Source organism: Uloborus diversus, chromosome 7 (genome assembly GCF_026930045.1).
Source record: "Uloborus diversus isolate 005 chromosome 7, Udiv.v.3.1, whole genome shotgun sequence".
Classification (NCBI taxonomy): domain Eukaryota; kingdom Metazoa; phylum Arthropoda; class Arachnida; order Araneae; family Uloboridae; genus Uloborus; species Uloborus diversus.
In genome coordinates this window covers 77,442,258-77,514,346 of record NC_072737.1, presented here as the reverse complement: position 1 = coordinate 77,514,346, position 72,089 = coordinate 77,442,258, and the positions used below count along the sequence as shown (strand labels likewise).

The following is a 72,089-nucleotide window of genomic DNA, read 5'->3' as shown; positions in this document are numbered from 1 at the left end:
TTATTTTATTTAATTTATTTTATTTTATTTTTTGTTTCTTACTTGAATCGAAAGTAATCATTTCATTAAATAAAAACATCTTGGTCATAGACTTCATTGCTTCTCCTACATTTCATTTTTATGTAAAAAATTGAAAATCCCCCACCTTGAAGGACATGTCATTAAAAAAATCGTTCAGTGCTTAAACATAATACCTTTGCCAAATTTGTAACTGGTTGTTACGTTGGGTTGTTTCTACTAGTTGTTACATGCTAAAACATCTCCTTTGCAGCTCGTCAATTTGTTGCGAATATACACTATAAGACCAAAAGTATTGGGACATTTTCAAAAACTCACGTTTTTAAGGATTTCTCAAGAAATAAGAGACCTATTGTTTTCTACCTTTTGTCACATAAAAGGTATGCTTCAGGTGTCACTTTCCAAACTTTCTAAAATAAATAATAACCCTCGCGTTTCGGGGATCAATAACAAATTGAGGAAAACAAAAATGTGTTTTGATCATCATTCATTGTAAAAGCCTTAGAATAAACTGTAAATTTCAGAAAATAGCTTGTTTACTATGTTCAATTATTTTACATACTTTAGAAAAAGTATCACTGATAGTCACGAAAATATGAGCATTTCTTTCAAAGATGCGAATTTTATTTGAAGGTTTTTGGCTCATAACACGCAAAGTTTTTCATCAAAGCTTACCAAACAGCATAGAAAAGAAGCACAATACAAAAACTTGAAGTTACAAAGTTAGACATTAATTAATAAATAGACATTTATTAATTAATAGTTAAAATAGTAAAAAAAACATTAGTTAAAATATAGACATTTCAAGCAATTAATTTCCCACTGCAAATGCGCGAAAGATAGCAATTTATAACTTGCACAATCTAAAACCCAACTAGAATCTACAACTCATAATAAAAATTCCAGTTCAATATTAAAAAAATTCAGAATGTTATCAGTGATGTAATGAGCCCAATTCCTGCAATTCTTGGATGGACGACGAGTCGTGAGGGGTCGTTCATTAGTAATCTGTTTTTATCATGACTCACACTTAACGGTTGCAAGGAAATGTTGCAAACTTGGGAACGACCCCTCACTACTCGTCGCTTATCCAAGAATTGCAGAATTCGGCTCATTAGATCGCTGATAACTTACTGAATTTTTAGGATATTGAACTGGAATTTTATTATGAGTTGAAGAATGAGTTGTAACTTTTATTCGAAAAGGAAAGCTGGAGCATACCTTTGACGTGACAAAAGTTACAAAGCAATTGGTCTTTTATTTCTTTAGAAACCCTTAAAAATGTGAATTCTTGAAAGTGTCCCAATACTTTTGGTCATATAGTGCAGTTTCAAGGCGAAATTGAAACTAATTATGTGATGATATTTTTTTATACTTCATTTTGAGATAATAAGTATTAAAAAAAGCAAATACGATATTAAAAGTGCCTCAAACTAATTAAGTGTACAAAATGTATTTGCATTCTTCATTTATATTTATTTGTTTCATATTTAGCAAAAAGGTTCAAGTTTTTTAGTATTGGGTAAAGAGCAACATGTTACACTAGTGAAGAGAGTGTTTCGCAGAAAAAAATACATAAAAATTTTCAATTTTCTTCCTTTAGGTTCTTTTATTGAATTCACATGTGGGAGAAGATTGGGTACAAGGAGAAACTAAAATTCAATTACATATTTTATTATTAAAAAAACATAAAAAATCAACATTTTTTAAAATTTTACACTATTTGTCACTGTAAGGTATTATAAAAGTGGATCCAAAAAACCTATGAATTGACACAAACTAAAAAATAAGTATAAACGAAATGCAATGTAGTCTTACTGTTCCCCCAGTAAGTGGGAACAGTAAGAAACATCTTTTTTAAATTAGCAAATTTTAAAAGAATGTAAATTTACCAGGAAATATATAAATGATTGTTGCGGTTTGGTTTTGATATGAAGTATTGCGTTTGGCAAGGTAAATTCCATGTGGTCTTGCCACGCAGTAATAACATCTTTTGTATATTTGTTTAGGACTGAGATTGAATGATTTAAATGATTATGAATTAGTAAATTGACACATAAAGTGTCATCTTGTGATGTAACATTTGATAAGGAATGAATGCTTTCACTGTAGTCTCTGTTTATCACTTGTACAAAAGTTTCTTTCCTGTCTGTGTCGGATAATCTCGAAAATAGCTTATACAACACAACAGGCTAGTTGTAAATAAATTTAATTCAATGTATAGCTTCTTTACATTTAATATAAAAATGTCACGGGAGCAGTGAGCAACGAAGTAATGATGTCTCACTATTCCCTAATTGCAAAGCACAAACGACATAGCTGTCATTTTCAGACAAAGAAAATTAATAACATCATTCACTACTAAAATGAGCGTTAGTTAATTCGCTAGTGTAAGATTATTAACACTAGTCTGTAAAGTTTATCTAACAGTTAAGAAACGGTACAACAAGCAATGGAAAGATATTTTACTTCGATGGATTCAAACTACGATGACATAGTTATTTTTCTTACACTGTAAAAATGATTCTGAAATGTTCCTGAAAAATAATGGGCAGCTGATGTGCCTAATTTCTGCTAGTAACATATCTTACAAAAACCAGGAAAGTTTACCGTTAAAATTCAGTAACCTTCTTGAAATTATCCTGCAAGCCTCCTGAAATATTCAGAAATTTTCCCGTTTAAAGTCACTCACGTCTCTGGATATTTAGAGTATATTTAGGTAGGCATAATACACTAGCTTGGCATCTACTTGATTTATCAAGGAGGCTCCAAACGCAGTATTGCAAACATGGCCACATCTGAGACGGCATTGCAAGTATGTATCAAGAATTTTACTCGGCCGCAATTCTTGCAAAGCCACGTAGTTCAAGGACTTATTTGCTCCCCTTTAGAGCTAAATCAGACTGGACGGACCGTAGCCGCATGGAAGCCGATACACTAAATAAATACGCTCAATTAATCTTTAAACTGGGAGCTGAAAATATTTTTCACAAAATTGAGAAGTCTGCATTCGTGAAACTTGTAGCAATTCAGGAAACTTTTTGACTATAATACTTGATTTTTCCAGGAAGTGGCTAAAAACCATCAAAATCCCGAAACGTTACACGGAAATGCTCAGTAACGTGTCGGAATTTTTTTACAGTGTAATTATAATTCATGAAAGCAACATTTTCCCTACAATATTGTTCACCGAATGCCGACTTGACTTTTCAAAATTTTTACCTGGCTGGAATTAAACAAGCAGAAAACAAATTGCTGTTGTCTCACGGATCTCCAAGTCTCACTGTACCCAATCCTAGCCTAAAATAGTTCTGGAACAGTCCTTACATTATTCATTTAAAACCTATTTTTGCTTAAATTTACCCTGAAAAGTTTGAAAAAAATCTAAATACTTGTGTTAGCTAAAAATTAGTTGTGTTCGCTTCACTTATGAAAACGTAAGGAACATTTTAAACGAAATTTGAACTCAAATAACATAATTTTATTCCTATTTTTTTTTAACTGATTGCTTGCGTGCATCGTTTTGGCTTTCTATACAATAGCCTAACTTATTTTAAGTAGTGCAGAAAGTTATAAATCCAACAAGATGTATAACAGCTAATAAAAGGCAGTCAGAAACGTCCGCAAAAGACTGCTATAAATAAAAAGTTACATTAAACATTTTTAGTTTTAGTTTAAACAACATAAACAACATCATATTTTATTTTTAATATCAGAAACTTTTGCCCTGAGTGCTCAATTCTTAGTTATTAAATATCTGTTACATCGCCTCTGGTATACGAGAAAAATATTTCAATACCATGTATTTGATGCTGAAGGTATTACCTGACATCTGCGTCATAAATTCCATCCTAGTATTAAAACTTCGCGCAAAAGAGGCGTTTCCTATTATCATGTACAAAGTGGAATTGGATCTTATCAAGGGCAGGAGCAGAACAAGGATTCAGATGGGAGTGTAATTGTATTCATCGATTGACAATGTATTATTAAAACTTCGAGACCGAGGCGGGAGAATTCCTGCTATAAATTGGACCGGCTACTGCAATAACAAGAGAAAATGAAACCAGCCATCATCATTAAACAACGATTCTCCCGCCAACTTGAATAGGAGGAGATAATTGAATTTTTAAGAACCCTTAAGGGGAACGACATTTTAATTGCGAATTAAATATTAAATCTTGCGCGGAATCTTCATCGATGCCGATCGATCTGAGAGTAAAGTACAAGAGAATATTTAGCATAAAATAATTTACCTTAGCTTGCTTTATTTGGTTACGGAAAAGTATGAGATGCATATTGTATTAAAACGCAGTAAAACTCAAGTCATGCGTTACTTTTAGCTTTGGATTTATTCTTTATGGGCTCATTTACAAAGGAAATTCAATAAACTGGCTTGAAGTAGTGAACACTGATAACGCATGTTTATATTGAAATCTGTAATCGTCCTATGTTGTATCTACACTGTAAAAACAATTCAGAAATGTTCATGGAAAATAATGGATAGCTAATGTGCCTAATCTTTGCCAGTAACATGTCTTGCAAAAACCAGGAACGTTTTCTACTCAAAGTCAGTAAATGTTCTAAAATTATCCTCGAATCTTTCTGAAGAATTCAGAAGTATCAGTCATGTCTCTGAACAAAGCAGAAACTTTCAGAGAAAACGTATAGCTGGTTTGAAATAACAACTTAGCCCCTTCCTGATAGACCGGGAAAGCTCCTAAAGTATTGTTGAAACCATGGCCGAAGCTACGACAGAATTGCAGGCAAGTACCAAGCGCCTTACCGGTCTGCAATTCTTGCAAAGCTACGGAACACAGACACTTCTATTTTGCTCTCATTGCGAGCTTAGTCAGACAGGACCGGCCGTAACCGAACTGAAAGCGATGCGTTTAATAAATACGCTCAGTTAATCTCTAAATATGTTGTAGCTAACAAAAAAAATTCTCACCAGTGAGAAGTCCGCAATCGTGCAACTTGAAGATATTCATGAAACGTTTTGTCAAAGATACTTTATTTTCGAATGAAATTGATGAAAACCTGTGATATCCCAGAAAGTTGCCCGAAACTGATCCGTGACGAGTCGAAATTTTCTTATAGTGGAGGGTGCATTGTTTTTCTTTTTAATGGGACTGCGTCAAAGACCTTCATTTTGTAGACTTAGTGCGATCTCCCGTTATGGCATCCAGTCTTTCATGCGCCAGTCTAAAGCGCGGATGTCGATGACAAAGAGAATTTTGTCACCCAGTTTCCCCACCAGAGGTGGTCACCTAGGCTTTTAATGCGAAACTGCAGTAGGAATTTAATTTCTCCATAGTACCCAAAGCCAGGTAAATACTCGAGGACTTTATTTTTCATGCTGCATAAACCGCAATTTTTAGCATTGCGAAAATCCACCGACTGTTCACTAGGACCGTGGGATCAGAACCCGGGTCCAAATCGTATGAGAAGAACGCCTTACTTTCACGCCATCCAACCGACCTTCCAGGGAGTAAAAGACAACCCCTTTTTTCTCCAGATGAGGAGTCGGTCAAAAATCTACCCGCAATGATTTTCTTTTTTTCCAGTTCGAGGATCGATTTCTTATCGCGTTTTGAGAACACCTCAAACGTATAGTCTAAAATGTGGGAATAGTGTTTCAATTTGTGGTTTCGCCCTTTGAGCAGTACCGACATGCGGCTGAATATTCCACTATTGAAGTGATAGAGATGAATACAGGCGTCCCTTGTATAACACTGTACTTGTACAACACGGTTTCTATAGTGCATGGCATCAAATTTGCGATTAATACAACATGGTTTCGATATTACACGTTACGAAACTTGAATATAATACCTCATGGTTTTGATATAACACGAAAGTTATGTTTGAAAAAGACGGAATTTTTCATTTTTGTTTAATACATTCTGTTAACATTTGATAATGACTCTAATAAGTATTTACTTTGTTTTTATGAAACTTGGTTTCGATATAACACGGTGTACATCCCTTGATTCACATTATTTCTAATTCTCGTATAACACGGTTTCGATACAATACGGTACAATTTGACATGATTTTTACTATGAACATGATTAATTAAAAAATAAGTTAAAAGTTTTTTTTAAAGGTCTCGTATAACACGCTTCGATACTACACGGAACAAATAAACCGTGTTATACAAGGGACGTCGGCATATAAAAATTATTAGAAACTCAATAATTTGCAATTTACTGATAGTTCATTCTTGTAGTAGTTACTTTAAAGTATTTTCGTTACCTGGACTGAATTCTCTGAAACTTGGCACGTAACGTTTAAAGTTAGCAAGATGTCCATTTTTAAGTAAACGCATTATTTTCTTTTAAATACAAAGTTGAGATAACAAAAAACAATGCTAACATTTTAGTTTTAAAACTCGCAGAATGACTTTCATCAAAAAAAAGTAATAATGAACAATTACTAATATTTCAGCATAACTGTATTGATTGTCTCTCTCATATGTAAATTGAGCTAAAGGCACAAAAATAATCAAAAGCAAGTTGCGAAAAAAAAGAAGATTCACCACCTTTATAGCACTTAACAAATAATTTGAGTAAATTAATATCCGAGAAACTAAAGCCAAAATAGCATCAAAAATTTGTCGGAAAAGTTTAACTTGAATACTAAAGAAATATCGTAAAGAAATCGATAAACAATAATGCCGTTACATCCGAAACTATTTTCAAATAGAAACATCCATAACTTTGTAATAACATAAAGAAATAAGAAATGAAAACAATGATTAAACGTTAGAAATTTGATAAAGTTTTTCAAAAAAAAAAAATTCAAACAATTTTGAGAGGAAGAGTATGATTTCTTAGCACGCGTAATCAAATCAAGCCGTAAGAAAAGTTATTTCTTACACAAGAAAAATAATCAATTTTAAGCATTTAATGTGAAAGGTTGAGAAACCTTTTTTTTATTTCACTTCAAATTTTAAGAACTAATATGTTTAGTTTTTTAATAGCGCATTCAGTTTACGTATACGAACAATACTGTCTAATGTAATGAACAAAGCTGCTAAATGAATTATTCAAAATTGGGTATGAATAGATCAAATCCTAACCGTTTTCTAGTTGTAATAACTTTATATGCATTTACAAAAGAGGCATTCTGTTTTGTAAATTAATTTTCATTAGTTCATCTTTTGTTGATAATTAGCTAAAGAAATTTGAATATCTTTTGTCTGAATAAGTTTGGCATAGTGTTGTAAAGAAATAAGCTGTTAGTCTTAATATTTACGATAATTATTTGTGATGTTTGAGAATTCACTTGTAAACGCTATGCTCACATATTAATGTTAACATACATAAATAACAATGCCTTTCATATTAATTAACAGCTTTGTTCTTACATTTAATTAAATTCACTCTTTCAAACGTAGCACGAATCTCTGGATGTGTAATTTCCTCTGAAAAGAAACAAAGAACTGCATGAAAATCTGTTTTTATGCAATGGAATGTATTCCTTTGTTTGGGCAGCTTTTGATTTTTCATGTACGTTATTTTTCTTTTCATCATTAAAATCCAAGAAAGTTGGATTGTTTATTAAGGGTGTCATAAGTAAGTAGATACTATTTCTTTTCACCAAAATAAGAAAGGGATCGAATTGATAGTTTGTCAATAATAAGGGGTGGAAGATATTTTCACGGTTCATACGTACACTTGGTAGTACGGAAGATCTTTATCTGACGTTTTACATGTTACGTAAATCTTCCTTTACAATTGGATAAGTGTCCCTGATTGCAAAATGTTGCTAGCATAGAATGTGGTTTTTTCCATCAGTCAAAAGTACTACTTTTAGGCACTGAACTTGATAGAATGAGCAAAAAAAGATGACACGGAGCGAGAATTTTTTTTCCAAACGCTTTATTTTTAATTAAATATTTAAAATGTCCAATTTTTCAAATAAGGCGTGGTCTTTATGACGTCACAAGTGATGAACTTAGAGGCACACTCCACTGGCGCGCTGAGTGCTTACGCTTGCTGTCTACCTCTTTTCCACGATATGATAATTCAGAAGCGAATTAAATATTGCTTTACGCTTGCTATCAACTATATCGTTGCCAGTACATACGAGTAAAGAAGTGAATTAAATGCTGCGCTCCGCACTGATGATTTCAGTGAATGGCATTTCATCGCTTGTGATGTCATGCGCAGAAGCGTAGAAAATAAAATTGAATCTGCGCATTGATTAAAAAAAATTTAAAACATTAAACTTTGTCAAATTATTTAAAAAATGGTCAAATCCTATGTTTTTAAGCATGCTCTTTCAGAAAAAAATACTTTTGAAATTTCGTAAACGACTCCTTTGTAAGCTGAACAACTTGACTGCATTTACCACGACAGTACAAATATTTCTTTAAATATGAAGATATTTCTGTGAGTTTCGCAATCTCTTCCTGAACTTTAGCACCATTTTATGAAATCTATTTTATCAAAAACCACAGCTTTTTATTCTACATAAATCATCTTCATGATTCAATGTTTTTTTACTTATCTCATTGTACTTATACAGAATTCATTGGAAAAACAACTAAATTTAACATTTGATATTGTTACATTTTCTTTACTCTACGCGGGGAAATTTCTCTTAATTGTATCTTTAATGACAGCTCCTTTCCTTCGTCATTGGTATTCAGAAGTTTCGATTGGTCCCGTTTATTCTTAATTTTACTCAGGAGAATTTCAATCAATTTTTCCTTAAATTCTTTTTATTTGACCATGACGCGTGAAAATGCATTTTTGGAATATGCAAATATTATACGCAGTTTGCGGCTGGGGATTTCATTCGTTGAAAACATTGATGGCTTCTCTCAAACTTTTGAAAATATGGGCAAAGTGGGTGTTCCGAAGTAAATTAACCTTCTCAGTCTCTAAATTTCTACGTATATGTCAAATGGGCAACGCCCGAATTATGCTATATCGTTTATACGTATACGTCGAATGGGAAATACCCGAATTATACTATATCGTTTATACGTATACGTCGAATGGGCAATGCCCGAATTATACTATATCGTTTATACGTATACATCGAATGGGCAATGCCCGAATTATGCTAGATCGTTTATACGTATACGTCGAATGGGCAATGCCCGAATTATACTATATCGTTATACGTATACATCGAATGGGCAATGCCCGAATTATACTAGATCGTTTATACGTGTACATCGAATGGGCAATGCCCGAATTATACTATCTCGTTTGTACGTATACGTCGAATGGGCAATGCCCGAACTATACTAGATCGTTTATACGTATACATCGAATGGGCAATGCCTGAATTATACTAGATCGTTTATACGTATACGTCGAATGGGCAATGCCCGAATTATACTATATCGTTTGTACGTATACGTCGAATGGGCAATGTCCGAACTATACTAGATCGTTTATACGTATACATCGAATGGGAAATGCCCGAATTATACTATATCGAGCCAAATTGTCAATCATTCAAGGTTAAATAATCCTTTTTACCCAGAAGTTCAGTCAAGTAAGGACCTACAACAAAATATGGGCCCCGATTGCCATCTTTCCAGTTACCAACTTCATCTATCTTGTTGTTGTTGACGCATGCCAGCTGACTGGCAATTTGGGGTGCGCTACTTCACTTTTCCAACTGTACCGTAATTTGGTGGGAAGCCCGACTTCTACAGTATACATGTGCCATAAGGACCCGTTTATAGGGAAGGCAACTATTCACAGTATAACAACACATTCACACAAACAAAGGACAAGGGAGAGAGGGAGAGAGTACGTCCGTACCCGAGCCGGGACTCGAACACGACCTTCCTTTTGCAGTCAGAATTCTCTGACTACTAGACGAGGCAGGGGAAGACACTAAATACCACAAGTGGCGGAATTGAGGGCACGGAAATAAGGCACGTGAGCAAAAGTTGAAGAACAAATCAGTATGCTGTAATAAGAGCTAATAACCTAAAGCAGTGGACATTCCTCTTTTAAAAAAAAGTTTCCAGAAGCTAAAATTCTTTAACAGGTGATTTGTGATTTCTGGGTTCCTTAACAAACTGAGAGGGAGTCGTGGTAGCTCCTTCTAGATCAATAAGATCTACATACTGTCATTGATATGAAAGACAAAGTGGTAAGAAATTACGTTCAATTTGTCCCATAGAAATATTCGATTCCATCGAAAATAATTTCCGTATACTTTTGTCTTATAGTACAAGAGAAGGAAAAAAGGTACAGATGAAAGTTTGAATTGTAAGAATGAACTGTTTTACAAAATCACCTGCCCCAAGAAACAATCAGTTGCAACTTCACGGTAAGAGACGTATCAATTGTTGCAGCACGAAAAAGCCTTCAAAGACTGCAAATATTTTATTTTTCTAGTTTTATTGCAAGAATTTTATGTAACCGTGAGCCGCGATGGGCGTATCATATAGATACGTCCGTTAATAAGCGAAAAAATAATACAAACTTTGACCATAAAAATTTGTTAAATAGTTCTATAACATTAACGTGGATGAAAAAGCAACGAAAGTTACTTTACTGTCCTTCGAAATAGTCACCTCTCATGATTATGCACCGCTGAGATCTGCTATACATGTACTGGAAAAATTGTAAAAAGTTTTCTTTTCGGATGGAGTTCAATAGCTTCGTCACGTTTTGTCAGTTGTAAGGAATATCCTCAAATCCCTTTCTCTTCAAAACAAGTTTAAGTCATGGGAATAGGAAGAAGTCCGGAGGATTGAGATCTACAAATACAGTGGATGTCTCTTCAGTGCTTTCTCAAGATTAAAACAAATCTTAAGTTGAAATTTTGTTCATTAATTTTCCTCTTATCGGTTAAGAACCAAAGCAATAAACAAGCACTTCCGAAAACACAAGTCTTTACACGGAAAACGAACGACGCTCAACTGAACAAGGTGGAGGGGGGGGGTCAATATCTGCTGCTACGCAGGCGCAGTATTTCGTTTCGCCAGTGTTTCCAGATTGGCCGTTCTGAGAGCATTCACTGAACTATATTGCCTTACGTTGTATTTAAGCGTTGTTCCTTCAACTCATCAAAATTTAATTGTAGATTTAGAAGTAGAATCCTTGTTCTCCATAAAGTCACAAGGAATGAAGCAAGGATACAACATATTTGAAGTATTAATAAGTTGTTTTGTGAAACAGTTGATACGCCTATTAGAATGTAATTGCCTGAAGGTGATATCCCGAAATATATTCATCGAAGTATGTATACGAAGTATACACATTGTATAAATATACAATTTAATTTTCGTATTTAAAATCAAAATGTACCACACAAATTACTTCGGATAACTTTAAAACAGCTTCTGGTATAAAACTATATAAACAACCCATATTACTTACAGCTTATTACTTCATATTAAACAAAGGAATCTGTAAACTAAAAAAGATACTTGTAAGCCAAAAAAAATTAATCACTGCAAATAATTCTAAAAAGTGATCAATATTTCATTAGAATAATTTGAAATCACATACAAACATAATAACTGCATAAAGTTTTCTAATAAATTATTGAACTCACGCATAACAAACGTATATCGTCGAGTTTACCAGACAAATAATTTATTGAAAGGTAAATACAGACTTTACATTTAGACAGACATTCTAAAATGCAGAATCTAAAAGCTTTCAAACAGTTTCGTAAACTTTTTTCCTAAATTTTTGAATATACAATCATTCAGAACTTGCATCATGTATGCGAGTGTCCCACAGTAACTGAAGAATGCTTTACGGTGATTCGAATTAATACCTTCATTAAAAATGAATTGTGTTTACAGATTTGCTTCGAAGTAATGTAATGTAAATTTGAATTCAAAAGGTTCTGTACAGGCGAAAGCATCAATTATTTCGGAAAAATCGTTTGGTTGATGTTACTATACATTTATATCATAATACCGCAAAAATAATGATTTTAATTGAAATTCCAAGCACATACTTTACAGAGTTCATAAACCAAGATATAGTTAAAGTCATTCTCGCAAAAGTGGTACAAAGCATGTCAGAAACGGTTGGATTTTGTGTATCAATATTTTAATAATGCCTCCCATTAATGATACTTTTTATCAGTTATGAATTTCATTGTTTGTAATCGAGTAACAACAGTTTGTGCTTAAGTACATAGTTTATGTTGAGCTTCAAAATATTTTATTTCTGAACAAGAAGGAGACCCTCAGCTTCAAATCATTTAAACTTAATTGAGATTTGAAATCGTTCTGAAATGCAACAGTTTATAATATCAGTTAAAGCAAGACTTTCAAACGGGATGCCGCGACACCCTGGTGTGCTTTAAGAAGACATGAGGGGGGGGGGTGCCGCGAAGTGCCCTTGGGCACAATAATATGTATGTATTAGAACTAGACTAGGGTGTCGTGATAGTATTCTAATTCTTCAAAGGTTACGAATCGGAAAAGTTAGGGAACCCCTGAGTTAAAGTATATCATTTGCATAAAAATAATTATAGCAATTCAACTTCCAGAAATAAATGTCATATAAGGAGAAATTGTTGTTTTTATTTGTGTTCCAACATTTTCTACAGTTGATATTGTCTACATTGTTACATCCATTTGAGAAATAAAATACACGCTTTCAATGAATCTGCTAACAATGTGCTTAGTTAGCCATTTTAAATAATCCAAATAAGGTTAATCTTTTTTTTCTGACAATATATTTAAGCTGTTGAATTACCACTCTGTTGCATTTGTTTCACTTTTTACTTCCTTTTACAAAAAACAAAGTATTGTATTCGCGAAAAAAATTTCACTCAAAAATCGACCTTTATTTTCATTTTGTTCACCCCCGAATGAATGTTGAGTTTTTTTTTTTTTTTTTCGACTCGACCCCACGTGGATAAGTGCCTAAGAACGTATAGACACGCGAAATATCCATTTTGACGATTCCCGAGTTAATTACAATGAATATTCTCGTGACATCTGTATGTACGTATGTATGTGCTGATGTGCGTATGTGAGGATGAGCGGATGTGCGTATGTATGTCGCATAACTCAAAAACAGTAAGTCCTAGAAATTAGGTATGTAGACTTCTAGTGGGGTCTAGTTATGCACCTCCCCTTTTGGTTGCATTCGGGTGTTTTTAAGGAGGTCTTTTGCCCCTTTTTGGGGGGAAATCATTGTTAATTTCGATGTAAACTCAAGTGGTGTTACACTTTGGCGGATACTTAGCGATATATCGCCAGTCTTTTGGTCGCCAAGTTTTGTCGCCAACTTAGGGATAAATTTGGCGTTTTTTTTTTTTTTAAATCTGGTTTTGTTTTGACCATTGTTGGTGATATTTAGAGAATAAACTATTGAATCACATTAAAATTACCAATAATGGGAGAATGACATTAAATTGGAGTAAAAGGAAGTCATGTGAGGCACAAATCAGTTCGTTTTTAAGTTATTTTCATGAAATAGCAGTCAGAACAATAGTTTTGAAATCATAATTTCATTTTATGCTCATTCTTTAATTGAAACTTTTGTTTATGATTAGATTAATTTTTAAAGGTTTTCATTTGTCCACCCATTTCGAAAATAAAATAAACTAGTACAATGAATCTGTTAATAATGTGTTTAGTTAGTAAATTTGAATACTACAATCTACATACAAGATCAATCTTTTTTTTTTTTCCTTTTTTTTCGATAGTATATTTGAACTGTTTAATGTCCACTCTGTTGCATCTGTTTCTCTAATTTAAAAAAGTTATTTTCTTGAAGTTGCAGTCAGAGCAACAGTTGCGGAATCATAATTTCATTTTATGCTTGTTCTCTTATTGAAACTTATGTTTATAATTCGAGCGATTTTTAAAGGCTTATTTGTCCCCTCTGTTACATGAAGCGGTCAAAAAATTTTAAAATTCTTCATAAATTACATATGTGCAAACTATTGGTACTTTATTGTACACAAATAAATGGAGAATCAATGGACTTGTTTCCTTCAGTCAAAAGTACTACTTTTAGTCACTAAATTGATAGAAAAAGCAAAAATAATAATAATAATAATAATAATAACATGGAGCGAGAATAAACTTTCATTTTCCCAACGCATAAATTTCAATTATTTTTTTTAAATGTCCGATTTTGAAAATATGACGACACAAATGATGTACTTTGGAGCATCTGTCTACCGCGTTTCCTCGCTATGATAATCAAGAAGTGAATTAAATATTGCGCTCTACGTTTGCTATCAACCATATCGTTGACAATACATGTGAGTAAAGAAGCGAATTAAATATTGTGCTCAGTGAATGGCATTATTATCATCTGTGATGTCATCGGCAGAAGCATAAAGTGATTAAAATATTTTTTTAATATTAAACTTTGTCAAATTATTTAAAAAATGGTCAGATCCTATGTTTTTTAAGCATGCTCTCTCAGAAAAAATACTTTTTAAATTTCGGAAACGACCCCGTTGTAAATATATTTTTAGTTGGAGGAAATACTGGTAAACGGTCGGACTTAAAACTGTCAGCTATGTTTTGAACTGATATTTTCATGAAAATGACCGATTACTACAGTAGTTAATAATCCTGTGGGCAGGTTTTTTCATTTTTCATTTTTTTTCCTTGAGCAATCACGATTGCTTATTGTTCTCACTTGACTGTTTTGATGTCCTATGATTTTATTTTCCCCCCGCCTCCCACTGCAGCACCGCCGTCGACCTGCCTCACTATGCTGCTCCTCTAGCGAGCAGTCTCCAGGTTGCGTCCATATCCTACACTTACACGCATACATACACACACCTACACATACATACACCAACAAATACACACCCACGCACGCGCACGCATACATACAGACACCTACACATACACACACACACACACACAAACACATGCACACAACTACCTGCACACTCATGCCTGCACACAGACACAAACACACATGCCTACACACACATACGCATGCATCCCCCATACACACACAAACATACACGCCTACATACACACACACACACACTCATGATTGCGAAAAACATAATTTGAATTCAAGCTGTCAAAATTCTTTTTTTTTTTTTTTTTTTTTGTCATTTATTGTACGTTAGCTTTATTGTACAAGCTTGCTTATTAGGTTTCCGCTGAAAAAAAGGAGCAAAAAAACCATCTAATTCCAACACTTCCCTATTGTTAGTATTGAATTCAACACACATTTCTTCATATATCTCGAAAACTCATTTCCGCAGATGCAGCCGTTTACCTGGACACGGCAGCTATATATAGCTGTGAAGTTACATTTTGCAGAAAGAATAAAGGCAGCTATACTTCAAAAGAAAATAGCATGTGAAATCTCATATCCCAATCTAAACCTATGCAAACACTTTCAAGAAATTTATTTTGAAGTTTATGAATGATATTAAGATTTGCGTTTTAAAATAAATTAATATTTCGTGGAAATAATTGATGAGAAGCAAATACTGTTGACAGGTGAACGCTGAAATATTCTCTGCTTTTCTCACATTTCTCCTTACTGTGTTGCCTTAGGGTAATTTATGTGCGATCTGGGGAATACTTCTCTCAACGATGAATGCAACTTCGTTATTTTTCAGACTGGCTATCTCACTCTTGCATGATAATAGATAAATGAAAGTTTACTTCAGAGGTATTAACGGAAAGTTACATTTTCTACCGTGTGTCTTTATAACCTTAAAACCTTTTTCATAAAAAAATAATAAATTCTGGGGTTACAAAATTTTACATAATAATGTCTTTTATGCTAGTTATTTGCTGAGTAATAATATAGAATTATAACATAACTACGCTTAGTGTTAAAGGATATTACAAATTATGATTTAGGAATAACGATCGTACTTTTGCTTTAAAATGTTTTTAATGCCGAAGATAATATATTTTGCAATGAATAATATTAAACTTTTAAAACTCATTCATTTTTCTTACCCGTATTTTCAAAACAAACACCGATTAGTTAATATTCAAACAGGAAAGTAGTATAGAATCACGTCAGATTTTTTTTCCTTTTTATTTTTCAATAAGTTTGCGTTTAAATATGGAACGATATTTTTCTCAAAAATGAGACAGTCGAAAATTTCTTAAAGTTTTAACTTTGCTATTAAAAAAAAAAAGTGATAATATGTTCGCAAATTAGTGTATGACATTTTTTAAACATCTACGCGATGACAATCGTAGAGTGGGTTAAAAAAATGGAAGTGTCAAAAAAAGTGAAAACATCACTGACCTTAGGCGTGATAAGATGCAGACATTGAGGACAATACCCTAACTTGCACAGTTTCACGTTTCTGAAGTAGTTGGATTTCATCTGCACCGCTTAGGTGAGTTTTACAAACTGAGAAAGTTGTTTGCATGCTGTTGGAAATTTACAAGAACATAACTGTATGTATCTGCTTTCATGACATTGTTGGCCATGGATATCATATGGATATTCTGTCGGGAAACTTATGCCGTCCTCATTATTCACCTGACATTGTTGGCAATACATATTATATGGATATTCTGTTGGGAAACTTGTGCAGTCCTTATTATTCATCTGGCCTTGTGCCGACAAATTACTATTGCTTCAACTCCCAATACAATCAACTTCGTTTAAAACCCTTCACCACGCACTCACATTCTACTTTGCGTCCAAAAACCATGAGTTTTACTGCAAATGTATTGTGCAGCCTCTAGAGGAGCATTGGTAGATGGTCCTGGACGCCAAAGGAAATTACTTCCTGGAATTAAAGGTTTAAGAACAACCAGGATGAATATAATCATTCCATCTTATTACACACCGACGGCTGCTGACTTTTCAAAGGTGCCTGCCCCAACAACTGCTGATTTTTTTTCTTAGTACTCCGTGTAGGAATTTCTTGAAAGAAAAGATTCAGCACTGACAGACAGGTTGATAGAAGTTAAAGTCGATGTTGTCTATATGACCGAATTATTCACTTAACTCAATAGAATTAACATTCATTTTGGAAAAAACAAATTCAGTTTTATCAGAACTGAATCTCTTATTTTTACTATCTTAAAAAACCTTTTTAAAGCAGAATTTTTGTCGAATGATTTTCCAGTCTCTAATCTTGTCTGACCTGCATAAGAAAGGTCAAAATTCAATTTAGTTGATAAAGGCGTTTATCCTCAACACCTTTGAACAGAGATTTCTCTGACTGTTTTGAGAATATTTCTGCCACGGGCAGATAAACGGCAGTATCTGCAGAAACGATTTTTCGAGACATTTGAAGAAACTCGTTTTGGATTCAATCCTAACAATTGGTAAATGCTGGGATTGGACGCGTTTCTCGCGCCTTTTTTTCAGCAGAAACCAAATGAGCAAGCTTGTACAATAAAATGAAAGCACAATAGATGACGGAAATACAAAACAAAAAATGAAAAGTGAAAAATTTGCAGTTACTGCCCTTTACATGCCCACGGCAGGTTTTATCTCTGAAAGTTCCTTAATAGATTAAAAACTTTTTGTAAATATCGTGAACAGCAGATATTCAAATTCAGGAGGACTTTGGTTAAACTTCCAATGAACGAAACGTTAAACAACTTCGAATGGTGATCAGTTCATGCAATTTTCGCTGCAAGGAAAAACCCATCATTTCTACAATGGACTATCCTCCAAAACAGTTTGGATTGCCTTTTCCTCTTCCTAACTCGTCGAACAAGGACTCAATCCTATGAAAAATTTGTAGTAACAAGAAAGTGAAACTGCAAATCACGCAAGAATGGGGGGCTTGAGCTTTCATCTCACTAAAATTATCGAACTTGCACTGGGAAAAAACTCCGAAACTTGACTGGTTATGTCCGGAGAGCGTTTCAGGATTTCACAGGTTTTCATCCACTTCCTGAGAAAATCAAGTAATCACTTTGTCAAGAAAATCACTTTGTCAAAACGTTTCCTGGAATGCTAAAAGATGCACGAATGCAGACTTTTCACAGTTGCAAAAAATATTTTTTGCTTCCAGTTTACAGATTGACTGAGCGTGTCTATTAAGTGTAGCTGTAATAGGCTGTGTAGTTGTAATAGGCTTCAACTTGATTACGGCTCGTCCACATCAACTATGCTCCCAATAAGAGCGAGCAAGTCGTTGGATAGTTGCAGCTTTGCAAGTCAAGAATTGCTAGGCAAGGGTAATGCTTGCTTCTTACTTGCAATTCTCCCTTGGCTATGGCTGCTTTAATGCTTCTGGAGCTTTCTTGGAAATCAGGAAGGTTTTAGTCAATTATATTAAACCTACGTAATTTTTCTTGAAGGTTTCCAAGATATGACTGGCTTTAACAGGGGTGATTTCCCAATTCTGCAGAAAGTTTCAAGAGTAATTTTAGAAAGGTTTCTGACTTTTGGCGGAAAATGCTCCTGGTTTTTGCAAGATATGTTACTGACAGAAATTGGGCTCCATTCGTGCACACAACTTTTTAAATGGAGAAAAATATTCCTGTTTGCTTCTTTTTTTTTAAAATTTATCTTATTAAAAGTTTTTAAAAAAAACTATAAGAGCACGTTTTTTACACTGGTCGTTTTGCAAGTACCTATGAGGGCCAAATTATAGAGTTAACCAATAAAATTAGGTGTAAAATTGTCGAAAGACGTCACTTTAACTTTTTTCTTTTCATAAATTAACCCCCTCCCCTTGATCCTGAAATCTTATGGGTAACGTTGTAAAAATTTTCTCTCCTAAAGAAAGCGACAGCTGTAAAAAAGTCGACAATCCCTGCTTTAGAGTGATCAAAGAAAGTGATTTATTGTTCTTTGCAAAGATTATTGCATGGATACATTTATTTTGCACTAAGTATATACATTTTTTAGTTTTCAGCAGAAACAAAGTTTGATTACAAGAGAAAATAATGTTCTCTAGAAAAAAAAATTGAAAAAATGTTTAAAATTTCAGATTTTTTTTTCTTTTGGCAAACACAATAAGAAAATTAAAAAACGAAAGTAAAAGGCATCAACTATCAATTCATAGCATAGTGTTAAAGGGTAAAAAACGTACATTTCATCTTTGGCACATTGAAAAATAATCTTAATACATATTTAAAAATTTAAAAAAAATGCAAACCATTAATTCAAAATTCTTACAGTATATTATCAACAGATCATTAAATTAACGGGAAATCTTAAGGGACATAAAAATCTTACGGCAAATTAAATATTAAATTTTGTATTGAACATTCACTCTTAACTGATTTAGGATTAAAACGAATGAGAGAATAAAACGTAAGGGATAATATATTATGCATTCATGTGGTACTAATTTACTTCAAAGATGTCACAGCGACGCTGAATGAAAACTTAAGCCACATCGCATAATCACTAACAGATGATTATTGATTCATTGATAATTAAAAAGAGCTGAATAATTTAATAATTGATCTAGTATTGTGAAGCAAATTTTCCCGAAAAGCACGTAACTTAAAATATAACTTCTCGAGACATAAATTAAATTTTCAACTTCCTTACTTAACCCCATACTCTTTTCTGTCAATATGATAAAAGTAACAAATAAACTTTTGATCTGGTATAATTAGGTGAATCTAACTCTAAATTTTATTAATATTTTGTGGTTGACCTTCTACCAGCTGCTGATTTACAAGTTTGGGGTCTGTCGCAATGTCGTACATTTGAAGGACCTTTTATTAACATACAGCATTAAAACAGATTTAAAAAGACGATTTTAATTTGTGGAAATTGCAAATTACAAATTTTTGAATCACTAATTTGTGCAATTTAACTTTGTAATTTTTGTTTTAATTTTCAAGCACAAAGGTATTGATTCAACTTTAACGTATAGCATGTTTTCAGGTGCGCTTTTGGATCTTCTTATTAGACTTTATACTGTAGAAGCCCTCCAGTTACACCATTTGCGACTTGGGAAAATTCCCAACCACCGTCTACATTGCTCATTATCTTATTATTACTCAGAAAAAAAGTCTGGAGAGATTATATGATTACAGCTTTCAATGGAAAAAAATGTTGAATCGGTCATTTTACATCGACAATCAATCATCTGACAACAATGACAGCAGTGCTATTGCTCTCGGCAAAAAGTTTCAATATTTTTTAAATTTATAAGCATATTGTATGGTAGTCACACACACACATAATATGACATTACCTCTAGCTGTGTTTTTTATATACTGAATGATACAAAAGAAACCTCTCCTACATATGAAGCCCTTGTGGTCTATTCGCTGAGCCGGACGAACCAAAATTTTACCCATGGTTGTTCGAAAGTATTGTACAGTAAACTCCGATTATTGGCGGTCGGATTATCCGCAGGTCATTTCTCATTTTTTCTTCTTAACGGTCAATAAATGTTTTTACTTCCTTTTACAAAAAAAGAAGGATTGTATTCGCAAAAAAAAAAATTTCACTCAAAAATCGACCTTAATTTCCATTTTGCTCATCCCCCAAATTAATGTTGAGTTTTTTTTTTTTTTTTCGACTCGACCACACGTGGATAAGTGCCTAAGAACGTATAGAAACGCGAAATATCCATTTCGACGATCCCCGAATTAGTTGCAACGAGGTTTCTCGTGACGTCTGTATGTACGTATGTATGTATGTGCGTATGTGCAGATGTGCAGATGTGCGTATGTGCAGATGTGCGGATGTGCGGATGTGCGTATGTACGTCGCATAACTCAAGAACGGTATGTCCTAGAAAGTTGAAATTTGGTACGTAGACTCCTAGTGGTTTCCAGTTGTACACCTCCCCTTTTGGTTGCATTCGGGTGTTTCTAAAGGGGTCTTTTGTCTCATTTTGTGGGAGAATCATTGTTAATTTCGATGTATACTCAAGTGGTGCTATAATTTGGCGGACACATAGCGATATATCACCAGTATTTTGGTTGCCAAGTTTTGTCGCCAACTTGGCGACAAATTTAGCGGTTTTTTTTTTTTTTTTTTTTTTAATCTGGTTTCAATTTGGCCATTGTTGGTGATATTTAGAGAGTAAACTATTGAATCACATCAAAATTACCAATAATGGGAAAATGATATTAAATTGGAGTAAAAAGAATTCATGTGAGGCACACATCAGCTCGTTTAAACAGTTATTGTTTTATCGCTTGCTTTTAGCTTTTATGTATATTTTTAACATTCAATGTTAGTAGATGCAATGTTTTTAGCTATAATTTAAACGTATATGTGAATGTTGTTCATATGTTTAACTATTGTATACGATAGTATCGTCCTTTACCTATTCTTCAAATTATCCGCTGTTTTCGCTTATCCGTGGGAACCGTGCCATCCTATTCCGCGGATAATCGAGAGTTTATTGTACTAGAGGGTTTTTTTTTTTCTATTTTTTACACCTGAAGCTAACCAGTTTCACATGCAGAGAGGACCATGAACAAAGCTCCTTTGTCACCGGACGAACATAGGAAATATTTACAACTCAAGAGAAGAAAATAGCACTTATATTTAGAATTTAATCACATTCATCGACAGACTAATTCTTCTTTTAGTGTCTTCCTTTTCTAACATTTATTTTCACATACGTATACTTCCTACTCAAAATATATGATTAGAATCACAACATTTCTTTCCTGAAATCGATACTAATTACCAAATATTTAATATCATACAGTGAAAATAATGTATTATAAAAGATTACTAACAAGAAAGAGGACTTTTGCAAACTACTTGTTGTTATATAAATGAAAGCAGCACCGTGATTTTAATTTTCCAAGAGTAGCCAGGATCCCAACAACTTCGGTTATATTCTGAGCCATAACAGCTAAATCTGCAACAGCTCATCTAACTAATTATGAGGCTTTATAAAAATTTGAAAGATTTAGTGATTTCTGCAGTTCTAGAAGGGAGGCCTTTTGCCAATTTCTGTTAAGACAAAATTGGCACCGTAAAGTTATTTATAAGGCATAGCCAAGAATTTGGTTGTATTCACGGCCGTAACAGCTGAATCTGCAAACTCTTAAATATATTAAATTGTCATATTGTGATCAGGTACCTATGCATGAAACCACACTCATTACCCAAACCGTGCCAAAGAAAGGGGAGAGTTGTTCAACACAATTTTGAATTGAATGATGCCTTGTCTAACTAATAATGGGATTTATGAAAACATGAAAGATTCCGTAATTTCTCAAATTCCAAATTGGCGATTTCATCAATAAAACTACTAAGAGTCAAAATGAAGAAGCTAATTTGAATTCCGTCTAATCTACATTTCGACAAAAGGAGAGCGATTCACATTTGATTTCATTATAGATAAGTGCAACAGAATGAAATGTTCCAAAATTTTCAAAAGATATTAGCTACTGAATGCCACACCATAACACCTAGCAGCTTATATAGAGTTACATATTCCAAATAAGTATCAACAATTCCTATATGTGTTTTCGCAATCACAAGGCGAAAATTATTTTGATACGATTATTCAAATCAAAACTCTAAATTTCCTCTTAAATCACAAAACGATAGTATACTTCTGATTCTTTGCTCTGATGTAAGGAATAAGACGAACACTACTTCATGAAAAGAGGATTACTAACCAAACTAATTAATACAAAACAAACACTGATAAAATTAAGAGATATTCTAGCGATTCTTGTTTCTTATTCATGTTTCGCGTCATTATATTACAACAGGTACTTAAGCTATTGGTTTGGGAATACATTCCTTATGAATCAAGCATAATTATTTTCAAAAGCTTCCAAATTCGTACGAGGATTGTTGAATTTATTCAAAGTTATTGCATTTAAATATACGTTTGTATATAATGTGTAAATCCTTTTTATGTGCGCTCTTTCGCTCTGCCCAAACACAAATGCAAATGAGCTTCAAAGAGGGAGTTATCTCAGCCGTGATTAACTTGAGATATTTCATAGTAAAGCATTTTCGTTTTGATAAAATACATACCAGTTGTTTAAAATACCCAAATATGATACTTGAGTAAAATAAATGTTATTTTGCTGTGATATAAAAGTTTTAAGTTTCTAACATTGGGAGAAGAGATAAAATGGAGGGAGGGATGGCGTTCATTCATGAAACCAAGCCCCCAAGTCACATGATCAATTTTAAAGTAAAGCATTGGACGAAATCGGGTTTCTTTCGCTTGTTTCTCGAAAACGTGCCAACCACTCGTCGTTGTTGAGTCACGTGACTTAGGATCTATGGGTCAGCTTTGTTAAGCCAATGATTAGACTTGTTCCCTCCATTTTAATTCCTGCTTTTAGGTTTCTAAAGCTGCTTCGGGTTCGTATGAAAGTCAAATCCGCTTATTGGAGAATCGGTTAAAAGAATAGACCGGTAGCTGTAATGAATGTTCAATGTACCAAGCCGATGCGTGTCTCGGATAGTAGAACATTCCGGTTATTAAAATAACTAAAAGACTCAAGTAGCCCGTCACAAATTTCTCCATTTCATAAACCAAATTTTCAATCTTTTATTTTTCAAAACTTATATCATTTTTTGTTTATGTGTTCCTTTGCTTATTTATTATTATTATCATTTGTATCATTATTATTATTTATTCACTGGAAAATCTCCCGTCAAGGTGTGACGGGTGAAAATTGCTTCTACATTTTTCGAAGCAATTGCCTGTTTGGTGATATTTTGATAGTTGAAATTTTAACCCTAACACCAGTGGATTAACCCTCAACTCCAGTAGATATCTTTCATTGTTGACCCCTTTTTCGTTTCGGAAATGACACTGTCTTACCAGTACAGTTAATTTACTGGATCCGGTTCAGCCTTGTCAAAATAAAGCACTTTCCTGCATGTCAAATGTTACCAAAATATTTTAACAAATTATCATGCCATGGCGGGAGTTTCATTGTTGAAAAAGGACATAGCGTTACTTGATCAGTGAATTCGGTATTATATCTATGAGGATTTCTGTACCTCAGAACCCGTTTGACGTAATCGCAAAAATTGCGATTTTCCGTTTGTTGTTGCATTGCATGTAGAAGCCCATTCCGCATCGAGTCTTGTGAACGTAATTCGTTTTAAAAAGTCCTTTTCAATTTTAACCAGGGTTAAAAGAGCACACGTCCATCCTTTGCATGCGCCAGGAAAAAGTTTTTCCTCTCTCCTCAAAAATTACGAATATGGGACTTACGTTCTTCTGATTCTGAGGTATAGATTTTTCGTTGCAAATTGACTGTTCAAATAAGCAAAATCAACTGTATTTCCTTTTCCCTCCGGATAAAACGATCATTTTAAAACAAAGAGAGAGACACAACTGTGAAACAAGTTTTATGTTGCGTTTGTAACAGTGTAAGTGTTGTAATTGGGGGAATGGACTCAAGGTACATCGTCTCCCGAAATTTTGGTTTTTTTAAAGTAAAAGTAATGCAACTGTAATGAAAATTGGTTTCTTATCACTTTTCTTTTGGTGAGTTTCCCCAAGCAAGTTTTCCAGCTACAGCCAACCATAAGATTTTAGGAGTAAACGAGCTGACTTGAGTTTACATCGAAATAAACAATGATTTCCCCCCAAAAAGGGGCAAAAGACCCTTTTAGAAACACCCGAATGCAACTAAAAGGAGAGGTGAACAACTAGCCCCCACTAGGAGTCTAAGTAACAATTTTCAACTTTCTAGGATTTAACGTTCTTGAATTATGCTACATACATACGCATATCCGCACATACATACATACGTACATACAGACGTCACAAGAAAATTCGTTGTAATTAACTCGGAATCGTCATTATGGATATTTCGCGTGTCTATACGTTCTTAGGCACTTATCCACGTATCGTCGAGTCGAAAAAAAACTCAATATTCATTCGAGGGTGAGTAAAATGGAAATTAAGGTCGATTTTTGAGTGAAATTGTTTTCGCGAATACAATACTTCTTTTTTTTGTAAAAGAAAGTAAAAAACAGAAATTTCCATAACATATGTGAGTAAATAGGGCCACAAAGATCCACGAAGGGGCCCTCACAAGTTTGATCACCAGCCCCCCCCCCTCCTCCCCCCAGTCATAAAACTTATAAAATTTATACTACGACGATTACGAACCGGGTCTCCTCAAGTACCGAGTCCTTAGTTTCCGACTAGGCTGGCATGTCCTCTCGTCGACCCTGTGTTTAAAGGTGCACAGTGGTGTTTATCAAAGTTTTGAAAGGATCTTAGGTCGTGAACTCTTATCTCGAGTGTGTGAACATTGTTAGCTTACTAAATTTTATTCATAATACTGTAAAAAATTCTTTTCTTACTATTATTTAAAATGCTGTGGTGTGCTGGAGGGGCAGAGCAATGTGACAATGGCAGCTGTTATGAATTCAGGGCCCCCTAAAATCCGTATCTGGCGCTGGTTTAAACTTTTCAGCTTTTCGAGAGTGTGCATAATTGTACTCACATATTTAAAGGGTGTTTTTCTAAAAATATAGAACTTGAAGTTGGTTAAACTGTTTGATATGTGTGTCATTTTGATAGCTGTCACTTGTTTTCTGTTCAGTTTAATTTGCCATTTCATCATGAATAGACAACAAGACGGTGCAACACAGCCTTGTGTCACAATTGATGCCACACAGCGTTGTGTCACAATTGATTTATTGAAAGAAACGTTCGGTGAACGAATAATTTCGTGTAATGGACCCATGAGTTGGTCTATTGACCTGCAAGATCATGCGATTTGACACCGCTGGATTACTTTTTGTGGGGCTATGTGAAGTCTCTCGTCTACACCGATAAACCACAGACAATTGACGTCTTGAAAGAGAACATTCGCTACCTTATCACTGACATACGGCCTCTATTACTGCAAAAAGTGAGAAAATTGGACTTTCCGATTAGACTTTCTCCGAGTCAACCGAGGTGACCATATGCCAGAAATCACATTTAAATAAAAATGGCAAAAAATCATCTTTCGAATTAATCAAAATTCATGGTAATTAACACCATTTGACTGTGTTTTATTTGAACTTAAAGTTCTCTCCCTCTAAAAAAAAAACCACCCTTTACATGTTGCACAATGTAAAATACTTGTAAAAAAAAAGAAGCACTGTACGCATGTGTATATATGTGTAAATAACAACATATATAACTATTTAACAATCAGATATCTAATAGCGTAAAAAATTAAAATCTGAAATGTGCCTGTGTTCATGGAAAAGGAGTATTTTCAGGTAACAAACACTTACAATATGCATTTGAGACCGACACTAAAAATAAGCAAACAAGTCACGTAATACAAATTTCCTTCACATAACAAACATTGTAAGTAAATATTTGTACTGAAAATATTTGCTGATATATGTACTGTACACTCGAACAGTGCTGAATATGTTATTTCTTACTCTTCATTCAGTTGCGGTTATATAAAAGCACATAAACGTCAAACTCAACAGAATTCAGAAATAAATACAAACTTTTATAATGTATGCACACTGCTCACAAAGAATATCTAGATTCCCCTAAAATAAACCGAGCAATAAAACCACGACCACGAAAGTCTTCAGCAGAGGAGGAAACCTCATTAATTAAAGGAAAAGTACTTTAAAACCCATCTTTGTGGTCGTACTGAGCTTATTAAAAATAAGATTTTGACTGTCTGCGGCTCTCTCATTTGCATAAACAAGTCCTGAGGAATATTCACTCTTCGAGGTGTTGGTTAGAAGTTTTGACTCAAGAAGAAACTTAACAACTTTCATTGCCGTGAGGCGTAATTTATCCAAGGAATTCTTGGAAGCTTCTTCTTGGTATGTGAGCCGTAGCGCAATGTCTTCGTTAAGGCTTCCTCAATGGCGTTCGTGTAAGCTCATTCAGAAGAAGATTGGTGGGAAGCAGATTTAAAAGTTTTGTATTTATTTTAAAGTAGCATGTATAGAATAATTTATTTCAAAACTAAAAAAGTACTTCAAAAGTATGTTTTTAAGCTTATAACTAGTTTTGCTTTTAATGTCTTCATATTTTACAGGGTGACAAGAAATAACTTAGACGCACATAATACACCATAACTTTAATGTTAATGAAAATATTACGACCAAACTTCAAAATAAATATGGATACATTGTTTCGTCTAATATATTTACAAATTTTCAAAGTGTCACAAAATTTTCGGCTCTGGGCCGTAGCTCACTTGCTGATATTTTATCCCATCCCTTGCATAAGGATTTCTTTATGGATACCAAAGTTTTAGGAAATTTAGTCCATCCATTGGAACACCACAAAAGAAGCCACACATAACCTTGTCTTCAGGACCTTCTTGAAATGTTGAACTTCGTCAACAACCCCAATCTAATGGTTTGGTGTGGGATATGTGCTAGTGGGAAAATATCACTTGTTTTGTTGATCATGGGGTAAAATTAGTCAAAAAACTTATCGCAAACGCATTTTGGAAGATGTTGTCATAAATTAGTCGCAAAAAGTTTTTGGCGACTTGATTCTTTTTCAAAAAAAAAAAAAATTCTACTTTATTTTATTTTTTTTAAATAGTGAGGTGTGTAAAAGAAATATAATTATGGTACTTACATTTTTGCACCTCACCACTTGCGTTACAAAAGAAATATCTCACCAGGTAAAGATTAAACCTATTGCAAATAAATTTGCAACAACAAAGAAAAAAACATTGAAAAATTTCGACAAAAATAATGAAAAACATTGAAAATAGTTTAGAATAAACATTAAATGAAATTCAATTCAAGCTTCATATCTCAAAATCTTCCTGCGCTTACTTTAAAGCATCGCTTCACATTACTACCATGTAATAATCGAATACTTTTGTCTTCCCTACGCTCTCTAATTGAAAAGCGAATATTAAGTAATCCTTTGCAATAAGTGTGCGTCAACTTATCCTTTGTAATAGCTAGTCAAAGTCGAACAAAACCTTTACCAGTGTCACTTCAATAACAGCATTTGTAATTTTTAAACCTAAATGGGAAAATTCTGGAATAAAGAATTAATAAAACGAGTCTAATCTTCAGTAACAATTAACGCCGAACGTGATCACACATGAAGCACGCGCCATTACCGATTCGACTAGTTCCAATGGATGGACTTAATAACTTCGAATTAGAAGCAGTAAATTAACGCAACGTAAGTATTTAAAAGTCGGTATTGAGATAAAGCAAAGGTAATTTAAATTTGGTGTTGAGGAAACGTGTTCTAATGCATTAAATGAAGGTTTTCTTCATTCTTTATTCTAAAAGTGTGTTCTTTTACCATAGCTACCATCCAGTCACTGAGATTGGAACTGAAGCAAAACTCGGCATTAAATTTTAAATTTAAAAGTTAATTACGCTCCCTTTTTGAAATGAGTTACCTTGCTTAGCAGAAACAGCCTTATGCGCTGAATTATTTATTAAACTGAAGTTAGACAGAGATAGTGCAAAACATTGGGCTGTTACAAAGAGGAAACAGCTCATGTTTTATTTAATGCATTAGCTGAATTAAACTTGTTTATTTAGAAAAGTCTATATTGTTGTGGGTGAATGCAAAAATTATCTTGAGATAAGAAGCACAAAAATATTATTCATTCAAAAAGGAAAATGTGGTATTTTGCTTTTGTTATTAAAAAAAAGGCAGACTTTAACTTTTAAAGGCGCGTGTATATTTCTGCACTGATACAAAATCAGACAGTACGTTCTTAAATATATTCCATTCCAAAACAGTACTGGTTGTGACGCATTATGTCTGCAAAATCATTACTACTTTGAGGTTTGTAACTGCAAAAGTTGAAGATGCTTTTAAAGCACTTCGCAATTTAAAAGCGATTTTTCCCCCAGCTGTAATGATCGATAGCTTTGAAGATATCAAAAAGGGAAACATTTTGAAAAATCATTTTTAGCAGTACAGATATATGCTCATGGAAAAAAAATTACTCTTTCAATTTGAAAAATTCAAAGCTATGACAAAAAAAAATCCACTAGGAACAAGTTTTTAAAAAAAAGGTCAAAATTTCAACCCATTTCAGTTTGCACCCTAATGCCTCCTTTACACGAGGCAACTTAGTTAAATCATCTTTCGATCGGGCAGTTATTAGGAGTAACCAGGTAGAAAAGTGAAGGCGCCCGGCATCTTTCACAACTCATCAGGCACATGTTCTGATACTATTCTCAACCCGATGAGTTGAATCATGGCCCCACTAGATGGCGCTGACGCTTAACGGGTCTTGAAAATTTCTGGCTTTTCTGTGTTAACTGTGATCCGCCCATGCATCCACCAAACAATGCCAACGTTTCAAAGTTTGTTTATGTTTGATTGGACGACGCCCATTTCGACCACAAGAGGCGCTGAAGGAACCCCTGTATCCACTAATCAATGGCAACGTAATAAATACAAGGGTCCCTGTAGCGCCCTCTTTGTTGCCATGAGTTTCAGCTATGCGACAAAAAGGTGGCAAAGCTCCCGAGGTACCATTCCGCGAAGGTGGTATACACCAACCCGCCGAAAAGTTGTTGTTTGTGACTATCTATATATCTATCTGTATATGTCATTGCTACTCCTGAAGAACGACAGCAAACTGGGCATCGAACCAGGTGTCGATAGATAGGTAATTTTTCTGGCTATATGTTTAGCTAGGAGTTATAATTGTGCGACATTAATTAGCTGAGATATTAATTAAAAACATAATTTTTCGACTCTGGAACTTCCTTCGAAATTCCTGTTAGGTGACTTCCCCATCAAGCCATTTCCATTTTCCCTATAGAGAAAACGGAAATACCTCGCAGAAAGGAAGGTCATGCAGAAAGAGACTAATGTTTTTCGATTGGCGTGTAACGAAGTGCGTTTTCGATGCGCAAAGAAAAATAACAATTCAAATGGCTTGCTTAAGTGAAGCGCGTTTTTAACGCGAAAATTTTTTCTTCTTTTATTTTAAAGGAATGTGATTTACGTTCCAAAAATGTCAACTTAAATTCTTTCCTTGGCTAAAGCTGTCTCAGACAGCTAGTACGGGGTGAAGCCTTGAAAGTAACCCTGCAGTACTTCCAGGAAATGCCGGGCTGCACAAACCTGCTGCAGGTGGGTCGGGCGAGGTTGATGCAGCGCAGCAAGCTGCGGCTAAAAGGTGGCGAAACCCCCCGAGGTACACCTCCAAAAGTGGTAGACACCAATCCGCCGAAGGTGGCTAATCTAGTCATCTTGCTGGCTAGTTTGAAATTAAAATGAGTGACAAATTAAGCTCCATATCCCAATTCCTTACAGTATGGGGCTCATAGAAGTAAGTAATGGCTGACATATTTGTTTTGTTTTGTTTTGTTTTTTTTAATTATATGCAGGAAGCACCGGGATGTGAGGTCACTGCGACCTTCTAAAAATATCCTTATTCGGCCAAATTGGAGACATAATATCAAAATTGCAATTTTTAAATACCCAAACTAAATACCAAATTTAGAATTCCATTCGGCAAATGGAAAATCCCCCCCCCCTCAAAAAGACTGGGGATCTGAGCGCCCTTGATGATAATTTTGCATGATATTCTTTATCTCAAAGGTTCTTGCACAGTGAAATTTATAAGGTTGTCTGCAAAGCCTTTTCTGTTAAACATGATACCAACACTAATCTCCATTAGTTAACTCAAAAACAATCGTGAGCTTAGAAAAATATCAATCTTAGTCACTAAAATTGTATAAATATAGTTCATTCTGCGGAAGTAACGTAATTTTGTTCCATCAATAAATCGGAACTTCGATAGACTCTGACGTAAGGCTTTTGTCTTACAAACACATTAAGATGAGCGATTAGATAAAATCCAGTCCACCGCTTGTAATAAAAGCCATAAATTCGTTTTATGGCCAGGAATATCTGAACTGTGGTTGACAGGATAAAACGTGAGAATCTTTTGTAATAAATAATATAAATATGAAAACTGACACAAGTTTCATAAAAGAAATTTATTACAAAAGTACTTCTTTCAAAATTTTATTGCTTTCTGGTTTGAGACAAAAGAAGAAGAGTGCGGGTTTACCGATCAAGTGTATAACTAAAGGTCAAATGAAAAATACTATCTGTCTGAAATTTTTTAATTGCTACATTGGCAACGAAGAAAACTCGTTTAAGTAGTTTTAAATTGTTTTCAAACTATTCATTTTTTTTATGATCTAGAACTTTTTACCTATTTACCGAAGAATTGACTTACTGAGTTAATAATCTAACGAGAAAGAATTTGCTGAACAATATTTCTCGATATGGAAAGAAGACCATTTCGTATGATCTTTCCCTGTTTGAAAATTTTCCTGCGTCATTAAATTTTTTAGGCTGTCTATTTATTTAAAAAAAACACAATATTCACAGCATCAAACATTGGTAGTTTTTATCGTTTTATCTGAATTCTGGGTGATATTTGCATTTGACCAGATTCTAAGTACCAGCAAAAAAATAAGAAAGAAATTATAATACATTTTACCTGCGTATTGAAATTGCTTATTTTTGAATAAGTAAAATCTGACTATACTTGACAAAAGCCGAAATTTAAATGATACTCCTATCAAACAATTTTTGATTAAGACTGAGTGTTTTAATCTTGTAGTTCGTAAAATTATTACCATTCTATGAGTTCTTATAAAACAAAAATCGTTAGTTTGACTACATATTCTTCACGTTCATGAGGAAATTCGTAAGATGGACAAAAATTTTAATTGTAAAAGCACTGTTTACTATACACTCAAAACCACAATAACAAGACACTCTATCGAAAAAAAGCTATAAAAATTGCTCTCCTCAAATAGTAAGTAAAATTCTAGCATATAACAAAAGGTAAAATAGCACATACTTTTATAAAAATGAACTCGGGTTTCTGCTAAGTAAGGGTTTCAACATGACTGTAACATTAAAGAAATTAAGCAGTAAATTATCTCCCTTAAGATAGGGAAAGGGCAAAACTACATGCAGTACACCATCAGCCCGGCTATGATATCCAAAGACTGCAACTTCGTCCATGTTGTGAGCTCATCAGTTTGGAATAGTCAATAACAGCGCTGAATGCAGATGTCATCTCATTGAAGCTGAAAGTGACAGCGAACTGGTAGCTTAAACAGTTTAGTACACCAACAATGGTGCGGATCAATTCGTCAATTGAAGGCAAAGCTTGGGTAATAAACATTAAGTTTCTGACATTAAGCCAAAGTTAAAGTAGAATTACATACAATATACCGACTTTGGCATTCAGAGATTGCAGTTTCGTCCTTGTTATGAACTCATCAGTCTGGAATAATCAAAAACAAAGCTGGAGTCATTAAAGCTGAGATTGCCAATAAACTGGTAGCTAAAATAAATTTAGCATACCTGATGTGCCGAGATGTCACATTTTCATGGAATTTTATCTGGTCACTGAAGATCTTTCTTTGTAAAACTGTAGCCTCTCTAATAAGCCGAAAATTTCAAACCAAATTAAGTGCCGCATTTAAAACCTTTTGTACTTATTGAAAATGATGATTTTATTATTTATTTTCAAAAAATTTGAAATTTCAGGGCGATATGCTATCCAACCAACAACATATATTTAACAAGCATTCCCTCCTTTAATCAGTACCTATTTCGTTTCAAAAATTCAGGTTTCCTACACTCTTTAGTCACGCCCCGTTCTGTAAGTACTGAACGAGTCCTAGGAACGGCCTAAAAGTATTTTCTAGCAAATGAATCGTGAATTCATTAGAAAGTCAACTGATATTTCTGGTATACTGGTTTCCGGTACTGATTTTTTAATCAGATACTGTTTTAGGAGGGAAGGAGAGAAATTGAAGTAAACGTTGTTGGTGATGCTATAGCACCCTGAAATCTCAAAAAACTGTTCAAAAAACTTATTCTTATGTCAAACTAGCGGTACCCGCACGGCTTTGCCCGTAGTAGATAATTAAAAGGTCATTTGGTTCGCCTGTATATTTACAAATAGTGGATGATGAATTTTTCGTCAATTTGCTATGTTCATTTGCTCACTCATGTTACGGTAATTTGCTCGTTCACGTTAAGATAATTTGCTCGTCTATGTTGTGATATAATTTACTCGGTAAAATGTTCTGAAAATTGGAATGCAAAAAGAAAAAAACAGAATTTTTGAAAAATCGCTTTGGGATGCACACCCCATACTACAAACTAATTTTGTACTAAATTTCATAAAAATCGGCCGAACGGTTTAGGCGCTATGCGCGTCACAGAGATCCAGACAGATATCCCGACAGAGATGCAAACTTAGAGCTTTATTATTATTAAAGATGACTCCCTGAACTCAAATATGACCACCATTCCCCCCTTACACGTCCCACTTTTTGGGAATGGCGCCCTCCAATTTTTTTGAGTTTTCGACAGTTCCGTAGCCATTATTATTATTTGGAGGAGAAGGAAGCGTTATATTATTCATTAATACTCTTCTGAGGGACTAGAGAGGTGCAAAGTTCAAAAGTATGAGTCTTTGGAGCAATGTTGAGAAACTCCAGGGGTTATTCCTCCCAAAAATATTCTTAAAATCATCAAAACCGATCTTTTTTTTTCGAGGGGCTTGTTTTACTATTTTTCTTCCATTTTTTCTTCTAAACCAGAGCATAGAACTCATTGCTAGGAGCCCCATACCCTAAATAATTTTCACGAAATTAAAACAAAATTTTTAAAAAATATTGGAAGCATCGCATTTTGCAAAGTCAGAGTCGCATCTTCAGTAAACCATCTCCACATATTATTCAACAGAATTCACAGAATTAATTAAAATTAAAATAATCTTAAGTATGCTTATGGTATAAGCATTAATGAATATTTATATTTCTGGGGATGCACTGCCCCATTATTTTTCGCTATATTTAGCACTAGCAGTTTTTGCCCGCAATAGAAAATTAAACGGTCATTTGATTCGCCTGTATATTTACAAATAATGGATGATGAATTTCTCGCCAATATGCTACGTTAATTTGCTCGTCCAAGTTATGGTAATTTGCTCGTCCAAGTTATGGTAATTTGCTCGTCCATGTTATGATAATTTACTCGTCCAAAAATCGCTTGGTAAAATGGGCTTAAAATTGAAATAAATAAAGAACAAATCGAATTTTCAAAAAAATGCTTCGAGATGCTCCCCCCTATGCTACGAACTAATTCTGTTCCAAATTTCATGAGAATCAGCCGCCCGATCTAGGCGTTAAACGCGTAACAGAGATCCAGACATCCAGAGATCCAGACCTTCAGCTTTATTATAAGTAAAGATGATAAACAATGGAGTTGGTGTATCCCCAGAAATATATGCTACTTTATGAATATATTTAAGTACATTTTTAATCATTATTATGGTGGGAATGCAAGTTGAAAAATACCGGAAGGTTCTTTACTGAAGATCTGCGATACGACTCCGATGATTGAAAACGCGGTGCCCCCAATACTTTTTTCAATTTCTTCCTACAACGTGAAATTTCTTTAGGGTATGGGGCTCATAGGAGTGTGTCCTATGATCCGGTTTTAAGCCAAAAAATAAGCGAACCAATTGTAAAACAAACCCCTAGAAAAAAAAGATCGGTTTTGATGATTTAAAAAATATTTTAAAGAGGAATACCCCCCATGAGTTTTCAAACTTGCTTCAAATGTCCATGTCTTTAAGCTTTGCACTTCTCTAGCCCCTCAGAAGAGTGTTAATTGATAATATAACTCCTCCTTCCGAATAAAAATAATGGGCTGAAATTGTCAAAAACTGGAAAAATTTTGAGGGCGCAATTTCCAAAAAGTAAAACGTGTATAGGGAAAACAGTGGTCATATTTGGATTCGAAGGGATCACTTTACATAAGAATCAGCAAGAATTATGTCAGAAGCATTTGGATTTTGTGTGTGTGTGTGTGTGTGTGTGTGTGTGTGCGTGTACAAAAGTATCCAAGTGTATCGACTAATTTGGGGCAGAGGGAGTATTTATGCATACACATCATTTGTAAAGTTTACAATGATTCTCTAATAAATTGACTACAAAAAATACATAAAGTAAATAAATGTTACTTACCAGATTAAAAGTCTAAATATTATTATAAACCTGTTTTAAATGTGGTTAATATTCCACTGAGTATTTAAAATACTTACATTAAATCAAGTATACTAACTAGATTAAATAGATTTTATCTTGGAAGAAATTTCATATTCAGCTAACAATGAATTTTATTGCTTTGCGCTGTAAAAATAAGCAGCCGGTTCATAAAAGGGACTTTAATGCATTATATTAATAATGATGATACCCAAACTCTATTTTAACAAAAATATTTTAGCGTTTAATCAACAAAGTGCTCCTCCGAAGTTATTAAAATGCTTCTCTTTTTAACTAATGAGGCAACTTATCTCACGCGAGCATTTCTTGGGTTTAGTTTTTGTTAAGTAAAGTGGCTTTGCATTTTTTATGTTGAGAAGAAAACTCAAACTTCATTAAATATTCCGTTAATTCTGGCGAGATAACTTTGAAACTTAGAATGCTTCTCTTCGAAAAGACAAACAAAGTATTTACTTATTAAGAAAGATAAGAAAATTTACTTTGTTGAAAAATGAATGGTCGTTTTAAGATTGCTTATAAATATTTTTTCTACCTTGCCTTTTTTTAAAAATTTGGATCATAAAAAATATTTCAACGCTATATTTCGATAAAATAATAAATTGAAAAAACTTATACAGTGTACAAATGGAAAGTTATATATATATGTATATACATATATATATATATATATATATATATATATATGAATGATGTATTGAGATACATCTCAAATACAAATTCAAATATAATTGAAAGAATAAACACAAAAGTGTACTGTAATGTCAGCGCAAAGCTGTTAGAAAGAAAAACAGAAGAAACGAATTCAACAACAAGCTGATGTGTGGCATCACACGACTTCCTTTTACACCCATTTAATGCTAATAGTTTCTTGAAGTAAGAACTATATACATATTTTCACCCCCAGTTCGTCACGAACCGATGAAAGAAGTGTTTTAGGGAGATTAATTTTCCCAATATCGGCAATTTTAACGTGATTCAATGGATAACTCTCTAAATATCGCCAAATTGAATCCAAGTTCGAACTTTTTTTTTCTTCAAATTTGTTGCCAACTTGGTGATAAAAAGCTTGGCGATATAAACCAAGTGTTCGCTGAATTATAACATCACTTAAATTTGCATCGATAAAAAAGGGGAGGAGCCTGCTAAACCCCACTACGAGTGTACAGGCCGAATTTCAACTTTCTACGACATACCGTTTTTGAGTTATGCGAGATACGTACAAACATACACACATCCGTCACGATAAAACTCTTGATAATTCAATCAGGGATCATCAAAATGGATATTTCGGGCGTCCTTACTTTCTTAGGCATGTATGCAAGGTCAGTAAGGTCGTAAAAAACACTCATTATTCATTCGAGTAAAATCTAAAATTAAGCCGAAATTTGAGGGAGTTTTTTTTTTCGCGAACATAATACTTCCTTTATTATGTAAAAGAAAGTAAAAACGATGGTAATGAAGTATTAAGGAAGTTACAAAGCAATGCGTAGTAATGCAAAAAATACATAATAAATTAAAATGTACGCTTCTACATTGTAAGATATCTTTTAAAGGCTTAATTGGGATTTTTTGTGTTTAAATAAGTTTTTGGCTTTTTGACCACTGCCCGGATTTGTACTAGTACCCTACTTATAGGGGGTCATGGCACACCAACGAGGTACGGGGAGATATACCGTATCTAACGGTGAGCAAGACCCACACATTAAGGGGTAAACTCCCAGCTGGGCTGGCGCCCAGCACGGGGACCTTCCCCGGCGCAATAAGTACCAAGCGCGTCCGTAGTATGATACGACTATCGACCGCCGCACTCAGCCGTGCGGGGGGCCCGCTACGCGGACCCCCCGGGCGGTGGAACCTAAGGCCTACGGCTAAGAGGTGGGGTGCGTGCGGAGAAAAGTACCCTACTTATTATCAGCATAACGCGCTATTCACCCGCGCCACTGTGTCTTCTTTGCCGGATGCTATGCAATAAAGTCAAGTATGACATTCAATTCACTAATTAATGAAAAAACAGAAAATAAAAGGTTCATATTTACATTTTTAAAAGATGATGTTCAGTTATTAAGGAAGTTACAAAGCAATGCGTAGTAAAGCAAATAATAATAATAATAATAAATCAAAATTTACGCTTTTACTTTGAAAGGTATACCGGAGCGCTCCTCATCATGAACGTTGTTACTGCCTTCTTTGAATTATCTCACGCACTTTGCTTTGTTACGTTGTTACGGCCTTCTTTGAATTCTCTTACGCACTTTGCCTTGTTACGTTGCTACGGCCATCTCTGAATTCTCGTACGTACTTTGCTTTGTTACGTTGTTACGGGCATCTTTGAATTCTCTTACGCACTTTTCTTTCACTCATAACAATATCACCGTACATTTGACAAATCTCGCGATGAATTTCTGCAGCAAATAGGTTCCTTGCTGAATAAAAGCGTATCACTGAGCGAACCTCACATGTGGCGAGCGAGTTGATAGTCTTAAACATTATTAAAGCATAGAGCAGAACCGTACAGGTTAGCTACAAAGCTGAAAATGAGCACAGTTGTTCCCGAGGCATGTCGGTACACGACGCATGTGTTCGTTGCGGTATGCGCGCGAACTACTGGTGTCTAAAACAAAACGGACCTTACTTAAAAAACACGCCTCGTATATAGTCCGTTTTTCACGAGAATGCACTTCGCCACGCTCCCTCGAACACAGAGTTCCATTTTCGCGGCGGTGATTGGTAAGCAATCCACGCGCTTCTAAAGGAGACAAAACCAGACATCTTTAAGGAGTAACAGTACCTCAAAAATGATGAAACGATCAAAAAAAATTTATTGCTTATTTTAAAACTAAAAACTATTCTCAACACAGGAGAAAAGTTTCGTTGCTTTAGTTCAAATATTTAAGAAGTTATGAGTGGTTTTAGGGCATGCTCGCTATATGTTCTTATGCAAAAGAAAATCTTTAAATTGCTTTTTCTCGATGATGGCTTTTTTGTGTTTTCATGTCATTAGAATCCCTAAGGATTTTTTCTATTAAAGATACAGATTTCACGTAATACTTTTTGCAATTGGGATAACATATTTGACAAAACAGTGCATTGGATAAGCATTTTATAAATTACTCAAATGTTTAGAGATTGTTAAACCTTTAAAAACCAAGTTTTTTTTATAAAAAAACATTGATTTTTTACATAATTAATCACAGAAAATTTTCTAATAAACACATAAGCAAATGAATGCACAGATTTTTAGAGATGATTATAGTGATCGTTTAGCAAAATTTTTTTTAATTAGTGCAAAAATAAAAAAGCCTTAGGAATTTTAAAAATTTAAATTTTCCTCAAATTTTTGAATTTTTAAAAAAAGTAGCCAATATTTTTAAATTTTGAAAATAAATTATTGATTACGAAATAAGTATGCATGTTATGGTTTCAAAAAAATATAAAATTTACTTAAATTTAAAAAAAATGTTTGAAAGGTACTAGGACCCCTTAACTGGGGCGTGCATTTTAATATGCAAAAAAAGTCAGTGTCCTTTACATCACTTGCTTCACTTGTCTGTTGTCATTTTAGTTTTTCTTACATTTTAAAAACTGCTGTTTTTACAACAGAATGCTATGATCTGAAAATACCTTCTGCCGAAAACAGCGAAATAGAATCATTGGATACCACGTGACGAGGGAGGAGTCAAGTGCCTTCTCGTAGAAAATGGACAATACTCAAACTGAGAGACGATGCGTAGAATTATGCAAAGAGGCATAAGCAACGATTTTTGGTGTAACCAAGATAGATGGATTTATTAGTGCTAGATTAGAATAAAGAAGTCTTGTGCAACAATATAACACTAAGGCCAAAGATTGTTGGTAGTCAAGATAATAGTCCAACTCATACGTAAAACTATGCTTTGCTATATGCAATATTATTACAATTTAAGGACTGAGAAACAGGAGATTTTATTTAGCAACTTCTATGGTTTCGAGGTGGGCTATTTCAATATAGATTATATTTTCAACCTTTTATTCTTAACCTTTGTTCTCTATTACATATCCATAAACTTCACATTTTGCTTCAAAGTTGATACGCTAACTGGAAAATTAATTTTTCTTTTAATATAAGAGAAATATTTTTATTACTTAATTTTTCCGTGTGTATGTAAGGGTTAATTAAATGCTAATTTTTACTAATAATAACTTCTAACACTTTCCTCTATGTACGGAGCATTGTGACGTTATTAAATTTTAACTCCAGATTTGCCAATTTTAAGGAATGTGTGGAACTTTAAAATGTAGTTTATCATCAAAATGAACGTAAGTGTGTAATCCACACAATAACCCAAGTCTTACGCGATATGATATCAAATTTGTTAAATTTTTATTTTTGGTGAAACCATTATAGCTCTGTACGTATTTTGCAGTGCTCTGTACATATGCAATAAGTCCTAAAATTGCAAGGCGCGAATGTACCCTCACGTTTTTTTTTTTTTTTTTTTTTTTTTTTTTTTTTTTTGCTCTTAAAGTCCCTTTACATAGTAAAATATCTCTGAAAAAAAGTCATTTTACATGCAAAAAGGTAACTTTTCAGCACTATTACTTAGCGTTTCTCAGTTTTTTATTTTTTTCACCCCACCCTATAGATAAAAAAGCGACAAAATGTATCATTCGTTCAAACAGGGACAAATGTTTACATGTCTAAATAATAATATTGATATTTTGACTATCCTAGCAAGTCTGATAGGACTTGTCACTTTAGCTCAAAGTGGAAATCATGCAGCTATATTGAAACCTTTCTCATGCAAAAATATTTTGAGTAAAATGACGGTTTAATCAGTCCAACCACATGATTAGATTTTCACAAAAGAAAATTTGGTTAATTCTACTTCATTTTCCACTAAATCTAGATTTTAATGTATCAATGGGCCAAAGTTGTATGATTTCTTCGTATGAGTAGTCCGTTTATCGCTCACATTTGTAACTGATGCTATAACAGTATTAATATTACCTATGTCTTACAAATTTAAAATTAAAAAAAAATCTAGCTTTTGTGCATAAATTTTTTAAAAGCATTTTTGAGTACAAAAGTTTTTGAAAAAAGTGGCTGAAAAATTTTAATTGTATTTATTTCACAAATTATACAATTAATTTCATAAAAAAGAAAACTACAAATTTTTCCATTTTTTTGACACTTGCATGATATGTTTGAAAGATTTTCTTTTGTTTAGACAATTTTAACAGGGAGAATTAGACATACGACATCGTTGTTGCTTGCATCTTTAAGTTGAAATTTCACGTCAACACGAACCTATATGTGAAAAGAATAGCATTTTTTTATATAATATTGCTACAAATTACATTAAAATAGCATAAAATTTCTAGAAAAAAATCATTCAAGGTCAGAACCATAAACCAACGCAACTTCAGATTAAAACAGTGTTTGTGTTGGTGTATGTGCATTGAATAAACGTAAGAGAAAGAATAGAATAGCCTAGATAGCCTAGTTAGAAGCTTTGACAATGTATATATGAAATAATAAAAGCCTTTTTATTGCAGACACTTTTTTTGGAAAACAAGTGTATAAATATGGAGGAAATTAAGGAAAATAGTTCTGATAAAGCATTTTCATCAAGATTTACAATCTATGTAACTCGCTTTTGGGGGATTTTTTCTCAAGAAATTTAACGTTGAAAAAAAAAAATTAAAAAAAAAAAACATTTCGCGCAAATTTATAACAACGTCAAAACATGAAACCATTGAGAAGGAATAAAAGTGAGAGAGTTATATATTATGCTCGTTAGTTATATATTATACTAACGAGGACGGGGGGAACCGTCTGTAGTTATTATACTAACGAGGGGGAACGTTATATATTATTATATAATATATAACGTGACTTGTCACGTTATATATTTAAAAGTAGTGTATTGGAAGAAATCGGGATTCTTCCTCTCGTTTCATGTGTAACGGATCTCCCATTCGTCGAAGTTGAACCGTATGACTTGAGATTTTTGCCTCAGCATTTCCTAAGCCATTAATTGAACTTGCTCCCTTCAGTTACTAATTACTGCTCTAAGTTTGAAACTAACGATTTTTATTTAACGGAAGGTTTCAACCATCGTTGCAATTATTCTTGTACTACTAAATATGAAATACTAGTTTTTTGAGTTATGACACAGTTGCAGAACATGAGGGAGATATTTTTCAAATATTTTATTTTTTAGCATACAAATTTTACATTAGAAGCCTCTTTTTACCCATCCCCCACCCCCCTTCCTCCCGCTAACATAAAAATGAAGAATGAAACGGAGTTATTCCACATAACCGATAAAATGCATTCAATTAATACACAAAAGAAAATGAGATTTGTTTTCTTGCAAAAGTTGTTTTAAATTTCAATGCACATTTAAATTCAATGATATACTTGATCAGTAGATAACAAATAGGTAAATTGAAATAAAATATTAGTAATTTTTTAACTAAGTATTAAGTGGTGAGGTGGGTTGGACTTTTTCAATAAAACTTATGCAATGCTTACATACAACAATGACTTTCTATGCATATGCATGTCACTTATGGCTCTGTTTCATTTGAATTTACATAAGTAAGGTAGGTGCGGCTAATAAGGCCTAAGCAACAAAAGTACAATTTAAAATGTTCCTATCCCCTCAAGGACGCACTCGTAGGTAGCTAACACTCATAGATGGAACTTCATACTGGTCTTGACATGTTGTTCACATGTTGCTACCAGTGCGACGAGATTCGTTTGCGCGGAGCGGTTGTGCAACACGAATAATAAAAATCGACCGACTGAATGTTAAACAAATTTTGTAATATTATACTTTTAGATATAGTTTTGTTCTCCAGTTTTCTGTTGTCAATGCTTCTATCGATTTTTAATTTCTGAATTATAGATATAAACCAATTATTGTACTTTTGTGGACTTCTTTGTGCACGATGTAAGCGGCTAATAAGGCCTACCAAATTTGATCGTAGGCCTCATTATACTCCTTTGTTTTTTCAACAATGTTTGTCAGTTTTACATCTTATTTTAGATCTTTCTCAATATATTATGGATGTTTATAAGTAGTTACGACTATTAACTCATTGGTTCAGTGTCATGGTACTACTCCAAGCTGACCTTCTGAAAAGTTTTACCACATGGTTTACGGTTCTAGTTTGGACGATGAAAAAGACAATGAGCTGTTCGCTCCAGTAAAAGGTACAGCATTTCAGAAGTTTATGCCTACCCCAGAGAAAATTATGAAAAAAAAAACACCAATTGTTAGAAGAATAGCTAATTATTATCAGAGAACCCCAGTCATTAAAGACTTGTTTGACAGAAACAATAAAGAAAATAAAATTAAAAAAGACGTAAACCCTCAATGAAGGCAACAATACTGAAGAAAATGATGCTACTTGGTACTGTCACACACTTGTGAGAGGATAAGATGGATGTCATGGGACTATATCTAAAGTATCGCAAGTGGCATCACAAGGAATGCGTCGGTGTGACAGTCTATATAATTTTGAGTGTCCTTGGCGGTTGTCAAACAAAGAATTTTTTGTCATTTTGAAGACTTTAAGCATAATTAATGCATATGTATTATAATTGATCTCAATTATCAATTTTAGAAGCTTCTTTTGATTATTTAAGAGTGTTAAAGATCTTATTATCCTACCATAGTATAATAAGGCATATTGACAAGGTTTTAAAAAACATCTTATTTCATGCTTGTTTTAAGCAAAAGTGGTGATATTTTGTTAGTTTCTTGTAGTAATTGATCTCTAGGTTTAATTAATATTACAACTTGTTGAATAGGATAAATAGTTTTTATTTTATTTCAAATCTCCCTTAGATAGGCCATATTATCCGCACTTACCTTATTACAAAAATCAGTTAAAATTTTTCTACTTGAAATTCCTAAATTTTCTGAAGTACACAAAAATTTAATGTCTGTTTTATATTTTTAAAATAAATCTGAAAAGAATGGCGAGCCTTGTCTAACAACACATAAAAATCGCATAAATTTCTTACTAAATAACTGCAACAGCCTGTTAATTCATCATGCAGTAAAAGGCAAAATGTTTTTGGTGCTTGTAGTGAAACTACCTCAAAAGTAATGTTTTCGATGTTAAAAATTATATTTCATATTTTTTCACTTGCTCGGTAGAGGATTCATTGAAAATCTATTTCTGAGAAAAACTTCTCAGTCAAAAATTAAAAAACTAATCTGTAAATATTTTTTTTCTAGAAGTAAACAGCAAAATTGCATTTTCCGCGTTTTAATTGAATTTTAACGCGAAGTTTTATCTTCAATTTGTTGGTGTAATGAATGTTTGACTGGTGTTATAAAATGATACTTTCAATAGCGTAGCAGAAATAATGCTACTTTCCTTTCTTTGCAATAAATGTTATTATTATTTTATGCAACTAAGTAGTGTTTCGTTACCGGTAAAAATCACAATAAGCAATTATCTGTTTAATCCTTAGAGCAGGAGTTATAAATGGAATGAGCAAGTCTAATCATTGGTTTAGCAAAAGCTTTGGCAACGATCTCAATTCACGTGACTGAACAACGACGAATAGTTGCCACGTTTTGCGTGAACTAGCGAAAGAAACCTGATTTCTTCCAATGCTTTGCTTTAAAATCAATCACATGACTTGGTGTCACATTACATTTTATCTTTTCGCAATGGTTTAATCTTGTTAGAAGAGCGTTCGTAGTCCCTCAATCAATTTCCGAAGTTGCTCAGTGCAAGTGAAACCTTAAAAAAGTACTTACGGAAGGATACGCCTTGCGAACTTCGATTTCATTTCCATAGGTGTATATCTTTCCGGATTCAATCGGGCAATCGACGCCTTCCTCTTGACATACATCCGAGTTTGGAATTGGATATTGCGTGGTAACTCCATTAATGGTTCCATGGACCACCGCCTTCAAAGACTCACTTTCGGTCACTGTCAAAATGTTATAGTTTTTTTTTAATAATTAGGGTAACGCCACCAGTAACAGACATGCTTAAGAATTTGTTATCAGGTTAACTCAATTTCCTGAGCTTTTTAATGTACTGCTTAGACTTTTTAAACTATTTTTTTTCTCTTGCAGCAACATCTCATCTAATGTTTGGCTGCTTTTTAATCCTCTGAATTAGTCAATTCTATTTTTATTTGCTTTATTTCGAAAAAAGGTCTGACCCCCCCCCCCCCCAGTAACAGACACCTTTTTCTCTTCAAAATGTGCAATATTTCTTTATTTTTAGAGCTAAAGCCTTATTAAAATTAAATGATAATGAAACACCAGCTGGCCTCATGGTGGCTGTTCATAACCTTCCACACTGACTTCTAAATATACCAAATGCTTCATAAAATTCACCCTGATAACACTAAATGGTTGCACTTTACTCATGGGTCGCAGCAACATCAGTTTTACCCGATTAAAATTCTTATTATTTAAATCCAAACTTATGATTGTTATTGCACCCTCATCTGTTACTGGTGCCGCTACCCTATTAATAGTAAAACAAATAAGGCAACTAGCTAATTGGAAATTTTTATCGATCTAACTTTCAGAATATCTTTGTATCAAAAATAAAGATTTAAAAATGTACTTATTCCTGTTTAGTTAATACATTAAGGTCTATAACAAAATGTTGCTGAAATTATCGAGTCGAATTCTCCCGCACGTGACGATGATAACGAAGGCCCTTATTAGGAAGTGTAAACCAGTCCTTCACACGACAGTTAACTCGACAGGCACGTACTGTTCAACCACAGATTGTACAGTACGGAATTGGCAAACATCCAGTTAAGACAAGTCTATCTGAATGAGGGGGAAAAGTAAAAACTTGATGCGCGTGTTCCACTTAATTTACTGAGACTCGACTAAATTTAGAGGCACATGCAATCTGCAAACGCTGATATCCCTAAAAAAAGTAATAGATGCGTCCATTTCAGCGTAAAAACCAGATGTTTGCGTTTCCATACAATCCGTTATCAGACAGTATCATTCTCATCCTGGTGTGTTAAGTCAACTAACAGGACATTGCCAAGCATTCACTCTACGCACGAGTAAACTAATTGAGTCAACTCGGTACAGTTTTAACAGCGCTGTGGAGCAACTGCATGAATAGCTTCGGCTTAGTCCAGTGATGTAAGACATGAATATATATATATATAGTGGAATCAACTTTGCTTCTCAAAAGAAAAGGATATATATATATATATATATGTGTGTGTATCCTTTTCTTTTGAGAAGCAAAGTTGATATATATATATATATATATATATATATATATATATATATATATATATATATATATATATATATATATATATATATATATATATATATATATATATATATATATATATATATATATATATATATATATATATATATATATACTTTTCTTTCGAGAAGCAGAGTTGATTCCACTAAGTTGCGTCGTGTGAACGCAACGTAACACACCAATCAACTAGTTGAAAGGCAACTTTTCAGAAAAGTTGATTAAAATAACCGCCGCATGTGTAGGAGACCTTAAACGCCGAATGGTGTCTATTGGCTACTTACATAATGTAGTCTTTTAAAATACTGTGAGAACAAAGTTGAGCTATGTTGTTGCCAACAACCAGCTGAAGATGCTATTCAATTTTTAACATGTTAATAGCATCTCTCGTACTAAGGTAAAATACAGGTAGAAAACTAGATTTATTTTTTCAGCATTTGCTTCATGTACGTTTTGTTAGTTTACGTTTTGTTAGCACGTTTTGTTAATTAGTCGTTACACTTAACAATGCTGACTTCTTTTTATTCTTACTTTAAGATATTTGGCTGTAAAATAATTGTTGTTTTTCCGACTAAATTCCAATTATTAAAAATAGCTTTTAACCATAAACCATGTATAAATTAAAATACAATTTTTTAATCATAACAGGAAGTAAAAGGTAAAAGGCAATTCAAAATAAGTTTTTAAAAAATCATTTTAAGGGTTTAACTGAGAGACATTTAAGGGTTAAACGAATCTTTATTTTGAAGCTTAAAGACAAATTTCCTTCTTAGAATTGAGAACCTAATAGCAGATTTCAAAGCAACAATATGTTATAAAATGTCCAAAATGAACGCAACATTAATTTGCACAGTTGTTTCGGATATTTTTAGGAGAAAACGAGGAACTTGCTAATGATCATAAATTTTTAATACATGGATACTTAAAATTGAAAGATATTGATCCTCCTTTTTTATTCTAAAATTTTCTATAAAAGATGTATGTCTTGGAAATCCTGGATCACGTGCAGTCATAAATAAATTAGTCTACCACCCATAATCGAAGCAATTTTTAGAAGTGTGACTTATACTTACAAGATTCAAAAGTTAGTCTAGAAGTATAGGTTTCACCACGTTTTACCTCACAGACGTCGCTGTCTTCACAGCCGCTTAAATAAACCTCTTTAATTTGTCCTGTTTTTGAACCTGGAAAAAAACCAAAAGCTATTCTTAAAAAAAGTAAGATAAATTACAAATGTCAGTTACGTATATCCACTATAATGCTAATGCAGAGTTAGGTTAGTAGGCTGTTTCTTAAAAAGACAAATTAGTTGCCTTTTAGGAGATATCTAAATTTTATTGTGAATACTGTTGTTTTCAGCCAGCTCAAAATTTTAGGACTGAATTCTCATAACATATTCAAAGTAAAATTACATGTGATTTTATACACACATCTTAGAACTTATACAGTGCTCCATAGGGAGTATCCTAGATCAGAGTTTCCTAAACTGTGGTCCATGGACCCCCGGGGGCCCGCGAGTGCATGCTACAGGGTCCGCGGTGCAATTCAGTTAAACGTTAAATATAATTGAGATTGAAGGACGAGTAACGATATTTCAATTAAAAAAGAAAGTACATTTTTAATCACAGTATTGCGACGCTGCCAGGGTAGGTTTGCCCGAACCATAGTTAATAATTGAAATCCTAATACGCCATACATATGCAACTCAGATGAAAAATTAACACACTTGAACTAGGCTAACAGTTCACTAACTTCAAAAGTTTATTTCTATTAGTAAACTTGTTGCAGAAATTTAGTAATAATATTTTTATTCCTAATTGAATTTCAAATTGAACTTTACTTCCATAACCTAAAATAATAATGTAGAAAATAAAACCAGACAAAAACTCTGAAAAAAATACAGAGCAATCAAAAAATAAATTTAAAGGAAAAAAAGCGTAAAAATATATTAGAAAAAAATATTTTAAACTGTATCAAATCTTTTTCCTTTTTTTTTTGTGCCCGCGCCGGGGGGGGGGAGGGTTCCGCGAAGTTCGTAATTTTTCCGGAGGGGGATCCGCGGAGGTCTAAAGTTTGAGAACCTCCGTTATAAATTAACACAATTTTCTGGACCACTGGCGCAACCAACTTTTTTTATGGCGGAGGCTTCATGATAGTTCTTAATAGTGTAATTATCAACATGCTCTATACAATTCAAAGCTAAGAGCTTTAGAGGGCTTTGGCGCAGTCCCATGTGGCCTAGACTAGAGGTTAAATCAGCAGTCTTTCACCCAGATAACTTTGACTTGATACCCGAAAGAGGCAGAAACTACCACATCTCCACACAATAGGGCAATGAAATGTCTTCACAAGCAGTTAGAGGCGTACTCGTTTACAATGTTAAAATAAATAAATATTCTTTTACAATTTCAACTACTATGTTAGAAATTTCAATATGATTCTTAAGCTCTTTCCATTTTAAACGAACGACACATTATAAACTTGAAACACACTACATCACACGGTATTTTATAAGAGATATTATTGCATTTAGTTTTTAAAAACATATTAACTGGTTTTCATTGAGTTTTGTAAAGCAAACTTTTCAATATTAACGAGCGACATTCTTTTCCTCACTTGCCCACCGAAGAATCAATATTGATGTTTTGAATCTTAGAAGAAAAAAAAGTAAATCCTAAGAAATCAGTTTTCCTCCGAAAGTTTGTTCACACCAGGCGCAGATTCAGAAGGGAGGTCATGACCCTCCTTTAAGCAACCAAATATAGGCTTGAGTTGAGTTTTGAGGACCAATATTTCGAACAATTCGTACTCATTCCCCTATTTGTGCTCAAATAATATACTTACCAGCCCCCTTTCCGATAATGACCCCGTTCCAAATCAGAAACTGGATCCATCCTTAGTTTACACGGCATTCTCATAAATATAATATTCAATGATCGAGTAAAGCTCCTGACGTCATCAACAATGAGACTCGCTCCACGACCTGATAATTTGATAGCACGTTTTGGTCATGTTTAACATGCAGAGAAAGGTTTTATTGTGACAAGGCTGAACTCGATCCGGTAACCTAACTTTTTTACTGGTAAGACTGTGTCATTTCAGGGGAATGAAGAAATGAAAAAGTGGTCAACAATGAACGTTATCTACTGGAGTTGAGGGTTAATCCCCTTGAGTTAGGGTTAAAATTTCAACAGTCAAACTATCACCAAACAGGCAATTGCTTTGTTCAAATGAAGAAGCAATTTTCACCCGACATATCTTGACAGGCGATTTTCAATTCGTTTAATATTGATAATTATGAGGAAGTAGTGAAAAAATCTTATAAACTGAGGATTAGAATTTTAAAAGGGAAAAAAAGCAAAAAACTATATCCAAGTACGCTAAGATTGGAAGCAAAATAAAAGACGGAAGATAATGACGAAAACTATTAGAAAAAAATCTAAGCTTTAATCCTTTAAACACTGCTCGTTAAAAGCATTAAGATTTAATTATTAAACAAGCCAGTAACGGAGTGTCGGATTATTGAAAGATGAACTTCGTCGTTTAATACGGGTTTAATTATTATTATTCAATTTTATTTAATTACCTATTTATTTTATTCTCTTATTAGCTCTCTATCTCTCTCTCTCTTTTCTGTTGTATCCTACCCCATTTGGAAAAATTCTCTCTCCCAGAAAAGCTTATGTGACTGTTATTGTAATAGAACTTGTAATAAACGGAAAAAACATTATACTTTGTTTGTTAATTACTAGAGAGAAAACATGTTGCTGAAAATAGTCAATGTATTTCAGAGCAGATTCTTGAGAAAGGAGAAACATTATAATTATTATTATTATTATTCAATTTTATTTATTTATCTATTTATTTTATTCTTTTATTATATATATATATACATATCTTTCCTGCAGTTTCCCACCCCTTTTTGCAAATTCTCGCGCCCAAAAAAAACTAATGTGACTGTTCCTGTAACAGAACTTTTAATAAACGGGGAAAATATTACTACTTCTTTATTAACTAGAAAATTGCCCGTCAAGGTATGACGGGTGAAAATTGCTTCTGAACTTGAACGAAGCTATTGCCTGCTTAGTGATAGTTTGATAATTGAAATTTCAACCCTAATTCCAGGGAATGAACCCTAAACTCCAGTAGATGGCGTTCATTGTTGACCACTGTTCCGTTTCTTCATTCTCCTAAAATGACAGTCTCACCAGTAAAACAATTAAGATACCAGATCCAGTTCAGCCTTGTCACAATAAAGCATTAAATTTGCATGACAAACATAAAAAAAAAAATACTATCAAATTATCTTGCCGTGAAGCGAGCTTCATTGTTGATGACGTCAGGAACGTTACTCGATCATTCACTATTACATCTATGAGAATTACTAGAGGGAAAACATGCTGCTTACCACAATCGGTGTATTTCAAAGCCCATGCTTGAGAGAAGAGAAACAAAGTCGACAAAACAGCGAAACAGTTCATTTTTGAAAGAGGTATCCAATATCGTGATGATCCTTTACTGAAAGCACTGCACTCGAGTGTGATTTTTCTGAAACTGAATGCGGTATTTAAAGCAAAACCCGCCCTTGAACCCGCATTCGACTTTCTATCATAACCACCATAAATATTTCGCATCAACAGAGGTCAATCGACAAGTAATAAAAGAGTCATGTACTTACCCTCATGGAAGTATGCGAATTCTTCCCACATTTTCTAGCTAAGATCTGATTGTGTTTGTTTGTTCATTACTGTAAAATGTTAGGATGGACTTCTTATGCGAATAACTCATCGAATCCACGGGTCTTGGTTACTAAGGTTAGCGTGCTGATTCCGTGTTATTAATGCTCATTTAATTATAAAGCCCTCATTTAAATAACATTTTAAATAAGTACACCCAAACCAGTTTCTATGCGGTGGGTAGGGACCGCATAAAAAAATTGTTCGAAACTTCATGAGTGGCTTTAAAAAAATTGTTTTCGCAACACAGTTAAAAAATATTTTTTTATGTAGTGGATATGGACCGCATAAAAAAAATTGTTCGAAACTTCATGAGTAGCTTTAAAAAATTGTTTTCGCAACACAGTTAAAAAATATTTTTAAGGCGGTGGATAGAGACCGCATAAAAAAAATTGTTCGAAACTTCACGAGTAGCTGAAAAATGTTGTTTTCGCATCACAATTAAAAAACATTTTTAATGCGGTGGATAGGGAGTCACATAAAAAAAGTCTCACGTAGAAAATAACCCAAAGATTTACAAAATAACTAGGAACTGCTTATTTTTAAAATAAGTCAAAGAAACTAAGTAATGATAATCTTGTCGAGTAGTCGGACAAAATTTCTCGAATATGGAATTTTTTGGGAGGTCACAGTAACTTCCCATCGGGGTGCCTATGTCGTCACTTGAAGATACTACCTCGCACTCGTTTTAAAAATAATTTCGTCAATCGAGTCCGAATTTGATTGAAATTTTAATGTACCGAACAGAAAAAAATCGCGCAAAAAATAGTTTAAAAAAAATCTCACAAAAAAAAGACCGCACAAGAACAGATTTGAGTGTATATGATATTTGAATTTTTCTTTAAGATTGATTTACCATTTTTCCCCAGAATACTCATCTCTCACTAATAATAATAATTTTCTAACTAATGGACCTATTACTGCTTTATTACTGTTATACATTCATTAACTTTATTTCAATTGTATTTGTGTACATTCTCAACGTCGTTCTCTCGAAAGATGATTCCAATTTTTTGGCATATTTTTCTTATTAATGCAATAAAAATAATAAGATTTTTTGGGCGTGATCAAAAATATATATCTATATCTATATCTATATCTATATCTATCTATCTATCTATCTATCTATATATATATATATATATATATATATATATATATATCAATGTCCTGAGATAGCATATATACATATATACATATATATATATATATATATATATATATATATATATATCAACGCACAGCCGAAACCGCTGAAGCTTCAGACTTGAAATTTGGCAGGCATGTCCGCATGATTACGAAACTAACCCCTAAGAAAGGATTTTTCGAAATCTCAATTAGTTCGGGAGAAATTAATTAAAACCTCTTAATTTCTGCGAAATTAAAACCTGTCATTGAAATTTAAATCCCTTATTTTCAGAGGCTTTTCTCCATTCAAATCATTATTCAGTACTTCATCTCAACTTTTGGTCGATAGCGAACTATAAATTTGATATTGTTTTTGTTTCTCACGTGGTTCTTCGAGGCTTTTCTCAAGTCAAATCATAATGTTTCTGTCGATTGCTTTCATTTTTTTCAAAACTAGAAACGAAGTTTTTAAGAACATTATCACAGGCGGACTATCCTTTTGAATTTAGAAGAGTGCAGTTTCCTGTTAAAGTTTGCTTTGCAATAACCATTAATAAGTCACAAGGACAGACATTAAAAGTAGCAGGGACCGATTTAAGAGAAGACTTTTTTTCACACGGCCAATGTTATGTAGCTTGCTCCAAAGTCAGTTCATCAAGCAGCTTAATAATTTTAGCACCAGAAAAAATATATAAAAATATTGTAAACAAAGAAGTTCTTGCTTAAACATAGGTATATCAATAAAATGTGGATGGCCTGTGTTAGCAAAGATAATCAATACTTTAAAAGGATCGTTAATAACAGTTAAAGATCGGTTAAGGACAAAGGCATATATAAGGAGTCCAGGGGCCCCGGGATCCTCCCCAAATTAGAAAAAGTTATAGGTAATAAGTAATTATTATAGGGGATTTTCAAAACTAGGTGCACCAAGCACTGTTAACCCCTGCTAATTCCATTACCCGAGCAATGCCGGGTACGGGAATGCTAGTATTAGTATAGATATAAAAATCAATGTCCTGAGATGACATATGTATATCAACGCACAGCCAATACCGCTGAAGCCTCAGACTTGAAATTTGGCAGGCATGTCCACATGATTACGAAAGTATCCACTAAGGAAGGATTTTTCGAAATATCAATTAATTCGAGAGAAATTAATTAAAATCCCTTAATATCTGTGAAATCAAAACCTGTCATTGAAATTTAAATCCCTTATTTTCAGAGGCTTTTTTCCATTCAAATCATTATTCAGTACTTCATCTCAACTTTTGGTCGATAGCGAATTTTAAATTTCGTATTGTTTTTGTTTCTTACGTGATTCTTCCAGGCTTTTCTCAAGTCAAATAATAATGTTTCTGTCTTTTGCTTTCATTTTTTCAAAACTAGAAACGAAGTTTTTAAGAATATCATCACAGGCGGACTATCCTTTTGAATTTAGAAGAGTGCAGTTTCCTGTTAAAGTTTGCTTTGCAATAACCGTTAATAAGTCACAAGGACAGACATTAAAAGTAGCAGGGATCAATTTAAGAGAAGATTTTTTTTTTCACACGCCCAATTTTATGTAGCTTGCTCCAAAGAGAGTTCATCAAGCAGCTTAATAATTTTAGCACCAGAAAAAAAAATTAAAAATGTTGTATACAGAAAAGTTCTTGCTTAAACATAGGTATAACAATAAAATCTGGATGGCCTGTGTTTGCAAAGGTAATCAATACTATAAAAGGATCGTTAATAACAGTTAAAGATCGGTTAAGGACAAGGGCATATAAATAAGGAGTCCAGGGGCCCCGGGATCCTGCAAAAATTAGAAAAAATTATAGGTAATAAGTAATTATTACAGGGGATTTTCGAAACTCGGTGCACCAAGCACTGTTAACCCCTGCTAATTTCCATTACCCGAGCAATGCCGGGTACGGGAATGCTAGTATATATATATATATATATATATATATATATATATATATATATATATATATATATATATATATATATATATATATATATATATATATATATATATATATATATATATATATATATATATATATATATACCTTGAACATATGCTCAGCATGCGTAAAATGTGACGTCTTGCTTATAAGTCTGATATATGTCGCCTATCGAAGTAGTTTTAAAAAGTATTTAAACATTTTGAGCGAAAAAGAAAATTAAATCAAAGAAACATCTTTTTGTTTTTTATTTCGAACCTCATTCAAAAAATTTTTGCTTTAAAGTAGCATACTATGCAAAAAAAAAAATGAGAATATTCATTTTCTTTAACGTGTAAAGCAACTGCAAGTAAAAACTCAAAAAGCATAAAATAAGCTTTTCCTAACACATAGTAGGGACACAGTAGAAACACATTTACCGGCGCTAGTTACATAATCTCTCTCTCTTCTACCAGTAGTTCAGAGTATCGCTGACTTAGATAATAACGTCTTATGAGTTCACAGATATGTTTTCTTTTCTAGTTAAATACACCATTTGCACCATCCGCACCCAGTGGTGTGTGTATTTGTATACGTATATCTTGTTGTGCGACATGTGAGAAAAACGTACTATACATATATATATATATATATATATATATATATATTCACACAAACAGTCAAAATACAAATGAAAAAAGCGAGAACATCAAAATGGAAAATGAAAAAGGTGAACCCAGGACCAACACTTTATCAAGGGGGGGATTGGTCCTAAAGTTCACAAGGCCCTTTCTGTCTAGCAAGAGGGAAGGTTCCAATAGCTTGCTAACCTCCCCGAGAGCCTTAGAAGAGAAAGGAATCAGAGAACATACCTTAAGATAAAAAAGCACAAGAAAGATCCAAACGGAAGCACTTTCTTGTGCTTTTTTATCTTAAGGTATGTTCTCTGATTCCTTTCTCTTCTAAGGCTCTCTGGGAGGTTAGCAAGCTATTGGGACCTTCCCTCTTGCTAGACAGAAAGGGCCTTGTGAACTTTAGGACCAATCCCCCCCTTGATAAAGTGTTGGTCCTGGGTTCACCTTTTTCATTTTCCATTTTGATGTTCTCGCTTTTTTCATTTGCTTTTTTCATTTGTATTTTGACTGTTTGTGTGAATATGTTTGTACTGTTTTTGTTTCTAGTAGCTATGCGCTGGCATTACGGTACACTTTTGTATCTATTCTTTCAGTTTTTTTAATGTCGTTGATTTTTCAATTTCTTTGAATTTCTATTTTAAATTTGTCTTAAATTGTATCTCTTGTTTTATATATGTATTATATATAATATATATATATATATATATATATATATATATATATATATATATATATATATATATATATATATATATATATATATATATATATTAGGGTGGTCCTTATTTTTGAAGTTGCAGATATTTTACGCGACGCCCCCTCAATTTGTTCCATTGTACAAATAAATGATCCTTACAAAATTTTAAGTCAATCCATGAATATTAACACGTGCCCCTAGGGTCCCCTTTTTTGAGTTTCGAAGGAAAAATTGCGGATTTTCTCATTTTTATGTAAAAATAATTCTAACGTTTTATATTGAAAGTAATTTTGAACCTCAATAGGTGCTGCTACTTCCAGACCGACCATTCTCTCACCTTCATTCTGTAAAATTTAACATGTTACAGAGGGTACACGTACACCAATGGCCTTGGGTCAAGCGTACCGCTCTTCTTCGCTTTTTCGAACCAAGAAGCAGGGGAACGTTTCTTCCCACCAAGATAGACACAAGGAATTCGATAGGCCATTAATGAATGATCTTTGACAGCAACAAATTGCCTCCTCCAGGCTTTGAGGGTGTTGATTTACAAAATTCCCTGTGTATGTAATAGGTGTGGCAAATAGAGTCGTAAGGTTTCAATGCTATAAATATAAGTAATTGCAATTATATTTTAATTCGCTGTTCTTTAGTTATAAACATACACAAATGCTTATATAATTTTTAATTTTTAAAATATAAATTTCAAAAAATCCTCGATTACTCCTAACATAAAAATATACTGTATTTTCCATAGCTAAAATATCAATTAAAAAAATATCCAGATCAGAACAATGTAGAAATCTATACTTTAAATTAATTTTCTTCTACTTCAGTACATAGTCCTTTATTATCATCAAATTCTTGCGATTCACAAGATTTAGAAACCGAAATGGATATCTATCCTAAATTGTTGAACTTTTGTTTTCTATAGCTGGTCTACCTCAATGCAAAAAAGCTTGACAACTATTGATATCTGCTCGCCTTTCATCACTGTTAGACAAATGCCATATTAGGGATAAAGATGTTGTTCATTTATTTACAGCCTATATAGATGCAGTAAATTTGAATCCAAATGACCTAGTGATCAATGATACATTCCTTAAGACAGCAAGAGAAAATCTTCGAGACGTAAAATTAAATTTCATGAATTTAAATTTATATCTTGTAGTTATTCACTGGGATACAAACTACATCCAAATTTAACTGGAACAAGATCGCCGACAGGATTACCGTGATAGCTTCAGGTCCTAATATTGAACAGCTACACGGAATTCCTTAGATATTTCTTCAGTTGCTTATGATATCTTACATGATAGCTTTCTATTACTAACTGTTCTGGCTGTAGTGTTTGATACAACGACTTGCAATACCAATGAATTGTGCATGCAATTTTTTAGAGCAAATACTGAACGGAGATATATTACATTAGGATTGCCATCATCATGCACTTAAAATCGTACTGTAGAGTGTGTCCTTAAAGAAGTTCTTGCCTTTCTTAGTTCCAAATCAGATATTCGATTATTTAAGCGCTTCAAAATTTTGTGGAAAAATCTTCATCATTCAGAACTTATGACATTTCAATCAAGTACACATACCACTTAAATTCTAAAAGACGAAGTTGATGACATATTATTTATTGTTCGTAAAAAGCGGAATTGAGAAAGATTACAGATAATTCTCATAACTTGTCATAATATTTCCTGGTGAATTTCCTCCTACAGGGATATGTTTTCGGCAACCTGGAGCTTATCCCTAAGCCACATGGGTGGCAAAAGGAATTTTTGTTCGAAAATTTTTATATTTAGCAAACAATTTAAATTGACCTTACATGAAAAGAAAGCAAAGCCCTTTAATGCTGTTCTACAAAGCTGTTTTACAATTAAATGCTGTATGAAGATATGGTTTTTCGCAGCAACCCAATCGAGGCTACTTTGAATAATATGTCTGAAAAACTAGCAGCGTACAAAATGATGACAAACATGCAGCAGAAGCAGTGATTGGAAAATTTATAAATCACTTATGGTTTTAGGGGATAAACTAGCAACTTTATCCGTATTGGATGAAGGAATTAACTTTGAAAATAGGAAAACACTAGTCCAAAAAATGCTTGTGATATGGAAAAAGTGTCTGATGACTGTTTAACAAATTTCAGATAATTGTAGATGATTTGGAATACTTTCTTGGTAAAGATCTTCCTCTTCATAGAATCAATTACGAGTCAATAAAACTGTTTGATAAGTTACAAGTACTAGAAGATTTTTTTCTATTTGATCCTGATTCACGGCAAAATGAAGAAAACTCTTTAAAGGGAAGAAAGATCGTTAAACTATTGAAAATTGTGAATGATACAACTGAAAGAGGAGCACAATTAATCAAAGAATTTTACAACTAATTTACGGAATATGAGTCCCAAAACCATTTATTTTACAGACCGTTTAAGACTATCGGAAAAAAATACACACTATCGAGATACGTTGAGAAAGGCGTACGATTAAGGAAAGTTCCTAAAGTCTTATTTCATTCTTATTCAACGTTAAAATCTTTAGATGATATAAATTAATTATAAAAATTAATTTTAGTGCTACTTCACTGTAAAAACATTTTGCAAACCTAGGAGAAAACGGTGTACTTAGTCTGAAGTAAAATTTCGAAGATTTGTGGGAAAATTATCAAAAGTGTTAAAGTTCAACGGCCTAGGGGCACGTGTTATTATTGACCGGTCGAGTTCAAATTTTGCACACGTTACTTTTTATTATAGTGTCACAAAACTAGGGGGCGTCACTTGTTGAATTCCGAAAATTTTTTTCCCCCATATAAATTAGGACCACCCTAATATATATATATATATATATATATATATATATATATATATATATATATATATATATATATATATATATATATATATATATATATATATATATATATATATATATATATATATATATATATATATATATATATATATATATATATATATTATATATATATATATATATATATATATATATATATATATATATATATATATATATATATATATATATATATATATATATATATATATATAGTTTTTTTTTTTTTTTTTAAATTGCGTCAGATCATGTATTTTTACTATTTTACTTCTGTAATCAACTATTTATCATTTATGCAATTACGGAGTTTTTCAACGCTGTTTATTAAAATTGGTCTGTAACTACAATCTCTAATTAATTTTGGGAAACAACTGAACCCGTAAACTATGCATGAAAATACTTGTAATGTGAGTAGTAATAGCATCTCTTGCCTTTTTTTTCTCAAAATAAAGCTTTTTCAACTGTCTATATTTCTCGAGTTTAACAATTACTGGTAGAGATTTAAATGTACCAAATACAACAAAAATCTGTAAGAAAATACTATTAATTTTGCAAGCTTCATATATTTTGGAATTTTTCACTTGCATTTTCTTGAAATCAGTTACCGTGTAAAATTTATTTTGTATTATTTTCTGAACCTTTCATTCTTTATAAAAATGAATATCTGACGCCGAAAAAGTGTTAGGGGCATTTTATTTGAAGAAGTATTTGGAATTGAATTTTATGCCACTTAAAAGAAAAGTATTTTTTCAAAAAATGTACATATATTTAATGTATTAAACACATGGGATACATAAAAAGAACCATAGAAACACAAAGTGAAAAAAAAGCAGGAAAATTTACTTTTGAATTTTAGCAGAGATGGAATTAACTTAATATTTTTCTTCTTGGAGATTTCGCTCCAAGAATCAGGAAGCCTAAATGAAACCATTAACTGTAAGGTTATCTAAACCTACTTTCTCAAAATAAGTTTTTAAAATAAAACGTTTAATAAAATAAAATGTTAAAATGGATAAAGCACTAAGTAAGCTTGAAGTGTCATAATAGTAACATTAAAAGCAAAACGAAATATGAACAAATAAATTAAGCAGTATAAAAAAATCTTTAAAAACAAAACATTTCTTTGAAAATAGACTCTTCATATGTGTCCACTTTTTTAATTGCACCTCCATTTGATTTTGTTAATATTCAAGATGTTTTAACAAGAAATAATCATTAGTTCCTTATAAAGAACTTTTAGCTCATCTTTTGGACTTTTCAAACAAAAACTCGTAAGTCTTACGTTTGAAATAATGCTTTCAGTTAAAGCTGAAACGGTGAAAAAACAATTCATTTGTTGCTCTAAGATTAGACCTAGTTCATTATCTATCGATGTTATTACCAGGGCTGCAGAGTTGAAGTTGAAGTGGTGGTGTCTTAGTCAAACTAAACTTATAAAAGGAGGAGGAGCTCAAGTCGCAAGTTTTAAAAATCCATGAGTTGGATTTGCGGCCTTTCATTTTCCCTCCTACTCAGCAGTTTTGGTTAGAACTCCTAAAATTAATTCGGGTAACGGCACCAGTAACAGACAAGGGTCCAGTAACAGACATTCGTAAGTTTGGATTTAAATAATAAGAATTTCAGGTGGGTTAAACTGATGTTGCTGCTACCCAGGAATACGATGCAACCATCTAGTGTTATCAAAGTGAATTTTATGAGCCTGTTGGTATTTACAAAGCAGTGGTGGAAGGTTATGGACAGGTACCACGAGGTCTTCCGGTGTTTCATGTTTATTTGAGTTTAATAACGTTTTGATCTAAAAATAAAGAACTTTTGCACATTTTGAAGATAAACGTGATATTCTGTTCATTACTCACCCTTTCCTCATCCTATCTGTTACTGGGTATCATCCGAATTGTCGGTGTCTGTTACTGGGGGGGGGGGTGGACCTTTTTTTGAAATGGAGCAAACAAAAATAGAATTAACTAAGTCAGAGGTTCCAAAAGCATCCAAAAGTTAGATGAGATGTTGTAGCATTTGAAAAAAAAAATAGTGTAAAAAGTCTAAATACATTTAAAGGGTCAGAAAATTGAGTTAACCGGAGAGCGGTTCTTAAGCATGTCTGTTACTGGTGCCGTTACCCTACGTTTGCAGTTTATTTATTAGTTTTTATTTGGTTAAATGTTTTTAATAAGGGTTTTAAAAGTCTAGTGGTGTAAATTACTCATCATACTGTGGTAGACGAAAATCTCGACAGAGTGACCGTAAAGACTTAACTGAATTTAAGAATAATTTGTAGAAAACTAAAATGATTTTGCATTTATTCGCCTCTATGGATTAAAAAGTATTTATCAACTTTTTGTTAAAACTTCAAATATAAATCAGAGTATCCTAGAGAACTCAAAGTATATCAAGGCAGCATTCCCATTCACGACACGTGCTGCTCAACATTTGGCTGTACCCACTCGGCACTTTATACTGATTTTGACATTGAGAGTTTCAATATCTTCAATTAGCAACTTCCATATTTATATGAAGCGTTCAGGGCTAAAGTGGATCTAGTCAAAATGTACTTGATTCACTTTAGCTCTGAAGGTCTCATATGCTCCCAATATAAAAAAAAAAAAAAAAAAACAAGAGGAATAATGTTGGGTGAGCTACTGCACAAATGTTGGGCAATACGTGACGGAATGTTGCCTTGGTGTTCTTTGACTGAAAGTTCTCACATTGATCTATCTGATGGAAGTACCTTTATTTAAAGCGTAATAAATATTTTTATACTATATGGCAAATAGATCCACTTTACTCTGAATGCGTTATATACTCTCAATACAAAAAATCAAGGGGAATAATGTCGGGTGAGCGACAGCACAAATGTTGAGAAATATATGACGGAATGTTTCTGAGATGATCTTTGTGCTGGAGTGCTCACTTTGAACTATCTAACGAAAATATCTTAATTTAAAAGTTAATAAATGTCTTTACATTACATCTAACGAGCAGATGAGATATCATATTAGTTTTCGCACAATGAATTCATATAACTTGTAAGAAATTTTTATCTAGACTCCGCACATTCAACGAAATGTTAATAAGTTGATGTAATAAATCAAAATTTTGATAAAAGTATGTTTAGAAACTAGAACAATGTTTTTTCAGTTTTTCTGAAGACATTTATGTAATAAATATAACTAGTATTTCTTTTTGGCGAAGTTTTAATAGTAGATACACACTAAGGTGGTTCATCAGTCTTTAAGGGTCAGAGAGTAAAATAAGCATTTTCTAAATTCAACATTTTATTAATAACTAGAAACTTGCCCGTCAAAGTATGATGGGTGAAAATTGCTTCTACATTTGAATGAAGAAATTGCCTGTTGGGTGATATTTTGATATTTGAAATTTTAACCGTTACTCCTGTGGATTAACCCTAAACCCCTGTAGATAGCGTTCATTGCTGACCATTTTTACGTTTCTTCATTCCCTTAAAAAGAGAGTCTTACCAGTAAAACAGTTAAGTTACCGGATCCAGTTCAGCCCTGTCAAAATAAAGCATTTTCCTACACGTCAATTATCAAATTATCATATCGTGGTGCGAGTTTCATTGTTGATGATGTCAGCGTTACTCAATCATTGGCTATGATGATGAAATATCACATTACGCAAACTCAAGTGGACACATTTATTCATTTAGAAATACATAAAAAGAGAACTAACAGCTTGGAGTTTGAATTTTTCGTCTGAAATAGCATTCAAATGTAACGAAAAACAAGTATTTAAGACATTGCACAGTAAAGCTCGGAAATTAAAGAAAACGAGCTGATGTGTGCATTACATGACTTTCTTTTACTCCAATTTAATGAAATTTCCCCATTACTGGCAATTTAAATGTGATTCAATAGTTTACTCTCTAAATATCAGCAATAGTGGCCAAATTTAAATCAGAATTTTTAAACAAAATCGCCAAATTAGTCGCCAAATTGGCGACAAAACTTGGCGACCAAAAGACTGGCGATATATCGCCAAGCCTCGGCCAAATTATAACACCACTTGAGTTTGCATCGAAATTAACAATGATTTCCCCCCAAAAAAGGGCAAAAGACCCCTTTAGACACACCCGAATTCAACCAAAGATGGAGGTGCACAACTAGACTCTACTAGGAGTCTACGTACCAAATTTCAACTTTCTAGGACATACCGTTCTTGAGTTATGCGACATACATACGCACATACGCACATACATACGTACGTACAAACGTCACGACAAAACTCGTTGTAATTAACTCGGAAATCGTCAAAATGGATATTTCGCGTGTCTATACGTTCTTAGGCACTTATCTACGTGTGGTCGAGTCGAACAAAAAACTCAACATTCATTGGGAAATGAGCAAAATGGAAATTACGGTCGATTATTGAGTGAAATTTTTTTCGCGAAAACAATATTTCCTTTTTTGTAAAAGGAAGAAAAAACTAAGCTAATATGGGAGTTAAATTTCTACATTTTGTTAAAACTTAAACAGAACCTTACTAATAATCAAGAATGCCAATCTTAACTGATTTTAAAAAAGTAATAACATTCACTTTCACTTGCAAAAAATTTTAAAGATTTGAAGTGCAGTGTTGTACCCAAACTGATTGTTAGTATTCTAAAGGCCCTTCTTTTGCATCTTTTACCAATATTTACTCGTACTACCAATAAAACTTCAAAAAATATTTTTAAACAAAACAGAACCTTAAAAGGATAAAAAAAAACCTAAAGGATAATAATACTTTTTTTGCTTCAGTAATAGAGATGAAAAAGTATTTTGGGAAAGTAACGTTTCCTTATTTCTCTAGCTGCTCGAAGAAAAGAAATTGTGATAAATGTCACCACTGCCTTTCTTACATTGCGATCACAAGAACTAATTTATCTTTTGCTTCATAAAAAGTTATTTTTAAAAAAGCTTTGTTTCTCCAACGAAAGACGTTTGTTTTATTTACCAAAAAAAAAGCAATAACAATAACTCGCTAAAACGGGTTACGTATTTCGGCTTTTCTTATGCTTGTACAATTTTCGTTCCTTTTGATTTGATTTTAAGAATAAAAATTCTTTGTTTTTAACATTTCCAAATTATATTTCAGCTCTGATTTTGACTTATGCTACTTATAGCAATCTTTTAATATTTTTGTCATATAATCCTTCTTTACTAATAATAAAGCTGAAAGTTTGGATCTCGGTCCAGACATCTGTCTGGATGTTTGTGACATGCATAGCGCCTAGACCGTTCGGCGGATTTTTAAGAAATTTGGTACAAAATTACTTTGTAGCATGGGGGTGTGCACCTCTAAACGATTTTTTGAAAATTCGATTTTGTTCATTTTCTATTCCAATCAAAGAACATTTTACCGAGAAAATTATCATAGCGTGGACGAGCAAGTTATAATTACGTGGAACATGGGGGAGAAAATGAAGGTAGCAAAGTGGCGAGAAATTCCTCATCCATTATTCGTAAATATACAAGCTAATCAAATGATCTTTTAATTTTTCTACTACGGGCAAAGCCGTGCGGGTACCGCTAGTGTTTTGTATAAAAATCAAATACTAAACAATAATGATCATGAATAACCTCTAGTTTCATAAAACACATTTCCCGATCAAAACTGTGGACGAACCTGTAGCTCTTACAGAAATATAGTATGAGGGTTTTTTTTTTTTTTTTTTTTCAAAATATGAAAACACTTCTTGACAATTTTTGAAATGTATCAAAACAAGCAAATGCCATAATATCAATTCCACTGAAATTAAACTAACTTTCTCAGGATAAAATAGGAAGTGGAAAGGAAAGAGCAGATGTGTACTATTTTGAATTTTAATGAACAAAACATTTAAATAGTTTCACCTGTCAGTCAACTATCGAGTTATAAACATCTCTTAGTCGCCATGGTGCAAGAGACTGGGAACCAGGGGCGCCGACTTGCAAAAATTATTGGGGGGGCCGGACATCATCGGGAGTTTAGGGAGTTATATAATCCCTCGGAGGATCCTCCACCACAAATAAAGGTCAGATTTTTGTGTCTTGAAAATGCCATATTTTCTGGTGTGTATAATTTTAACAAACGAACAGTATGTGACACGGTGTTTTCGAAGCAAAATAATCTAAAAATTGGTTTACAATTTTTCTGGTTCAACTTTTAAATCATATCACTTGTCTTAGTTAGAGATTTTTTTTGTTCTATTTTATGGGGAACCGTGCAGTGCCGTAGCTAGGCATTGATATTATACGGTAAGAAGGACAATTTACTTGAATGGAAGGGCACTCCCAGAGACGCCGACTTTTTAAAAAATGGGGGAGGGGGGGGTAAACCAGGGGAAATGTTCTAAATTTGAGATGAAAAATAGTGAGTTTTAAAGTTTTTTTAAGCATTTTAAAGTCATATAATCACATTTGAACCCCGAAAACTCAACAAGCCTGACACATATTTTTTGGCTTTGAAAAAGGGAAAAAATAAATACCAACACGCACAGTATTTTCGTAAAAAGGTAATTTAATTTACGCATGTTTTTTTAGGACCAGTTGTTTTTTCATTAGTTATACCGGCTAACAAAGTTCAAGTGTAAACGCAGTCTCTCAATGTCTAGCTTATTTTTGAAAGGTGATTTTTCAAAATTTGTTTCATCTCTGTTTAATAAAAGCACGCACTCTTGTTCAACTGCAATGATCAGTGTGAGTCCAGTTGATGTAAACCGCCCAATTATGCAAGATTGCACCATTTCACAAATCTCAATATAAAGTGCCTTGTAATACTCTTTTGGGGTTTTGAAAGCGTGCGGTGAGCTGGCTTCGTTATTTTCATACTTCTTTGGTATACTTCGATTCTGGGGAAGCGAAGGATCATCATTTTATTGTGAAGATTTTTCTTTTAAACACGATTCTCAAAAGCATTCAAAACTATCACGCCTCCAATTTAATATACAAATCAAACCCTCATACATTTTTTCCGGATCAGCAACACTTAGATGAGCTCGCAGCAGCGCTGCCCACCGGCAACAGATTTGACCCGTAAGTTCGCACACTGAGACAAATTCTAAGTGTGCTTGCAGCACTATAATACCATCATTATTCACACTACTTGTTTTCAGTTAACCTGCTTACTACCGTAATAATTATTTGCTTTAGCTCAGTATTGAATGTATTTTACAAGGTAAACTATCTTCAAACAAGGAAAATAAAAGAAATTTATGAGTTTAGAAAACATAATATAACTTAATACTTTTCTTGATTTATTGGGGGGGCTCTGCCCTCTCAAAAATATTTTTGAGGGGGCTCGGGCCCCCTCAGGCCCCATGGAGTCGGCGCCACTGCTGGGAACTGACTGTCAGGTTGATAATCAAGCTCTAATACTGTATTCTAATAGACCCGTATTAAGTGCGTTGTGGAATTTTCTTAACGATTGTTGAGAAATTAGTTTTAAATGTGATGTGGAAAAAATGCAAATTAAACAACAATGTTGTGAGATTCCGGGCTGTTGTGCCTTGGTCTGAGTGTTGTTACCCCAAACGTTTCGACCGTATTTGCAGCGGTTATCTTCAGTGTTTACTTGGTCGAAGCTTCCAGGGAAGCGACTTCCTAGCACCTGATGCAGATTTTGAGGGATTTTCAGATTTGAATCTCACATCATTATGGACACCGGCCGTGAAAGCCTTCATTCCTGAAAATTTGAACCGTTTTCCATTCAAAGAACTCGCGTAATCGTACTTCGACAAAAAATGACAGAAAGAAAAAAAAAAGAGGACGACTATTGAAACTTTTAATGAATAATTTTGATCATAAAAACATGCGCTTTCAACATTAATTTCCTCACTACTTTTCTCTCCTCAATTGATTCTGCGCAGCACATATGAATTAACTTCTGAGCAACTCCTCCAATCAAATTGTCTTCTGAGAAACCCATAACCTAATTGACTTCTGAGCACCTTATAAAATTGGCTTTTGAGTAATTTACTTAATTGATTTTCGAGTACCTAACATAACTGGTTTCTGAGCAACTCATATAAGAGTTCTAAGTCACTCATATAATCCGATTACTTTCTAAGCAACTGATCAAAAATTGATCAATGCGACTTTTGAGCAACTTATGTATGAGATTGGTTTTTGCGTACATAACGTAACTGGCTTCTGAGCAACTCATATAATCTAATTGGTTCCGGAACAACTGATTAGAAACTCAGCAATGTTTACTGGAAATACTGTAATAAATGTTAAATATCTTATTTATTACACCCAAAAAAACCTGTTTTTGTGCTGTCATTTTTTTAATGCGATTTTTTTTATTTTTTGTGCGGTACATATGAAAATTTCAATCAGATTGGGACTTAACTGATGAAACTATTTATAAAACGAGTGCGAGGTAGTATCTTTAAGTGACGGCAGAGCCACCCTGATGGGAAATTTCTGTGACCTCCCAAAAATTTCCTTATTCGGGAAATTTTGTCTGACTACTCGAAAAAATTATCATCACTTGTTTATTTTGATTTCGTTTAAAGAAGCAATGCCTAGTTATTTCATAAGTTTTTTTATTTTTATTTTCTACGAGAGACTTTTTGTGCGGTCCTTATCCACCGAATAAAAAAAATTTAAACTGTGTTACTGTGTTGCGAAAACTACTTTTTACAGCTACTTATAAAGTTTCAAACGATTTTTTTTTTTTTTTGAGCAATCACGATTGCTATTTCTTTTCACTTGACCGTCCTTGATGTCCGGTTCCTTTTTCAATCCCACAGCCCTCTACAGGCGCGACTCCGGCGCGTTTCCTCTGGTCCTGAGCACTGCCCCCCGGTAGCCGCTTCTCCTGATGATAGGTAGCGTCCATGTCCTACACACAGGCACGCTCATACACACTCACACACATACACACACGCGCCTTTACACACATACACACTCCAACGTGCATACACACAGGTCTACGCACACGCACAATCCTACACATACACAACTATACACACGTAACCGCCCAAGAGGAGGTACAGGAACCGTTTCTAGAAACAAGCGAGTGGGGTGGTAACCAATGAGTAAGGCCCTGTCGTTACTCGTTATTGCAAAAAACATAATTTGAATTCAAAATTTAAAAATTCAAATTAATTCTGAAAATTCAAAAGTTTTTTTTTTTTTTTTTTTTTTTTTTCGGTCTCTATCACCGCACAAAAACAGGTTTGGGTGTACTTGTAAAAAAAAGATAAGACAACTACTGAAACTTTCTTCAAATAATTCCGGTCTGTGTCGAAATATAAGCCACTTTAGAATATTTGCATCTGTTAAACACAATTCATGCGTTTAAAATTACCAACGACAGGAGCATGCGAGTTCAAACTGCCTAAATATCCTAAGATTATGTCTGACGTAAATATGTATACTTAAAATTGCGTCCGAATTAACTATTAATTCGGCATATTTGACTTGGAATTAATGTGATCCCTCCAACTAATGATATTTGTCCGATTTATGGAATTTCGTTAGAGAAATGTACATTAACAGAATTCGCGCTGATTTAATGACTTGTAAATACACAGAGTATGACGTAGCTAAATTAACGAATAAATAATGTCTGATTATTGAATGTCAAATTTCTCCGTCTTTGAACTTAAGTAATGCATAATAGATGAACTGACCCTCGATTATTAAACTCTGAAGCTCATGCTCTTAAAGCTAATTGACAGTCTCGTTGAACAGTTTATTATATCTCTAGCATGTAGACTTTCAAGTTGTATGAGCTTAGGGCATGTCTCATCTTTACGTTAGAATATTTGTCAACACTATTGAGCCTTCTAATAGTAGAGTAGAGTTTTTTCGGTGCCGATTGGATAAACAGAAGTCCAATGACTCAGGGGTAGCGCATCGCACTTCCACGCCACAGATCCGGGTTCTATCTAAAGGCTGGGCACGGTTGAAATATCTCTTCTGTGGATCGATAAAAATGTGTACCAAGTGTGCTTGGGAACTAAACCCTGGGGTTTCTTCGTTCGACTGACCACCTAACCGGAACATCTGCTTTGAATTCCACAGCCCTTGATCAGGAAAACTGAGATGGACACAGAAGGCTTTGGCTCCCATGGGCTGTTGAGTCACTGGGTTTGGATAAGGAGTGGGATTTTATAGTCTCTAATACCTTTATTTCAAAAGATTTAAAAACTTATGATACTAATTAGTTACGAAATATCTGGACAAGATTCACTTTTTCAACAAAAAGGATACAGGATTTATTTTTGTCAAAAGCAAGAAAAAAAAGATGCCGCAATTTGATGGTTTAGCTCAGCGTTTCTTAAATTGTGTTCCGTGGAACCCCGGAGTTCCATAGCGATCACTTAAGGGTTATATGAAACTTTTATTTTTTTCTTTTTTTCAAAACGTTCAAATTAGTGACTTGAAAAAATATGGGTTGAGTGAAGTTTTTAGTGGGTATTTTCCGAATGAACGGCTGAGAAAATATCAATAGTGGACTAAAAAGCAATGTATTGTCAATGTATATAGCCATCAATTATGTCAGCTCTAGAATACGACTCTTTCATTGAAATGACACATAATTCTTCCTTGCACCCGAAACTTAAAAGGATGTCATTCAGCAAAATTCTCGCATAATTTAAAAAATGGATGTTCTCAACTGTCACGAAATTACTTGTTGCAATTAAATTTATGTTCTCAGCTTATGTGTGACAAAAATAAAATATAACCACAGATTAGGGCTGAATTTAATCTGAGAATGCAACTTTCATCCATAAAGCTTGATGTAACGAATGTATCTGTCATAGTAAAAATAGGTACGACTCATATCATTAAAATTAAAACTTGAAAATTTCGTTTGAAGCTGGAAATTTTTTGTGTTAGTTTTGAAATTATTTTACATTTTTTATACAAAAAAAGCTCTTTTGTTGAAAATAAACCATTCCTAGAATGTTGCAAGACAACTGTGCTACTCAGGAAAAAACAGGGGTCTACGTAAAAGGCCGACATTCAAAAGGATTCCACTTATCAAACAAAATAAGAAACGCAGGTTTAGCTGATAGTTTAGCCGGAGTATGGCAGAATTACTAGCAAAAACCGAACAGCTCGTTTACGGCATCTAGAGACTTTAGTTTCACCCTTATTAGCAATTATCAGTCTGAAAGATTCATAACAAAGCTGGCGGTAGTAGACCTCACATTAAAGCTACAATTACCTTCTACTGGTACTTTAGTACACCAGAAAGGGTCCGCAAAGCTGGTATGACTCGCCTCGTAAAGTGAAGGTAAATGTATGGTTAGCAAGCTGTGAAAATTACTATCCATTAACCAAGGCAAAACACAAAAACATACAAATACCGAGCTACTCGTCAAAGGCAGTCAAAGACTAGTTTTACCCTCAGTAAGTATCATAAGTCTTAAATAGCCATTATAGAGCTGTAGGCGGCAAAACACGCAATGATACACTGTTAAAAGTTCAGGAAGATCTGGTAATTGTTACGGGTCATTCCATAGAAATGTCAACCTCAACCTCAGAAATTTTTTTTCAACAAAGCTCTAATTGTGACTTATCATTTCATTCAGCATACTTTCTAGCACATTAATCCAGTAACAGTTTGCAAAAATTTCATTCGGTATTTTTCTTCTGGCTCTAAACGTGCGAGGTTGTACAAAAGGCTTAAAATACGCTAAAAACATGCGTCTAAGTTTTCTTGTGTAACGTAAAAGTTTTTGCAAATTTTTAAAAGAACTATTTTTATTCTAAAAGATTAGATGTTGACCCAATAAAATTGACTGTTCTTTTTGCATACATTATAAGATAAGTATTTTAATTAATTTGGTTATTTCACTGAAAATATTTACGTTACGTTAGTCACGAAAATGAACTATTTTCTGCATAAAAACTAAACCAGATGATTAAACCAAACATCACTTTTTATTTTCTTACATCTATGTCAAATCTACTTAAAAAGTACAAAATATTTATTTTTGTATCAGTAGATATAAAATGATTAGTGTGACTAACGTAACATTTGAGATGTGACTAACGTAACAGTTTGCATGTGACTAACGTAACATTTTAAAAATGACTGCTAATATTTAAAACTTATTTAATTTAATGCGCATTTTCATGAACAATTTTCAATAAGTAGGCATTCTATATTGATAAAAAATATAAAGAGTGAAAAATACCAGTAATATTACATTGTAGACCTTCTGTCTATTTAGAAAAAAATACTTTTTTAAAGGTCTTTAAAAATATACTTTCAATTTAAAGAATTATTCTTCAAAAAAAAAAAAAAAAAGGGTGAGTAAAGCAAAATGAGTACTTTGCTGAATGTGCGTGCATTCAACGCAAGAATCCAAGCTAAATAATTAAGAAAATAGAAAGCAGTTTTAACAAAGAAGAACGTCTATTTTTTAGAAAATACATCTCCACCTATTATTAAAATGAAGTAATGGCAGCTCGTTGGAAAACATTTGAAGATGTTACATGATACAGTGAGAATAAGCACTGCTGCCATATATTTCAGAAAATGCAAGAATCATAATTTAGAAATTCAAACATTTGCGGTGATATCCGGAATTAAAATTCATTCTGCAAAAATGTTTGAATATTTTTTTTCCAATGTTACACTTTGATTCAGGATGCACAACACTATTCGTTCGATGAATCAGTAAACCTTAAAAAATAATATGCCATTGAAAAGTACTAGGAGTTTCTTATGACGATAACTATTATATCTGCAGAATGCTAGAATTCGGCGAAACTATCAACTTGAATAAAGTTAATTTTTTAAAAGAGAGATATATATAAGATTTAATTAGCCCAAAATAATATTATTCAGTTTGCAAAAGCAGTTTTTATTTATTTACTTTTTTTTCGCTCATTCAAATTGAGTTAATTGAACTGAATCCTTCCATTCAATTTTTTACACTAATGTAGAAAAGAAGTAAAGAAAGAACCATAATGCAACGCAAAGGAGGTTCCTAAAAAGTGTAAAAGTAATATAAGAGCAAAAGATTAATTACAAAAAGTTTTTTATATGCATTCATTGCTTGTTATCCGATGGTTACGTTAGTCACGTTACGTTAGTCACACAAGGTTTTTCGTAAACGCACCATTAAGGGCTAAAAAAGATTTATGTGTAATAAATCTGTAGTATATTTTTAAAAATAGACTGTTTACCTCTTACAAATATATCGGCCAATGTTAAATGCCTGCGTAACTTTCAGAAAAATTTGCCTCGTAACATAAGCATTGTTTCTCAGGGTTGCAAAAATGTTACGTTAGTCACGATGCATTTTTTGGCAAAAAAATACCTGCCAGCGCTTATTTTGCTTCAAATTCTTGGTAGAAATGAAAAATAGTCACTTTGTACATTTTAAATCTGCATATTAAATCAAAAAACATTTATTTCTACTCCCGGTGTAAGTAAAAAGAGTAAGAAAATCAGCTGCGAATGTTACGTTAGTCACTATGGAATGACCCTTACTGTAAAATGGTGGACTTACAGCATCACTGATTTTTACGGTAATTTATACCGGAGAAATAAGCGATCCCAGCTCCAATTGGTTGCTGTGCCCTACCGAGGAAACCGTAAAATTTTACTTTAACATTTGATTTTTACGGTAATAGTTACTGGCAACATGGATGCCAGTAACAATTACCGTAATTTTTCCGGAAAATTTTTAACAGTGTAGAGCAGCGGTTCCCAACCCATGGGCCGCGGCCCACAAGTGGGCCGCGGACAATATGTTACTGGGCCGTGGACACTGGTCAAGAATATGAACTAGGACTGTTGGGGCCTTAATTTCCGTTTTTTTGCAAAAATTCACTTATTAGATGTACCGTCACTCAAAAACTCCACCTGGCTTATCGACAATAAGGAACTGAAGAATTTTCATGTTTCTTTGGAACTTCTCCTATCATTGAAGATGAAATCTAATGAATAAGAAACTCCTTTAAAGAAAATAGCCAAACGAACTAGCATTAGCTTCAAGTTTAAAGTGCTCCTCCTTTGCTGAACTGGCATTACAAATCAGTGTAATTGAGAGACTAGAGCTGCTTTTCGACAACCTACTATTTGAATGAGACTTTTTATTGCAGTTTTCAAAAAATAATGTAGAAATGCATTGAATGTAGCGAGCTATTTAAGACTATCCAGTTTCAATGCAGATATCAAGTCCTTCGTAACAGCATCAAAAATCCCATGGAGCTTTAACTCTGATGACTTGTTTTTGATTTTCCTTAGAGCTGTATCAGCTAAATGAATGCAATAAAAAGTTACTTTCTTCCTTAAAAATTATTTTAAAAATTGTTCAGTGGTGTAACATAAGGAGAGGAGGAAAATGACATCTCCAGAACTCGTTTTTAACACACTTTCAGTCCAAATACGGTATATTATTTACACTTAAGGACAGTTATGAGCAAATGCCCCCTCCCCGAAAAAGTAAATTTAGACTGTGCAAGTAATATATAGTAGTTATTGGGCCTCAATGGTATTTTCTTCAAACTTGGTGGGCCGCAGAACTAAAAAGGTTGGGAACCGCTGGTGTAGAGTATCGCAAAAGATGTCCATTACCAGATGCTGCTTATCATTCTTGTTGCTTTTTGTGTATTATACTCGTACGGTTTTTTTTTTTCTTTTTTCTATTTTTTTTTCATTTCAGAACTTTTTTTTTTTTTTTTTTTTTTTTTTTTGATGCAAGAAAAATTTGTTGACGCAGTAATTTTTTTCTACTGGTAAATATTGAAAATATAATTTCGAAATATGTTCAAATAGAAAATTCTGCTTGAAGTTCAGCTTTTATAGCACCTTTAATCCCTTAACCCTTCAATTATTACCTATCATTAAAGCTCACTGGGGTTAACACGCCTGCGTAATCTGCGACTAATGAGCTTTAGTTTCCTGGCATTCCCAAGTGAAGCGTCCTGTTAGTGTCCGAGTTATTAAAATTGGTCAGGTGATACAGGTTCATCTAATT

General features: G+C 33.4%; 1 protein-coding gene across 1 annotated transcript; it reads right to left on the bottom strand.

The window, feature by feature from the left end:
• Window positions 1-40,062: 40,062 nt before the first annotated feature.
• Window positions 40,063-49,884, bottom strand: LOC129226750 (NPC intracellular cholesterol transporter 2-like). Its single transcript, XM_054861381.1, has 5 exons — window positions 49,854-49,884; window positions 47,016-47,024; window positions 46,249-46,359; window positions 43,672-43,847; window positions 40,063-40,193 (listed from the first exon to the last, which is right to left on the bottom strand). Exons 1-5 carry the CDS (start codon window positions 49,882-49,884, stop codon window positions 40,110-40,112), a joined length of 411 nt encoding a protein of 136 aa, XP_054717356.1. The 3' UTR covers window positions 40,063-40,109.
• Between the last annotated feature and the right edge of the window lie 22,205 nt (window positions 49,885-72,089).

Coding starts and splice junctions, on each gene's coding strand:
- LOC129226750 (XM_054861381.1), bottom strand. CDS start 49,884: ATGTGGGAAGAATTCGCATACTTCCATGAGG. Junction 43,848..46,248: donor TAGACTAACTTTTGAATCTT/GTAAGTATAAGT, acceptor ACATTTTGACAG/TGACCGAAAGTGAGTCTTTG. Junction 40,194..43,671: donor TTCGCAAGGCGTATCCTTCC/GTAAGTACTTTT, acceptor TTTCACATATAG/GTTCGTGTTGACGTGAAATT.